The sequence below is a fragment of the Sinohyriopsis cumingii genome, chromosome 5 (assembly GCF_028554795.1).
Source record: "Sinohyriopsis cumingii isolate HCF-2022 chromosome 5, ASM2855479v2, whole genome shotgun sequence".
Lineage (NCBI taxonomy): Eukaryota > Metazoa > Mollusca > Bivalvia > Unionida > Unionidae > Sinohyriopsis > Sinohyriopsis cumingii.
In genome coordinates this window covers 13,547,683-13,619,771 of record NC_142965.1, presented here as the reverse complement: position 1 = coordinate 13,619,771, position 72,089 = coordinate 13,547,683, and the positions used below count along the sequence as shown (strand labels likewise).

General features: G+C 36.9%; 2 protein-coding genes across 2 annotated transcripts; both read right to left on the bottom strand.

Annotated features, from left to right (window-relative positions):
• Window positions 1–4,373: 4,373 nt before the first annotated feature.
• Window positions 4,374–11,939, bottom strand: LOC149798656 (uncharacterized). The gene is made up of 3 exons (XM_089957499.1): window positions 11,513–11,939; window positions 5,263–5,375; window positions 4,374–4,642 (listed from the first exon to the last, which is right to left on the bottom strand). The coding sequence occupies exons 1-3, from the start codon at window positions 11,878–11,880 to the stop codon at window positions 4,605–4,607; spliced, it is 519 nt and encodes a 172-aa protein (XP_089813625.1). The 5' UTR covers window positions 11,881–11,939; the 3' UTR covers window positions 4,374–4,604.
• A 30,595-nt stretch (window positions 11,940–42,534) lies between these two features.
• LOC149798655 (uncharacterized) lies at window positions 42,535–71,715 on the bottom strand. The gene is made up of 8 exons (XM_089957500.1): window positions 71,566–71,715; window positions 68,377–68,470; window positions 61,714–62,049; window positions 60,226–60,368; window positions 59,342–59,483; window positions 55,124–55,273; window positions 47,495–47,524; window positions 42,535–44,454 (listed from the first exon to the last, which is right to left on the bottom strand). Exons 2-8 carry the CDS (start codon window positions 68,447–68,449, stop codon window positions 43,163–43,165), a joined length of 2,166 nt encoding a protein of 721 aa, XP_089813626.1. The 5' UTR covers window positions 68,450–68,470; window positions 71,566–71,715; the 3' UTR covers window positions 42,535–43,162.
• Window positions 71,716–72,089: the final 374 nt, after the last annotated feature.

Here is a 72,089-nt window from a genome sequence, read left to right as displayed (position 1 = left end):
TAGAAAATCCTGAGTGGATTGCTGTTTGGTTTTAATAAACCAAAGTAATCCAATGAAAGGCATTTTACAGACACAAGTGTCTGTTTCCTGTATGCAGTGATTAAATGATAGTATTATGTCTTTATTTTTTTAAAACTGATGATACATATGATCACCTTCAATGTGCAATATTAGTTATGTTAATTAACGAGTGGGCAATATTTGAATTTCAAAGATAAAAGTGTATGCCATGATCACTTTAGTAGGATGATTTGTCAAGTGAGGTTATCTTTTCTGTTTGAATAAATATTGTTAACTAAACTATTTTCGCAAGTTATGACATAAGAATGATTCAAAGAAAGAAAATTCATTAAATTGAACATATAAAATGTAATACTGCAACAGAGTCTAGATGAACTATTTCTTCAGAGACACAATCCAGACTCTGTGGCAGCAAAATTATCAAATAGGACACAACTAAGAGACAATCACATTTTCAGTCACAATGGTTTGACAATTATCAATGGCTTGAATTCATTGACTGTGAAGGCAAAGTGATTTGCAGTTACTCCAAAAAAAGTTCCCAAACTGTCACAGATTTTAAATTCTACCAGTGGACTTGTAAGTGTAACTGACAAATTCAGGATTTAATCAAGCAAGTCTCATGATAGTATTATACCTAATAAAGCAAAATGTGGCACAGTATATTCATGACACTTAGGCCAGCATGTACAAAATATTCCTCAAGTTACAGTTGCTAGCACTCCACTAAGAAATGTCATTTTATAATAAATAAAAATGTAATGGAAAAAAAAATCGATAAAGTGATTGCACTCTTTAACATAGCCTACTACCTAACTCAATAATGAAAATGATTTGGTTCATTATATCTTTGTGTTTTATGGAATAAATGCATACATCTGATTGAATTTTAGGCAAGAGACTGAACTTTTGGGTTAAGTTAAAATGTATGTGGAACAAATGCATTTTCTAAAACTACTTGTATCAGTGTGCATTGTGACTTTTCTTTAAGATAACTCTAAATGGTACTGGGTATATATCATTTTCTTCAACTGCACACTGTTGTCTTCCATTTGATTTGATGACTTACAGCTATACTGTCTACACAGTAGGCCTCAATGTCAGGAAAAATTCTGTATACTTCAGTTACAGCTGAAATAAGTTTTGCATTAGTACCTGAATCAGACAAAAAAGGTTGTGTTCTGGTGTGTGAATAGAAATGGCTAAAAGTAATATAGACAAAAGCCATAAGAGTACACAAGTTACATATGAAAACCACCAACTCACTTGCATGTGTGGCATACAAGTTCAAAGATTTGCTTCATGTTTATTTGTGTACACACATTGTTCAACTCATAAGATATTTTAAGAGCTATTTCTCTATTGTATGCATAATTCATTTACAAATGTGATTAGTGGGCCACACCGAAGGCCATACTATTAGTTCACTTGGCAATATGGTAACGTCAGCTGAAAAGCATAATCATCCATTAAAAGAGCATTATGATATGAACATTAGGTATTTAGGACATATAGATTTTTCTTTTCCAAATGGAGTCCAAGTAATTATTGCCCAATCCAGGTATAATTTTGTACACAAGTAAAGAACAAAATAAGATAAATCTTCATTTATTTGCAATTGACAATACACTTCTTAATGAATATACACTTTTGCATTTATTTTGTATCACTTGAATAAACAATATTTCTTTCAGTTCATTTTAAACTTTTATTTTATATCACTTGAGTAAACAATATCTCTTTCGTTTCATTTAACACTTAGAAACAGGTTCTTCCAGTTACAATAATCAACTCTGGAAACAATAAACAAACTGGAACTTTTGACCTAATTATATTACATTTACTAGGGTTAAAACAATAAATTCCTTAACATAATAAATTAACAGTTCCAGTTAATCAAACACAAAATCACCTTTTATACAGGGTGTGAACTGTTAATATTTACAGGATAAAGCTTATAGTTTCCAAATTGATTGAAGCTTACATGTTGCAGTTGCTGGCACATATCTATTTCCAGCATGGTTTGCATACATTCCACCTTTAATAATTTTGTTACTTCCCTACCCCACCCCATTCAGTAACAAGTATCAAAAATCAGGCTCATTCTAAGGCAAAGTCTGTAACTTGTGTACCACAGTCATCAGAGAGACAAAGATGCAAAACTTTATGATGCCTGTCAAAGGAAGAAAACAGTTTGTTGTTTACCCAAGTTTTGAACCAGTTAACTTGAATTCTCAGACCATCAATTGCTACAGCCCCACTAATTACAATTGTTAGGGAATAATGAGAACTCACCTTCAGTTATCTGTGTATATATATAATTTTAATAACCAAGAATACCGGATGTCTGGGAACATTATAGCATTCAATGGTAACGTCAGAACTGAGATGAGAGAATTAAACAAGCATAGTACATGACATAATATATCCATAAACTATTGACTGGGAAAAATACTACAGAACACCATTTCTGCTGGCAGTAAGATGTTGAACCTATATGTCATAAATATCAGGTTGGACATCTAGGACCAGTAATATTCATAATGGGCAGTACCCACCCCCCACCCCCCCAAGTGAGAAGGGCCTGATTTGTAATCTAAGCCACCCAACCTATCACAGCCTTTATAGTACTTGAAACAAATATTGAGTAATAGTAAAACAAACTCTGAAAGTTATTAAAACCAATTTGTTATATTTCCATAACTCTGCATAGTTAACTGTGCAAGCAGACTTAAACATATCAGTGTATGACAGTTAAATTGAGCTATAGCATCGATTAACGGAAGCTACGAATTCATCAACAAGCAGTGAACAATCATCTTCACAATAAATGTCAAACATTAGCATCCATAAGCTGTCAATGCAAGTTGTTACACTGGATATATAATCATCCATTTATTTCAAACAAGCTGTGAAAAACGAACCTCACGTCCGCTATATGTACGCTGGCCATTGCAAAGGATGCTTTAATAGATTAATGTTTATCGTCGTGTCTTGACAACCATTTTGCGCGCGCACACCGGAAAGTCATGCTATATATTTGTTACTTGTGAACGTATTCGTGGGCAGTACGCTATATATTGTTCCCGTGGCCGTATTCACGGGCAGAATGCTATATGTTTGTTCTTCGTGAACGTATTTTTGGGCAGTTACTTTGTCATCTTCAACCTAAAGGTCAAAACTGCCCATGAAATATATATATCTGCCCACGAACCGAAAACATGAATAGGACTATAACATAAGTGTATATACTTATTTTCAACATATACATAATTACTATGTAAGAAATACAACCTATGTATATGTATTTTGATTTGAAATGTAAACTATATCATGTCCTTCCCGTAAACCCACTTTCGGGATGACTGCCCACAACGCACCTAAAACGTGTATATATATATATATATATATATATATATATAAGAGAGGCAGAGCACCAGATATATATATGTACACAAATATATAGACTGGTTGACTGGCAGTGAACTATTCAGTAACAGTACACTACCTAACATGAACTCTGGTAACTGCCATTCATTTTGTATAACGCGTATCACACTGCATATAGTATACACTACTATTCAGTTATCGTGAATCGGATCGTCTCCCACACATTCCCGTAAACTAAAAACTGGTCGGCGCAGTTATTACGTATAAAGGGCGAAATTATTTGACCCGAAGTAAGGTGCTTTGCATTAAAAGGAGTGGCTATATTTGCTTACTATAGGATCGTATAGGACAGCGTGGTAGCTCCTACATGTAGTTCTGGATATGAGCTAGTAGTGCGTGATTCTAATTGCAGGTCCGACTGTAACGGCTTAGCGGTATTTCGAAAGCTTGGCTCGGATATGGCGCCTATTAATTAGGGTCTACGCTCTTCGGTGGAAATTATTAGTGGAATGAACAGTGTACATCTGGATCGAACAATGATGACGATCTTGACGGGAAAGCACGAACACTTGAAATCAAGTTTGAGCTTGTCAATGAATTACAACAAACTTCATGCATGACTTAGTATTTGATGCTGAAAATGAAAACTTAATCCCTGACACCGGTTGTATGGTCTCTAGACCAGATTCCTTGCTGTCCACAGCTGCTTTGGTGCACATTGTTAACGCCCAATGCCAGTAATTTCTTTATCACATAGATAGAAACAGACAGACAAGCCCACTAATTGGGACTGATAGAAACAGACAGACAAGCCCAATAACAGGGAAGTGTTTTTGTATTATTCATGGTCAAATTTTATCTTGTTGGGATGATGTCTCCAGGCCTGGACATAATATGAATGATAAAAAGTTAAAGATCCACACCCATTGCAAAAAGGAGAAAGAAAGAAAGAACACGATTCCCTTGGTGCATAAGGTGTTAGAATACTCGATAATTTGAAACTTCCGTGATGTACATAAATGTCAGGTAAAACGACCAAAACTTCAAAACGATATTGCGGTTTATTGTCCATCCATGTCAATGGTGAGATCTGACAGTTGTTTGGACGACGTCTATGCATTATCACTGAGTGGTATGAGTAAATTTTTCCTGTTAATTTTTTATGTTTCTGCTGGCTTCGATTCACCCAAACTTTACAAAAGTATGCACCATTCGTTGTTTTGTCCGTATGCTGAAATATAATCGATAGATTTAAAAAACCTACAGGTTCATTCAACTTATAGATCGTGTTTTTGAATGCTCCGATGGTTTGTCTAGTGACAAGGAGATACTCTATTTTTGTATATAATATACATACGATAATTACAGTGCGAAAAGTGGCCGTTAGTATTTCTTGCATATACATAAAAAATATGATTGGTTTACTATGGTAAAAATATCTCAGACGAAGATTCAGCTTTGTTCACCAACTTCCTACATTTTTTGCTGACTACGTTTTTTTTCTCCATCGAAAGTCTTTAAAATATATTGATTCTTGGTCAACCCATATTGATTCTTTTTTAAAAAGGTTAACTTAGCTTCATACTACAGAAAAACTAATTTAGACTTATATGATTTCAGATTACTGAGTTTGGGGGTTTAAAACGGTTCAGTGTATATCAGAGTGTGAAAAGGCCACAACTGAAATATCAAATGCACTTAATATCAAACCTATGTATGTATGTATGTATGTATGTATGTATGTATGTATGTAAATAAACAAGTTCACCTCAATGACTATTCGTATCACTAGGCACATTAAATTAAAAATTTGATGATGAAAAATGAAATCATAGCAAACGTTATACGAACCTCTGCCGCCATGTCTAGATCTCCAACTGGCAGCTATTTGGTTCAACTTCTGCTCAATAGCTGGATCACCTCTGACTCTGATGCTACGTCCCATGTTTCTTGTAGTAAATTGCCTAAAATAGAAAGGTATATATATATATATATATATATATATATATATATATATATATATATATATATATATATCCTTGAATATGCAATGGTTTATAATCATTATGATTGATCTATACAACCCAGGAAATAAACGTTTACTGAGTAGTGACGGGACATATGCATGTGTTTGTGTGCGTTTGTCTCAAAATACACGGTACACACACACACACACACACACACGAGCGCGCGCGCACCGTTTCTCATTTTAAAGTCATATTAACTAGTTACCTGGCCAAAGTTAATTATACTTGAGAAGTTGAGATGCACTCATTATTTTGACTTGTTCAATAAGCAGTCGGGTGACATAGATCTGGGAGTTTAGCCCATGTTAAAGATTACCCGAAATATCGACAAGTTATTTTGTCAAATGAGATAATAATGTATCATCACTCTGTCTTTAGGATAAGTAAGAAAAAAGAAGTTCCGTATGTTAGTTACTGATCTAAGTCAAAGCCTTCTATCGGCCAGGAAATTTTACTCATATCATAAGCGCGCACTTTCGATCCCGACCGAGATTCGTTTAATCAAAGTAACCACGAAGCCCCCATGCCAGAGGTATGTTATGTGGGGTAGAACAATTTAGCAAAGGTTAGTAACGGCACAAAGCCCATATTATCATACTTTCTGAGTATGGTTCCAAATCCTGAAGCCCCACAAGTGATGTTCTCATGGTGCGGCCCTGTATAACTGTTTCTAGGAACCATCAAACGTGCTTGAAAATTTGCAAACATTTATTCGAATTTCACTGCCTGCATATCAGCTTTTTGTTTTTGGTCGTTGATGCCTAGGTTCCTTAAGTGTGCTCTGAGATGTAAGTGGCTTCCGCCAATACGGTGTCGCACTCAGCCATGCTAATCGTTTCATCCTTAACAGTTATCGAGTACAGCTTGATACTTGTATTGAGATTGCTTTGTACCGCCACGAAAGTTCCAAGTAGACACGTATTCGCGAATGTTAACGTCATTAAGTTATTTTACCAGCACGGCATTCGTCACCGGTTACTTTTACGTTTTGGGTCTTAACGTCATATTAATAACGAATCGCGTCGATTAAGCATTGAACTATGTCTAAAACAATAGGTATCATCTTAGCCCAATCACTGTTACATCTTGACCGAATAACATCTTGACCGATTTTCCTCTGCTTGGTTGAGTCAGTGTCGGTGCAGCATAATCAACGGGGAATGTAACCGGGGTGGATTTGTCGGTGAACACCACTTCATCGTTATATAAACAATCCCTGAGCGATTTCATTCCTAGCTGTGCATTCTGTTACTCGTGCTTATGTGCTAATGCAATTATTCTAAGCTGGCTGCAAGTTGGAATTTGAAAATCAGGGTTGTCACAACTGTCGATTTTTATTGGCCCTTAACTAGATTATCTGTTGAATATTCGATGGTTTGTTGACACGATTTTCACGCAGATATGCATTAACAACTGGAATAAAATCACTGTCTATATTGCGATTCCTGGTCATCATGTAAACATCCGTCGGTGGCTTCCGAAACCTCATGACCGTAGTCAGAATCTGATGATAAATCTAATCTGAAACACAGGCGCAAAAGACAGTCACGTGCCATCCGGATCGTCGAGCTGAATTTCATCACCGGCTAATGGTTGTACTTATATTTGATCTGTAAAATATCTTTTAATCTTATCATCACTTCCTATGCTGCGCATTGCAGATGATATAAAAAGCTGGATATCATTTGTCAATGTGTGTATCACAATCACAATAGCGATGAAATACTCCTACAATGAATACATATGATATATACTGTGTACCGCTAAGATGCGACAGTTATGTCTTTGTCTGCTCCCTCGGAGTGTGATATTCACACAGTAACTAATATTTCGTTGGTCAGCCCCCATGCTGCAGCTTGCGTGGTAGTGAGGAGGACCCAGTGTCTTTGCACCTCCATTATTGTTTATTCTCAGCCTTGCTCCATCAGTGTACTTATTGATACATTCCACCGACACTTCAACTTCTTGATTTAGTCAGTTTCATTGGTTTCGGCCAGGTTCTTTGCCACGGCGCCTCGCAACTTTAAAACAACAATCTGAATGAACACGTTACATGTTTGAAGTTTTCTAATTTGATCTTCAAGAATTACAGGGTAGTCCGAGTCTACGTCAAAAACGACCCGGCTGGTAAACGCAGCGAAATCGTCTTGGGTAGAAAATCTGGTCAGATCCACATCGCAGATTGCACGTTCGTAAATGTCAATAGGAATTTCGTATAATATTAAACGTACTTTCTAAGCATTAATGTAAAGTCAACATGCACGCGGAAAAACGCTGAGATGTATGCAGATGTGGCCATCCAGTCGCGTTTGCAAGGTCAGTAATGAATAAGACAGTTGTCGTCGTCGAGTTTCAAAGCTATCACACAACTGTTCAAAAATGTTTACTGGAGGTGCAATCCGTCACGATCAAAATATAAAAATATGATTGAGTGTCATCGTGTATGTTACCCAATGACTCCTTGGACATGCTGTCAAATCCAAGTAAACAAGCCCGCTTTCCTACTTTTCTTTGGTTAAACTGCTTAAGTTGTGTTTGGGTCAAGCACACGAAGACGTGTTCTGAGAAAGCTTAAATGAGATCATGAAATCGTTTCGCATTTTGCTCTTATTTTCACAAGCTGCATTTGGATAGGGCAAACTTCGCGAATAGACATTATTACTTAAAAAACTAACATGTTCCATTACTATGTCCTGAGTTTTCTATAGACGCATCAAGGACCCTCATTCAGCCTCCAGTGCGCTCCAGTAATTGAACTCATCGAAGACGATCACAACAAAGCATCTGTAACAGCTGGCGGGCTCCGCAAGCATGCGTTCATCAAGGTAGATACTGACAAAGGACTACTGAAACAATTATAGGCGTAACAATGAAAAGTAATATAATGGGAACATCCTTCCAAATTCGTGCTAGGAAATATGTAGACTTGTGTTACTATTTTGATGCTGGTACATGTAAGACCACATATTGTGATGTGCACGTGCGACGTGATTGTCTATGAAGTTAAGCAAAATTTCTGCAGAGGGCTTATGATGGCCGTTTCTGAAGTGCTGAATTTTGAATTTCAGTGAACTTTAAACTTGACTGCATTGAGCATTAAAATTTTATCGCATTTAAGCTAGAAAAGTCATTGTGAAGGCTCACTTCGACCTTTCTTTGTCATCTCCCCCCATGTTAGTGTAAACATCAAAGGGGCAGTATTCCAACGTCATGTTGTATGCTCCCGCGGAAAAATCAACTAACATTTCAGATACCTTCTCAACCCTTCTCTGTCGATAAGCAAACGAGATTTTCAGAGGAAAAGTCTCTAAAGGTTCGCTATTGAATGCTATGCGAACTCTGATAATAAACACGCAGCAACGCTAATGCAATTGCGAATATGCAACTTTCCCCGTGGAAATTGGTGTAGACGAAATGACATAAAATTCGGGTTCTGTTGATGAGATTGTAAATATTGCAGTATTGCTCAGAGCCGTGTTTGCAGCATTGATTTAACGTAAAACATCAATGTCTTCAGCGCGCAAAACCTTTCCGGGTACATGAGATCGTTGGCGAAGAACATGTGACAAATCGATGCGGTCTTATCAATGACTTCTGATGCGTAATTGTTCGGGGTAAAACACGGCTTTGTTGTTTTTGGATTTGGGGTGTTACAGAAAGTCTTTGTTTTTGTTGCTCATATGCATGTTAAATGTCCGATAATTTCTTCTTCTCTTATCATGAAACAAATGTTTTGCGTCTGGATGCAGGTTTTACTACTTTCTTGGGAAGTGCATTTATAGGTGATTCTTTCAGCATACCAGTGGCGGAATAGGTAAATCTTCGTATATGGGCACAAATTTCCTTCTCAACAGGTATAACTGCATGTTTCTGTCTTTGATCTTGAGCTCGTGAATGTTTTACAGTGGAAACATTCTTCCAACAGTGTTTTGGTTCTATTAATTCCTTAATCTTTCGCAGATTCAAGTACTCTCTTCTTAAGCAAATTAAACAGCGTACAAGGGTTTGTTTAAACCCAGCAATCTCCATGTATAACAACTTGGTCCGTATATCATTCAAGGTTTGTTGACCACGTAGATTTTCCATTCAGCTATTGTTTCAGAAGCAGTCTTTCATGATTTTCAACGATCCATTGAAGACCTCATTAAAGTTGAACGGATATGTTATCAGCATTACTTGGTACACTAGTGGTGGTGGTCGTGAACCATACACAGACGCCTCTCTGACGTCTATATAGAGATCATGGGTTTCTATGTGAAATCTCTCCATCCGCGATGGTAACTGCTCAACGGCTCGGGCCATCCCGAGAACAGGCCAAGTTCTTCTTACGTTCATATCATCATCTCGATGGTTTTCTTAACTTGCTTCACCTCTTCCACAGTTTCACGTAGGGGCTTGATCAGTTGTGCATACGCTTGTTCGAAACGTATTGCGAGGTCTTCCCGTGCAGTATATAGTAACTACAACATATCATTGACACGTTTGCGGCCTGCCATAATATTGGGTTTCAGTTTCTGATGTTCGGGGTAACTTTCGTTGTCGGTTCTCATAATCTGCACTGAAAACACTGGCAGATTTTCACATTATATTTAGCATAGTCATTTAAACCGTCGCATGTGTCACGTTGGTGTTCAGACCAGCGAGATACGTTTGCCCGGAGGCTCTAGTCAAGTCGTACGCGATGAAATTTTACCTATCCAGATTGAACTCCGCAGGCTTATTCCAAAACTCATCCCACGAGAGGTTCACGGTTTACCAGGTCCAATGAACGTTTGCGATACCATGCGCTTTAATGCCACGAAATACCATCAACATTTTACCTAGTCTCTGAACATACTTTAGGTGCGTATATGCATTGTTGTGTTACATAGATCACAAAGATGATTTTGTATCGACTTCGGGAAATTACTTTCGCATGCTCAAGCATTGTCCACACTTGGATCAAGGTTGGCATTAGTGGAAGGTTCATAAATTCTGGACTGAAATAATTGGAGGACGATGACGGGCTCTTTGATGAACTGCGTTATTAAATATATAAGGGACACCTTGAAGTATATACCCTGGTGAAAAACATATCTAGCTCTCTCGGGGACCAATATACAATCACTGCCGGCCTAGAGCATGACTGGATATGCGATTCCATTTTAACCTACCAAAACCGGGAAAAATCACCCATAAATCGTGTCAATGTTGTGTGTTACCCACATGATCTTGCGTTCCATACATCATTTGATATACATGCACGTCAACGTGCTGATATAGATCTCATCCATGATTTGAAAGCAACCAATCTAACACTCCCGAAAGAATTGCCTCATGGGTCATCACAGGCGGCGTACAGTCTAATATTGCATCATGTTCCACCTCTAGTGGACAAGGTCCACTAACTGGAAGTAAATCACACTGATATAATGAAAACAGTCCACGCGGGTATTGGAAAAGCGACACAGACGTTGAAAAAACAGAGTACACTTGAGGAACGATATGATATCAGTAGGCTCAAGAATTATTGATAAATTAGGAAGATTCATGCATAGAGTGGATGACACGAATATTATCAATTATAAAAGTACTAACAAAATCACACGCACGACTGGGAGAGAGAAAGATGAAAAGTGTCTTCCCTTGAATTATTATCTAGTACACGTATGACTGGCAGTTAAATCTAAAGCAATGATACGTTCTCCTGTGGAAAAGTTGAGATGCTTGTATTAATGCATATATCGATGACATTATCATCGGCTTTACAAAGCTGATGCATGTATATGTGCTGCCCAATACATAACGATCGAGAACTTAATTTTATCTTGTACAACTACTGAGGAATCAAATTTTAACCCCCATAATTATCAGTTAAATGTCTTCCTGAACTACGTCAACATCACAGTGTTCAGTTCTTAAAACTGTTTCATTCATGCACGTATGACGATAATATTATTATTATTATTATTATTATTATTATTATTATTATTTCTAATAGCTGTATTGAGCATCGTATCATCACCATACCAGCAACACTATTATATTGGATTTTATCAATAATTAACTTCGATCTGAAATACGCTTGTACTTACCTGTTAAATACCTCTTGATCGAAATTTTTCATTAACACCTTTACAGTGGATATTGCTCCTATTTCCTCAAGTTTCTTCATTAGGTAGAGCCTGCGGTTACCCCTAACGACAAACCAGCTCCCTTGATATTGCATTGCCACTAAATTAGGGACCTGTTCATATCGTCCCATTTTAATTTCCCCATTCAGAAATTGTCTGAATGTCTCTTCCAAGGTGTGACTGTCCTGAAATCGGTTGGATATGCTGTCCTGTGTAAATCGCAGTTGAGATGGTTGCATTTCTGTCTCACCGATTATTCCCCTACCACCCCTTCCACCTTGATATATTTGGTTGTTGGTGCCGTGATCTGTTGATTCTGCGTTGCCCATCTTTAGAAATAACAGAGTCAAGACTTGGTGTTTTCCGCTGAAACATTACATTTCACTTTCAGTATCTCGTCTTCCACGAATTGGGGCATAACATTTACAGAAAAACGTCTGTCTTAATGTTTCACAGTATGCATGGTATTTTCCTGCAAACCTCATGACTTAAATTATTTTTATTTAAATGTGCATTTGATTATAAGACAGATGACCAAATCGTCCTGATATCGTTCACACGTCTTACATAACTGGACGATTTCGTTAAGAGTGCTTAAATAGTATTCAACGCTAGCCGTATCACAATATTAATACCACTTAAATTGTATATATTTAATATAGCCGGATAAAAAATATTTCCGAACATAATTGCATAAACAATATGCTGTTGTTGTTGTTGTTGTTGTAGGGTTTAACGCCATTTTTCAGCACACGATAGGCTATACATTTCGGCCAGTATTAATGGTGGAGGAAGAACACGGGAAAAACCCCGGAAAGAACCACCAACCCACCATAAACAATATGCATAAATCTCATTCATTTTTAAATTTCTATGACACGCTGAAGAGATACAGTTTATAATCGAAGCCTGATCAAAGTTGCACCATAATATAAGAATATAACTCAGGACTGAACAAACTCAGATAATCGGATGTAAGATAACCTCCTTAATATATCGCTTTTTATCCCGATGATATACACCCATACTATTTATCCCGATGATATACACCCATAGCAGTTATGGTATCATGTTATACACCCTACGGGGCCGATTGGTCTAAAGCGTACGCCTTTATCGAACAATCTCATCTCATTTCTGTCCGCGTGTGTTGAGTCTCGGGCTGGGTTTGTGAAGAAAGCTACCATTAGTTTAATTTAATGTTAAAAACGTCCTTATGGTAAAGGGGGGGGGGGGTAGCCGGTCTGGTACAAAGGGAATTTAACATTTTGTGTAACTCAAAGTACGATCAACAACAGTATTTATGACCAATCTTACTTGTGGGGGGGAGGGGGCACCAGACAGATGCACCCCCCCACCACCACCTAGCCAAAGAAGTGGAAATTATTTATGTGATGTTGTTTCCCCCAAAGGTGTGTTGTATGAGTTATTTTTATAAAAATAATTTTGAAATGAAATATTTTTAAATTTAGAAATTTGTTGGGGTATTTCTAAAAAGTCCCTAGTGTATCTATAGGGAAGTTCATCCGAGAATGGTTTCTATCACCTCCTCGGAGTTCCTTCCCTTCTTCGTACAAGTTGACCTTTGCTAGGGGTCGCCCTATGTCCCATGTGTGATATATATGCATGCTATATGGTATGATTGCTATATATGTGTTTATGTTGGGACAACAAATTATTGATCAAATTCCAGTACCCAGTTGTCCTATCTTTCCCATGAGAAATGATCTCAATAGGAGATTTGTGGCAATTTTGAATTTTGGCGAGTCAGCGATGTACTGTTATATAAATTAAAACCCTAGTGATTTATATGTGTGCTATTTTGTGTTCGCTCTCGCTTTTTTATCGTGAGATTAACTGTGCTCGAAGTGGGGTCCATACTATTTTTATTAATTGTACTTCTCCCATCTCGAGCAGGTTATCTTTAATTTATTTAGTTGCCAAAGAACAAAAAAAAACATTTTTTTATATACATGTATATATAGAAAGAAAAGTGACATTTGTGAGGAAGATAATAGAATCCTATAGAAGGGGTTAAAGGCCTGGGGGTATGTAGTATATAGTACGGGAGCTATACTGGTGTTAGTATTTCTAGAGGGATATAAACTTTGCTTCTTTGGTTTGTACGTATTGATGTCACCTATAGGGGTTCTTTTTCCGGACTCTTCGGTGTGCCTGTTCACTTCGCGTAGTGCCATGTGATATAGCCCCACGGCGTCATTATCTCGTACTTCCCCATAGGTGGTCCCTGTCCCCCTTGTTTAAAATCTAGTAATTTTCACAGAAATTTTATATAAAATAATAATGAATTTTGATATGCTACTATTAAATGTCCCAAAAGTTTAAACATTAGCGGGGGGGGGGGGGGGCTATGTCCTTTTTGGGTAACTATCCACTGGGGATAGTATCATTGCCCCTCCCCCACCCCGTTTAAACCCTATCTTCCTATTTCTATTATTTGACCGCATGTCCTCATTGTTATGACAATATAGTCTGTTATCGCGTATAGTGTTCTTTTATTAAAGTTGTCATCTCAGTATAGAATGTTTTGTTTTCTGTAATTATCGTTTTTATTATTTTCTGCTATGACTTTTATTATATTATCCTTGGATTTTTCACATTGTGTCATAGTGTGTATTTTGGTGAAGGGCCTTTTTTTGCACAGTGGACATTTTGGCGGTACTTTGACCATGTGCCGTCGCACTGCAACCTCTCCCGTCAATCATGCATCGTGCATGTATTTGAAGGAGAGGCTTTGAACTTTTAGGGAGCCTAATTTGGTCCAGTGCCCCCATGCTCTGTTCCAGTTTATGTGTAAGTTTTCTTTCTCTACTTTTCTTTTTAGATTCTTTGTAATGTCTTTCTCTTACCCAATTGTACGTTAATTTCTCCTTTATTTCCCAAAGATCTTTTTTGTCCCTATATTTAAGTAATAGCTCTTTGATATTTCTAAATTTTCTGGGTATTTCTAGTTTCTTGGTAAGTTTATTATTTTTATATATATCCATTCTGTTTCTTAATGTAAATCAATACCAGTATATGTAAATTCCTTCCCATGGCGACTCGGGGTTCTACTTGTATCCTTTTAAATCTGTTTAAAATAGTAGTAACTTTCAGTAGTATGGGGCTAGGCAGTGCTAGCCCCCCCCCCCCTTCTCTGGCCCTATATAATGTTTCTTTATTTATATAATGCATTTTAAAATCCCAAATAAAGTCGATTATTATATTATCGATTGTATTTAGTGTCGGGTTGCGTATATCTGTAGATTTTAAGATAAAGTTAGTATTAGCGTACATATATATTTTTGCCACTTGGGCTCGTTCCATAAGGCATAATGGCGTTAGTGCCCAGATTTTCATATTTTTTTTCAATTGCTTCTTTCATTTTATTTTACAGTTTGCCTTCTCATCGCCTGTTCCAAAATATATTCCTAATGCTTTGACCTTTTCTCTGATTAGATGTGAGGTAATACTGAGTGATTTCCCCTCCAGTTTCCTATTTTTAGGATTTCAGTTTTGTCATGATTGATTTAGGATCCTGGTGCTTTTCCAAATTTTTAAAATCCTAGATTAGGTGTTTAAAGGAATTTTGATCCCTTATAAAGTTAGTGCAATCATCAGCATGTTGCAGCATTTTTACATCTTCTTTTACATTGGGAACTGTTATACCTTCAATGTCTTTGTTTAGTTGAATTTTTATACTTAGAATTTCAATTGCTATTATGTATAATATCATAGATAGTAGACAGCCTTGCCTCACTGATCTTTTAATATCAAATTTACATGTCTTTGCTCCATTTACCTGCACTCTTGAGGTTATTTTATTGTACAGGATTTTAGTCCATTTCCGGAAATTGTTTCCAAAACCAAATTTTTCTAGCACTTTCTGTATATAGTTGTGTTCCAATCTATCAAAAGCTTTTTCCTGATCAAAAAGTACCATAGCAGCTTTTTGTCCGCTTTCATTTATATATTTTATAATTGTTTTAATGCTCAAAATATTGTTTGGATGTCTCTGCCCTTCGGTCCACATGTCTGGTTTTTGTTTATAATTTTCCCATTCCGTTCTTTATTCTCTCCGCTAGTACTTTACTTAATATTTTATAATCCGTATTTAGGAGGGAGATGGGCCTCCAATTTTTAAGATCTTCCCTATCTCCCTTCCCTTTATATATTAAAGTTATAACCCCTTCCCTCATACTTTCTGTCGTGGTATCATCTCTAAGTAGTATATTGTTGTACAACCATTATAATATGGGCGACAACTCACCACAGAATTTCATATAGAAATCCGTGGTGAGTCCATCTCCACCTGGGGATTTTCCTTTAGTGAGATTTTGGATACTTCTCACAATTTCTTCTTGCGAGATGAAATCATCACATAAGTCTTTATGTTCTGTTTATATCATCTCGCACTGAATTTATTGTAGATATTCCTCTATTTCCGTATCTACAATTTCCTGTGATGTATATAAGTAGCTGTAAAATTCCTTAATGTACTGTACAATTTCCTGTTTGTCTGTTGTACGCTTATTTCCATTTATTTTTAAACTATCCATGATTTCACTCACGCCTCCTAAACTTTTCACGTTTGTATAACCCCTCTGCATTTTTATATAAATGGGTATATTTTCCTGCTCTTATTTCCCTACCCCTTCTCTTTTCTTCTATAATTTTATTAAGTCTATCTTTTAAATGTTTGTCTAGTTCTGTTGTGTTGTTTTTCTTTAGCTGTAGTCCGATTCCTTCTAGTTCCATTTCCAGTTTTTTATTTCTTATTTGTGATATTTTAATTGCAATTTTTTTAAATTTATTTTTTAAAAGGTCCATTCACTAATTATATCCTCATTTCCTTTTTCCACGAAAATTTTTATTTCCTTTTTCATTTCTTTTACGAAATCAGGGTTTTCTAATATTCTGTTGTTTAGCTTCCAACTTCCTTTGCCCCAGTTGCTTTTATTTTTAAATTTCAATCTTATATATATTAGTTTATGGTTGGAAACTTTGAAATCTGTTATCCCTGCTTCTCTATGTGTTTTTTCATCATAGTTAGTACATAAAAACTTGTCTAGTCTACTGCCTTTATTAAATTTATATTCAGATGTGTATTCCTTCCGAGGTATATTTAATCGTCTATAAACGTCAGTAAATTTATGTTTTTCTATAAAATCCTCCATTTCTGGTTTGAACCTCATATCGTTGGTTGTTAAATCCCCTTCCCTATCTATATTGTCCCATACTCATTTCAAGTCCCCTCCTAGTATAACATTTTCCATAGTATATTTTTCTAAGTATTTTGATAGTTTCCTCAGGAATTCGTGCTTGTGGTACTTATTTGCAGGCATATACATATTTATAAAATGTATTTTTTCAATTACAATATGAATTAGTCTACCTTTAAAATCTTTTCCCTCTTCTATCCTTTCCCAGTTAATCCCCCGTTTATTTTGTATAAGGGTGCCACTCCCCATCTTGTATATTCTCCTTCATAATCGTTTGTTATTAGTATCCCATTTAGGTGGTTCTCAAAATAAGCTTTTAAATCATTTGTAAACCCATTATGTGTTTCCTGCATAAATAATATGTCGTAATTTAAGTCTTTTCTGAATTTTGAGAGTTTCTCCTTGTTTACTTCGTTTACATTTAGTGACAAAACCTGGAATTTTTCTCCTTCCATTTTTGTCTCCACCACGTTGCCGCATTAATGGTTGTCAATAAGCTCTTTTAGATACTAGTTTCCCTTAAGTGGGTTTGGGATTTATTTAGAATTTATTTTTCTTCAATGGGGGCACTGGTCTCAATCCCCCCCCCCACCCCAGTGGTGTTGTTGGGAGAGGTCTCTTCCCCTGTGGTAGTGCTTTCTGTCTTATTTGTTTGGTCAATTGTGATTTCCGTTGTGTCGTTATTTGTTTTCATGTTTTGTGTGTCTTGTGTGTCGCTTTCATATTCGTTTCCGGTCTCAAAATTTTCATCATCTTCTTCGCCATTTTCATCATCATTTTCCTGTTCACTTCCTGTTTCGTTTTCTATCTCTCCTTCCTCATTTCCTTCCACTCTTTTCTTTTTGAGTTTGGTGTTTATCTTCATGGTCACGTTTTTCTCTTGATCCGCATTTGGTGTATTATTTCTGGCCCCGTCCTCCTCTTTGTCTTGAGGAGATTCAAGGCCTGAGTCCGCTTTCCTCTTACTCCTAATCCTTTTGGGTATTGGAGTAGACGCTAATGGTTTAATCCCTATCAGGGCATTTTCTGTTGTTTTTTTTTCTGTTGGGTTCTACAGCAGCAGGGAAGTTCTACAGACCAGACCCCCAGACCAAATAAAGCCTCCTACGCAAACTTTCTCCGTAGAAGCCTCAGATTTCAAAAATAAAGCTTCCTACGAAAATTAATTTGCGTAAATTCACTCCCGACTGCAATTTTTGTGTGCAAAAATCATTGATTTTGGACAGCAATTTTAGGGGGGGGGGGGTAGGAGAAATTTATTCCATCGATGAAGTTTGCGAAGATTTGGCTGCCAATCCTAATTTTACCTCGCATTAAAACAATATAGTTGAAAATAATATGAGTCCGAAAGCTAGTACAGTTGGAGAGCCTCATTCTGCCAGATTAGCGCGAGAGCAATTAGCGGCATTAAAGAAGCTTATCCCGACAAAACAATTATTCAAGAGAAATGTTCGTGGTTACGAAGATGTACAACATGGAATTGCCGAGGTATCATCGAAATGGTTGAAGCCAGTTACCGGAACAATCGAGCAAGTTGTATTTGGCGACGAAAAAGATCCAGATACTAAGAAAAAGGGAATTTTTCCCATGTTGAAAGGTATTGAGGAACAATCACGAACATTACCCGAGCGATTAGCAATAGCAGCAGCAGCACAAGGGCGACAACCTGCAATTGCTTATAAAACAGGTAGTAAGGGAAAAACCGTAGTAGGAAAACCGGGAGTAAAAAAGGGGAAGTTTAATATCGAGAATTTAAGAGAAAATTTCACCGATGAGGGATGGGAAATAATATCACGACCGCTCTCGACACTGTATTCCATAGATCGAATTGGTCAATTTGCGGAAGATATGTTTAGTACTCGAAATGAATATTTGACTGAAATAGGAAAGGGAAAATATAAGACCCGTAATAGTTGGTATGGTATGTTATATAAAGTTTATGCGGAAAAAACACAGGCGAGCGAAAGGGATCCATTTTTTAGAAGATTTTTAGAAGCAGCAGACGATAGATATAATTATAATAAGCAATTAGCGGAAGATATAAAACAGCAAGCGAAGGAAAGAAAACAACAGGAGAAGGAAGAAAAAGCTAAAACACGAAGGAGAAAAGTAATACCACAGGAACCAATAATTCAACTACAGGAAGAAGATATTCAACCACAGGAATTAGGAGCTAGACCAAAAGAAAGAACTCCACCTCAGAAAAAGGAGAGAAAATCAAAAAAGAAAAAAGATCAGAGTGATCAGGAATCAGTAACTCAACCAAGCGAATATAAACCATCTGCGGACAATGGTTCGTTTGTAATTGATCCTAAAATATCCGCTGATAATTATTTGAACAAGAATTTGTTGTATTTACTCAATAACGATGGTTCAAGAATTCAGATGGCTGCGGATAATTCTCCGGAAAATAAAAGATTTTTATTGAAAAAAGATATTGCCGATAAAGTCAAAGAAATTGATTGGCTGGCGATAATTTATTTTGGTAGTTTAGGAAAACCAATAAAATATTCTGATGAAAATTTTACAAAATTTTTATCGGATGTTAATAAATATAAAATAATGAAGATAAGTACAATTTTGTCACCTACATTGGCGAGTGACACGTTAATCTCTCAGTTATCCCCCCTTTCCTTTCACCTCCCTTCAGAACAATTACCTAAGAGTGATAGTCCTTCTTCCCCCTCTTTTGATCTTCACCATCCCTCCCTTTCTCCTACAATATATCCAAGGGGGAGTCCTGCAGAACGCCCCTTCTGGCGCTCCCCACCTCCAGAACCAACATCGACAAACTGGAAACCACAGGAACTTTCACCCCCAGGAAAACGGAGTATTCCGAAAGATGAGGCTTGGCCACTTGGTAGACGCGATACTCCACCAGAAATATATTCACCAAGGTCGTCTGATTCGCCAGTTCTATCGTCAGATGAATCAGAACCAAAAACAGGAAGCGGATATACCGTTTACCCTGACAGCGTTGTCAACGATGTATCTCGCCTCGAGGTATTAATCGGAGGAAAACGAGCCGGAAATAACTCTCGCGAAGTAATCAACGAAGCCTCAGATATTTGTCAGCGATTATTCCGCGGTGGCATCATTAATTCTCACATTTACAAGGAACTTGTCGATGAGCTCATCGATTAAAACAACACAATTGAAATAACATGATTGTTCATAAACATCAGCGCAGACCCAAACAGGTCCGCATAGTAAACTCTAGATTGCCCGTGTACAAATATATCCACGGCAATGGATTCGGTGATATCATTGGAAGTCTCGTTACGCGAATAATACCTAAAATCGGACCCGTGGTCAAACAGTTCGGGTTAAAAGCAATAGGAAAGATCGGCGAGACTGCTCTCTCTGGTATCGGTAATTTGGCCAGCAAGGGCTTCAATGTTGTCAAAAGTAAAATATTAAATTTAATGCGCAAAAAACAACCCGTCAAATTACCTAGCACCAGAGAAATGCCACCCGAAGTCAGTAAAGCCATAAACGACGCAGCAAATAAAAAAATAAATGATCTCGCAAAGGAAGTTGCTAAGACAAATCTAGCGCAGGAAGTTGCTAAGACAAATCTCGCAAATGAAGTTGCTAATACAAGCTTCATTTCAGGCAGTGGTCTTCGTTTTAGATGATATTCTTAATAATAAATGTTCGCACAAGTGTCAAATGAAGTGTTCGACATGGACGAGCCTGTAGGCAGAGACACATCCGTGCGAGATTTCCAGTATTTCTCGTATGACGCAGTTGAACCAAATACACCTAATCGCTTGGAAATTCAAGTTCACGATACAACAAGATATTTTCTTCCATCTGAGGCATATATCGAAGTTACCGGGGAAGTTGTTAAAGCGGATAATACCGCCTATGCAGCAGATTTTAGAGTCGGATTTGTTAACAACGGTATTATGGCGTTATTCAAGAGCGCAACTTACATGATTGATGGAAGAGAGATTGAGTCAATTACCAATGATGTTGACTTAGCAACGACGATAATAGGCCTAGCTAGATACTCGGATGATTTTACTAGATCAGCTGGTCCTAGTATGATGTTTGCCAAAGATAATTCTGACCGTCCCGAAAGTAGGCCGTTCCTTATCAGACAACCCAACGATCGCGCCAATCCTGCTGCTCCCGCTGGTATCGAAGATATGATCATTAAACCTTATCCTGATTATAATCTCGGATTTACCACGCGAAAGTCCATGCTATCACCAGGTAACAGAAGATTCGCTTGTGCTATCCCGTTATCCCATATATTCGGATTTTGCAGACATTTCAGGAAAATTATCTACGGAGCAAAACACACCGTAACATTTGTCAGAAAGGAAAATAACAACGATGCTATCTGGCGAGAAGGTGCCGTCGATTACGCTACTGGCGTGATAGGTCCCAATGATGCCGCGAATAATAACGGCATAGTAAGATTACTAAAATTTACCTTGTGGATGCCAGCGATAACCCCGTCAATAATCGAAGAAGAAAAATTATTGTCATTTATGAACCAAGGCGGTAAATCTGTCATGTCATGGCTGACAACAACAACAGATTCCACAACTACCAATATTAATGGTGATTTTACCTGGCGTATTGCATCGCAGCAAGGTACCTCCGCACCTAGGCATATCTTTATCGCGTTTTTGCGTGCCAATAGGTATCATCAATTATACAGTCATATGATATTTGATCACATTGGAGCAACAAATGTATCACTGAGAATAAACGGCCAACAAGAACCATCCGAGGAAATATCAATTGATTTTGAAAATCATTCGACGGCTCGTGCGTATCATCGCTTGTTAAGTTTCATGGGTCGCGATCAAAATATCGATACGGGATTGCAAATATCGCAGCTAGATTTTAATACTCATTATCCTATCTATTACTTTTCCCTGGAGCATCTCGACCTGGTAAAACAATCCGTCGTTGATATCCATTTCAAAGCCAGAATTAACACAGCTGGACTTAATCACAAAGTGATCGCGGTAATTCTCAGCGATAGAACAATGATCTTGGAAGGCATCAGTGGCAGAATGAGAATCATCGACGCTCCTGTCGAGAACATGTAACCTTAAAATCAAAGATTTCTAAATTTAGATTAAGCGATTATTAATATGCCATACGAACACGTCAGTGTAACTCTGACCCCGGGTCAGATAAAAAAGCTCCAAACAGCGATATCAAAGCGATGCGGTATGAAATTAACACTGAAAAACGATCAGATTCACGGTGGGCCTAACAAACTATCGCTAACTAGAGGTCAACGTGAACGATTTACCAAGGCCAAATCAGCAAATTCCGGTGTTCATGTGAGCCTTTCTATAGGCGCCATCAGAGACATGGTCAAAACAGGCGGATTTCTTCCTCTATTGGGGTTAGTGAAAATGGCTCTTCCGATGATTGGAAAGACACTAGGATTAGGCGCGCTCACAGGTATAGGTTCTGAATTAGGCTCCACAGTAATGCGAAAAGTTACCGGAGGGAGATACAGTAAAAAAAAGGGGAACGGCCTTTATCTAAGACGCCCCCCATACGGATCCGGCCTAAGATTAGCACGGCCTATTCAAATTTAGATCTACTTAGCGAAGCAAAGAAAAAAAAAAAAAAATTTTTCAGAGGCGTATTTATGCGAGATCAACTACCAGAAAAACCAAACCCTACCGAGACAGGAATAATAAATCTCGATAAAAATACCGGCCCTGGCACGCACTGGGTTGCCTACGCGGTTAATCCTCGCGAAGTCGTTTACTTTGACTCATATGGATTAGCACCGCCAAATGAATTTATCAGCTATGTGTCAAAACTAAATCTTCCGGTTTGGTATTCGACACTTCCAACGCAGACATTAGCGGATCCACCAATATGCGGCCCTGAATCAATTAACGTCCTCGATGCAATTTCAAAATCATCCGGCCCTTATAACAAAATTGTATTTGAATACGCCGTAGATAAATATCATGGTTGATATTTACGGTAGATTTATCTACAGGAAGGAAAAGGCAGAAGTGACTGACGTCGATCTATCAAAGTTCGCAACCAAGAGCGATATTAACAATCTTCTATCGCTGTCAGAAGTAGATCCTGGCGAAGTTGCTGTTTTTCAAAATACCGAAGGGCGATTACAAACCAGCAATGTCAAAATAACTGATATAATCAAGCGAGAAGAATATAATGATCATATCAGTCAGTTTACTCGCCAATCGGAGATGGTATTAAAATCTATTGCTGATATTACCGATATTATCGCGGTATTACCACTAAAGGCCAATATCGCGGATGTGGAAAAATCCGACAAAGAGCTATCAGCGGCGATGCTTCTAAAGGCCAATATCGCGGATGTGGAAAAATCCGACAAAGAGCTATCAGCGGCGATGCTTCTAAAGTCCGATAAGGTACCAACTGACGATTTCCAGGATAAAATAACAAAAAGATTTAACAAACTAACTAACGATCTTAAAAAATTCGACGAGGTATCAAAAAATCTCAATAAAAAACTCGACGATGATATAAAAAAATTCATCGAAACCTCCTCAACTACACACGACAATCTCAACGAGGAAATTACCAAAATAAATACCGCGATGGGTCAAAAAGCCGATAGAACATCACACAGCGATCTCAGCGAGAAAACAAGAAAAATCAATGAGGATATCGCCCAAATAAACAAAGATATTGAAGCGTCACGTGCACTAATATTTCAAAAAGCCGATAGAACATCACACAGCGATCTCAGCGAGAAAACAAGAAAAATCAATGAGGATATCGCCCAAATAAACAAAGATATTGAAGCGTCACGTGCACTAATATTTCAAAAAGCCGATAGAACATCACACAGCGATCTCAGCGAGAAAACAAGAAAAATCGACGAGGATATTACTAAAATTAACGATGATATTAACGCGGTACGCCAAATCGTAAACGAAAAAGTCGATAAAACATCACACGACGAGAAAACAAAATCCATCAACGATGATATTAACGCGGTACGCCAAATCGTAAACGAAAAAGTCGATAAAACATCACACGATGATCTCCACGAGAAAACAAAAAAAAATCAGCGAAGATGTTACTAAAATATCCGAGGAAATTAACGTGGTACGAGAATTAGCGAATAAAAAAGTCGATACATCAGTGTACGACGGAGAAATTCAAAATATCAACGCGAAACTTCTCGACGCAACTACAAAAATTGACGAAATCAACTTAGAAATATCATCGTTGGATATTCCTGCGTTGATGCGTATTTCGATACCAGATCAGGTAGAATCAAAAGATCTTTCCTGCAATGTATCATTTGTGCTGAGGACACAAAATATTACCTGGACACCTGATAATGATTCTTTTAACTTTACCGCGCCAATTCAGGGTGTATATCGAGTATATATTATTTCGAAGTCAATAAAATTTAACGTGACGGCCGATAATCATGAAATTTATGAATACTATCCTGGATTTTTCGTTATTTCCATAGATGAAAATAACATCGTAAATTTCACACTAGAACCACAAGACAGAACCACCATGGGACCAGTGTATTATTTTGTAATTTTCGAATATTTATCGGGTTGGGCCGTAATTGGTCAACCCAAGCAGGTTATAGTTGTCGAGATAGGGAAAACCCCAACCATTTGAAAACGGAAAACTGACTTACCAAGAATTAGTCAGGTAAATAATTTAATAAATGACCGCATCGAATTACCGTTATAATCAAGCGCGATCATGGCAGGATTCACTAAAAAAACTACTAGACGAGTATCAAACAAAAATAAAAAAATACCAGCGTAGATTAGTTATCATTGATGTCGCTGTGTATACGGTATCCGCGATAGTCGCTGGTGCTGGAATAATTTTATCCGCGGTAACAACAATCGCGCCGATCGTAGCAACAATAATAATCTCGTCAACAACGACAATCGCTGGTGTTCTCAATATCGTAGCGAAAAAAATCTCATCATGCGCGAATGAAAAATTATCATTGTACAAAAACAAACTATCCAAGGTCAATGACGCGTATTCGAAATTATCATCGCTGCTTTCGGAGAGTCTCAATGATGGCGTTATCTCCGATCCAGAATTTTCGGTAATGATCGGTATTTACTCGGAGATTGAACAAATGAATATTAATAATGTCCGAGCTAGCCCAGATAGTGACAAACACGACACCGCTGACAACGACGCTAATATCGTTAAGCTCAACCAAACCTGAATTTAGTATTAATTTTCCAACACCAATCAGCGTCAAAGAAATTGCGTTAACACAATTGCGTGTCTACAATAGTTGGCCTAATGTTAGATCGAAATCATTTGGCAGATTATTATCAAATAATTCGCTTGTTTTTGCCAACAAAAACAAACCCGATGGAACGCCAGATTGGATCGTCGTTGGCATACCAACAGGCAGTTACGAAATTGATAAGCTGGATAAGGAATTTACCACCAGAATATCAAATATAACCGGCGATGCTACTCCGGGAATAAAGATATCTGCGCATGAACCAACACTGTCATCGATGATAGAGGTGAAATCGCCGTACATGGTAGATATTTACCAATCATCGATTAGGACCATATTAGGTTGGCCTGAAATCGCACCTCTAGCAAAACCAAAAAAATCAGATTTTATTATTCCAGGTTGGTACGAGGAAGCTCCTCCAGAACTACCGGAACCAAAAAAAGAAGATTTTACCACCGACGAAGGATGGTACGGAGATATCAAACACAAGCCTCGGATCGATAGCGCCATCAACCTCATGAATAACCACAAATTTAACCTGGTAATATTCGCTTTTACTTTTATTAACGAAAGAATTCTCTCGTGGTTGCCTCTTCCTAAAATTCCCCCCGGTGTGAAAATCTTCGACGCTACCCACATTAACAGGATAATAGCCCCCATAGACGGTATCTTGGTAAGAAAAACCCTCGACGAATTTATTCAAGAACATAAATTACAATTAAATTTATTGCGGGAATCCTTTCATGAATGCATCTTAAATAAATCAGGCTCATGTAGCGAAATTATCAAACGCGTGAAGATTTTAAATCAACTCGCGAATGATGTTGAATATTATCATGGAATGTTTATTCAGGCGATAGTCGACGATATATCAATTGCCGATTATGTTCTTCCTATTAGCAAATTCGAGTTGATCAAAAATTCAGGAGAAAAACAAAAATTCATGAGAGTATTTAGTTTAACCGAGGAAACGCTACCAAATTTCAAATTTCCCGATTATGATGTTGATAAACTGAGAAAATCCGTCACTGATACCATCGATGATTTATTTCCGAAATTACATGCCGCGTGGACTAAAAAAATACAATCGGAATTGATTCTCAAACACAATAACGATCCCGCCGGGCAAGGGCGGCATATCTCGCCAGGTATCGTTAATATAACGGAAGTTATCGCGATTTATCTTCACGCGGATGTTGTCGAGGGCAGCTACAATGTTGATTCGTCAGAGTCAAATCAGGCGCAGCAGGGATTTATATTGTATTCGTTTTCACCTAGCGCCTCTCCGGGTTATTTGATAATAAAGGAGCCGGTGAATCCGTTTTATCTGCGATGTCATAATCGATTATTGTCGAAGATAAATTTCAAACTAACGGATCAGAAAGGAAATTTGATTGATATACGCGGGGAAACGATAAGTATCAATCTGCTGGTAAGATCGTAAATCCATCTGCCAGGGAAAAACGGGCCAAAAAAATAAATAAAATCCAGGGAAATTTTCAAAATTAATATATTTTTTTAATTTTTGTTTTTTTTTGTTGTTTGCGGAAAATATTCAGGAAAATTCAAGAGTCTGCGATTTCCTTGGCCTTGCTCTCATCGACAAGTTTTTTCAGTTGTCTGATGCGTGAACTTGTAATTTTTTTTGACTCGTATGCTTCTGATAAAATCAACCTAGCTTTTTCTACCAGCGTCGATAATTTAACGAAATCCTCGACGCGATCATCGCTGACTGTCGCAAGTGATTGATACATCGCAATCTGGATTTTCTTTATTAATTTGTACTCTGACGGCAGCGTGTATTTGTATTCAAGTTTCCCCTGAACAATCGTCTCGAATTCGGATCGGATTTTATTCGCGTCCAACTCCGAGGGAAGATTTATTTTTTTCTTTCTCAGATCATCGATGGCTTCGATAATATTGCTTATGGTTTGTTCATCCATGTATATTAATTTTGTAATATTTAATTAATTTTCTTCGGATATTATCGGAATATAGTAAAATTTGATCCACTCGCCAAATTTGTAGGAAAATGCTGCGCTAGTTATTTTTTCTGCCGCACATTGCACGGAATTCGAATGAATACCGAAGTATCTTGCAGCGGCGTTTATCGATGTGAATACGATTTCCTCATTTGTTTCTTGATTTACTGATTTTACTGCTTTAGCTGATCGATATCCGCAGCCGTTACCTTTAGAGTTTTCACTCTGAGTTACCGCTCGAAGATTAAATAATTTATTATTAGCTTTATTTCCATCGATATGGTCGATAACAAGTCCAATTTCTATCGGTCCGTGATAACACTCGTATACGAATCTGTGACAGAAATAATTTGTTCCTCTTCTTTTATTATTTTTGTTGACAGAAAATCTAAGATATCCAAATTTATTAAAATTACCAACACGTTTCTTCGTTTTAGCATTTCTGACAATACCATCTGATGACGCCTCGTATCCCTCGATCGTAGGATGAGATTTAAACTCGCATGTGATTGTTGCTGGAGGAATCGTCGATTTCATTTCCATATACAATATTCCATTTGTCTAAATCGTAATTTGCCTTGAATCGATTAATATAATCCTCTTCGCAAGTTATTATCGAGGAAGATTTCTTTTTGTAATATCTGAGCAATTCCCGATAATTTTTCCCTCCACAGGACAAACACAATCGAGTCTTCCCTCGAGTGCCAACTTGGCAAACTAAGCACCGTTGTGGTCCTTTACTGCCTCGTCGAATCGCATATATGTGAGCGCCACAATAATCTCCTCTGCAGGATTTGTCGCATGATTTTGTTGATCCGATTGGTATCCATTTGCACTGCATATTATAATTTAAATATTTGTCTAAAATATAATAATGGATACATTTGATCTTGATGAGGCAGAATATATCATTCCTGAGGTAGATCGCGCGAAGAGAGAATTCCTCGATGATGGAGCGATTCACACTTGGTCGACATGGAAAACTAACTCTGTTGATGCTACGATGAATCTGGAACGGGCCAAGAAGATAATCGAGCATATAAAATCCGAACACAAGGAAGAACGATTTATCTTTGGGATAAAATTTATTGCACAAATGCCTGACGACACTTGGATTATTCGCGATAAACGAGATCCCGTGCGTGGCGGTAAGAAAAATGTTGTTTTTGATAAAAATTCGAAGCCAGGATTATTATTGGGAATTGACGGTCCTTATTATGCTAGGGCGTATCCATCTAGCGCTGTTGTTTATGGAATTTATCGGTTGAATAATAATCCTGACATGAAAAATCTACCTGCGATGAAAGAATCGCCGATGATAAATTGCGTTGCCGAGCGCGTTATCGAGCATATGAAAAACGCTCGTCGTGGATCTGGATTGACTCAGTTGAGGTTGAATAAAATTAACGCGTGGGCGAAGACAGTTGTTGATGGCGCATCGATTGACGATGTTGCTGTGTTGAGCAAGAAACTTAAATTTCCTATTACGGTGAAAACGCTATCAGGAGAAATATTATATTCGTCGCCGTATAGATCTCGAGGAGTTCCAATCGAGATTGTTGATCATAATTCACATGCGTGGTCGCAGTCGGTAATGATATTCCCGCGAGATCGCGCTGTTAAATTTTATCCCGTGGAAGGCGCTGATGCCATGTTCCGATATATCAAAATATTAGCCGCATCTGATCCAATATCGGTTTGGTTATTCTCGAGCGAAGAAAAATATGATCAGTTTATCTTGCCGCGAGGAGATATTTACCGTGATGAAAAATTACATGAATCTATGAAAAATATCGCGGTGAAATATTCGTCAAATCCTGATCAGTTACTGACAAATTGTTTTACTGTTCCGTCTGTTGCTGCTCACGCTGCCAGAGAAAGAAACTCGTGGAAACCCACAAGGAATGAATATCTCACTGATATTCAACTTAGCTGTATCGAGTACGGCCATGGCGGATTGTGGAATACCAAATATTATTTCGAAGATATGATCTCCGTTGATATGAGCGCGTGCTATCCTGGAAGTTTCCTCGGATACGGCGATTGTGCGGATTATTTTGCTAAATTCGGCCATCCCACCAGCGAGATGACGAGAGTGGCAATTAACGGACCGTTACCTGATTTTGTCATGACAGGATTCGCTTGTGTCACTTCATTCGAGTTTGCTGAAAATTTACATAAAATTTGTTATATTTGGTTTGGTCGGCATTTATCGCAGCGTCGTTGGGTCCCTACAGTGTTGTTGAGATATATGCTGGATTCGTCGATGTTGGTATCGTTGACGGTTAGTGAGGCAATTATATCATACAGGAAACAAACTAAAGTGTGGTTGCCGACGGATTGTGAAAACGCGAAAGATATCGGAAGAAAAATAATTGGCAAATTTACTCAAGGAGGATCCGTTGATCATAAACACCGACACGCTAGGTTGTTTATCAACGATGCCGAGATGGACTTTATTATTGCCGATACGGTATCGCGAGGAATATTCTGCAACAGAGAGAATATTATCATTGACGGAGAAAAATTAGGTACCGTAATTAGCTATCTCGACGGAGAATCAGCGCAGTATACGCATTTGAGATCATCGATGCTCGCTTATGTGAGCATAAATTTACTGTCGATGATAAATAAATTTTCTGATATCGCGGTAAGGGTAGCAACGGATTCGTTTTATATCGATAAGAAATATCAGTATAGGCTAGAAAATTTAATCTCCGATGGCTCCTGGGGAACTTGGAGGATAAAAAACGAGGATATTCTAGATTATTGCGAAGACGCCGATGTCGAAGATTGCGATAAATTTCATCAAGATAAATGCGAGGAAATATCGATGGCTGCAACTGCTTTTGACCCGATTTCACGTAACAAATTCGTTTACCTAAATGGTCCTGGTGGTAGCGGGAAAACAACGCGAGCGATAAATTTATTTGCGAAATCTGATATGATAGTATTGACTCCAACTCACAGATTAGCGCGAGAAATAAGGCAACGCGACGTTGATTCTTGTACGTATCATAGTTATTTCAAATACAGCGGTGGATTATGGGATTCGGCTCGTATGGGAAATAAATATATCAACAAAATTATAATATTTGATGAAATTTGCACAGTAAATTTAGTTGTATTAAAATCGTTCCTGATTTGGCTGGAGGAAAAAAATACCGCCGTGGTAATGTGCGGAGATCATGGCCAGCCTGATCCGATTGATGGTGAATCTCCTCATGAATGGCTCAGAAATTTCGTTGACTATTATGAGGAAATCGACGCCGATTACAGATCCGATGATATTTTACTGACTGAATTTAAGAAAATAATTCGATTACAACCGAATAAAATTCAATGCGATGTGATGAGAAGAATAATCGACGAGACTCCGATGGATATTTTTCTTAATTTGTGGCGTCCCGATCATCTGATTGTTGCTAGTAGGAAAATTGTTCGTGATGTTATTCAGGAAATGTTATTCAAGCTTCATTGCGAGAAATTTCCAACATTACAGGTGCCGTTATGTTACAGGCCCGCTGATACCAGGAAACAAAATATCAGTGTTACTCTACCCTGCGGAGAGGAAAAGATCTTGGTACTTAACGATATTATTCTTGTTGATATTAATCTTGTTAATGACGCGATAAACGCAGAAAGATCGCCATGGAAACTTGGATACGCAACAACGATACACTCATCGCAGGGATTAACCGTGCATGGTCAGGTTTGGATCGTCGATGATAGAATTTCCTGGTCAAATTTAGTGTATTTAGCCGTGTCAAGAGTAAGAAAATTATCTCAGTTAGGTAGAATTCGGTTTCACATTAATGACGCTGGCGGTAGTTGAGTATCTTTCGGTATTATTTGTAATTCCTCCTTGGTAAATCCGCGTTGTGGCGCTAGTGAATCTAGAAAATAAATTGCTGGTCTTCCTGACGATCTTGTTACGGCCGATATTTTATGTGTCGTAACGCTCCAATTTGGATCGGTTGCTCTTTTTCTTCCTCCTTCAGCCTCACCTTCTTTATATAAATACCGGACCGTGACGTTACCTAGCACAGGCGGAATTGTGGAATCTCGCTTTAGGGGTATTTTCAATTTTGTAATCGCAATTGCGGGTTTCATTGCTATTATTCGAGTTACTTCGTTATTTAGCGCGTTAATCACATGAGGCAACCTCGATACCCAATCATGAGATCGATTATCTTGGATGAATTCACGCGCGTACTGATATCCGAATAATCGTTCTGCAAGAGTTTTATTGAATCTTTCGACGATAGCCTGATTGTGATGAACACCTACAATACCGCGACGGATTTTAACATTATTCTTTTTCATCAGTGAAGTAACCGCGCCAAGAAATTCTCGACCTGGATCAACCTGGAGAAGCTTCGGCCATGTTAATGGAGATCGTGAATAAATTTCGCTAAACGCCTTAGCGATCTCCGTTGCTGTTTTATTCGATAACGGCTCGGCTTCCTTGTATCTGCTTGCGATATCAACAACCGTTAACACGTATTTATATGTGACTCCGTCGACGGTATCGTAAGGAAGAAACATAAGATCAGCCTGATGAACTTCATTAGGGACGCTGACAGAGAAACTCGCATATGATATTTTCTTAGGCGGAGGAAGATAAATTTGCCAGACTGCCTGTTTCGATAACCACGATTCAGCGGTGGATTGTTTTACTTTTGCGGCCTTGGCAAGTTTGGCAATTGCTGATTTTCCTCGCCAAAATCCTCGCGGAGAATAATATATCTGCTCCATTATTATTTACCAGCACCGAGTACTAATTTACCTTTCATTGCGCCTTTTATCAACCAAGTTGCCAATTTTTCTTTGAAACTTTTGTCAGGAATCGCGTCTATTGCGTGAATTAGCCTGATATCAGCGAGATGTCTTTGTTGTAAATCCCCGCTACGATACGCAAGATCGTGATAATAACACGCGTTATCGATGGCGTTTACTGGATCTTCGCCAGAATTTGGTTGATTATTATCGTTGAGTCTTATATCGAGCCTTGTGCCGGGTCCGCAGTAATTGTATCCTGGCAGATGCTTTTCTCCGGGATATTTCGCCCAGGGCAACCCAGGTAGATTTTTCATGGAGGTGGCAATGTCTCCTCCGGTTCTTCTATTTTTTTTTTTACAAATTTAAACTTGCGTGTCTTACAAACTTCGCATTCTCCTGCAATTGCGTTCCTGTTATTGCGTGTGACGATTTCGGTTGGATTTATCGTAGCTGTGTGAGTGCGACACTTAACACAATATAGATCCATAATATTCTAGTAACATGGATGTAATTGATTTTTCAGCCACGAAGCGACGCGAGCAGGTGAAACACAACGCGGTGTTACCGAATTCGATTAGGATGATAATTATTGGTCCGTCTGGTTCTGGAAAGACGCAGTTGTTGCTAAATTTGATAATGCGATGGTTAAAATGGGATAAGTTGTATTTGGTTGCACCGTCCGTTGATGATCAGCGTTGTTATCAAGTGCTAAAGGAATTTAGCGACAATACCGACGAAGGCACAATCGAATTCATCACAGACATCAATGAAGCTCCATCCGTGGAAAATTTAGATGGCGATGTTAATAATCTTGTCGTATTCGATGATGTAATGCTGGATAAGCAAACTAATCCGGCTAGGATATTCTCGCGTGGCCGACACAAGAACACCGATGTGATTTACGTGACGCAGCGATATACGCAAATTCCAAAGGTAATTAGGGACAATTGTAATATCTTATCGGTGTTCAATGGCGTCGATACTCACACGTTGAGAAATATTCATCAGACTTGGTGTAACGGCGATATGAACATAAACAAATTCAAAAATTTCTTCAGCCGCGCCCAGGCAACACCGCATGGTTTTATTACGATTAATCTTCATGATCCGCGTAGTAGATATCGAATCGGTCTTGATCAAATTTATTCATAAATTAGCAGCCAAACTTCGCAAACTTCATCGATGGAATAAATTTCTCCTACCCCCCCCCCTAAAATTGCTGTTCAAAATCAATGATTTTTGCACACAAAAATTGCAGTCGGGAGTGAATTTACGCAAATTAATTTTCGTAGGAAGCTTTATTTTTGAAATCTGAGGCTTCTACGGAGAAAGTTTGCGTAGAAAGCTTTATTTTGGTCTGGGGGTCTGGTCTGTAGAACTTCCCTGCTGCTGGTTCTACTCTTGTATTTCTTCCTCTCTTAAACCTTCGAATCTATTTCGTAGTGTCACAGTCTCTTCCTCGCCTGGAGTCTTTAACTTTCCCGTTTTATTTGGGGTCAGACAGTTTCCCCATTCTGGTGTTTTTTGCTCATCTTCTTGTATCTCCGTCAAGTCAATGCTTGGTAAGGAGTTAACTGTGTCAGTTTCCTCATCATTGTTGATTTTTCCATTATTTCCTTCTTTTTCTTTCTCTGCTTCGATTTTTTGTATCAAGGTTAGTATCTGGTCTTGTGCGTCTATCATTTGCGAATTTGCCGATACAGCAGCTTTACTCACATACGTGGCTGTATTGGATGTTACAGGCTGTGCTGCTGGGCCGGGGCAGGGACACTCTCTAGGTCCATGCCCTGTTTGGAAACATCGTGGGTATTTCCGGTCGTGCTCTGACCTCTTATACCAACTCCTAAGTCTAAATCCAAGTACATGGAAGAACATGGGAATTTTCTTTGCATCTTCTCTATCTACATAGATCACCCTGATTCCAGACTTTATTGGTGCGAAACCACATATGGTAGCCATTTTATGGGTGATAACCTTGTCGTGGAATGTTTCCTCTATTTTCCTCACTACTTCTTCAGTTGTGACTTCGAGAGGTAGGCCTATGATGTGGACTTCTGTAGCCCTGTGTTCAATTTCACGCATGAAAGGTTCTGTCTTCCGTACTGTCGCTGTCAGTCCCTTTATTTCAATAGATGCCATTTCTAGTAAAGGGGTTGGGTGTTTAGGGTAAATAACATATTTGTTTAACCCCCCGTTTTGTAACCCATCTATTTTGTCAATATCAATGCCCATTGTATGTAAAGCCATAAGGATTTCTCCTTGTTTTGGTACTGATGCAGCGTTACCAAAAGTCAAGTGTCTGACACCCTTCTGGGTGGCACACTATCACCTTCCTATCCTCTACTCTTGTGTGAAAATACTGATTTAATTTTTACCTTCTCGGTACCGCTCTAGCGGGCATTGTTTCAGTTTCAACTGAACCCATCATAATAACTTGAGCAGTAATCACACAATGCAGGTCGCACACCACTAATGTTGATTTCCTATCTAACAAAACTATACTGATTAAAAAAACAAGGCGGTCACGCCCTATCGAATTTGCTTGCAAGGTATTCGCTAATCCCTTACTACAAATATTATCTACAATCCTTATCAGGAGTGAAGGTCATTAACACAACAAATTAAAATATCAATAAAAAATGCAATTTGTGCACCGTTTCCCAGCCGGAATACGAACACAACAAACAAATCATGCAATGAAAATAAAAAATAAAGCAAGAAATAGCAAATAGTCTACAAAATTCTCACCATTTGCCCTTCTTGAGAGCGCACAAAAAGCACGCCCGCTCTCCTCGACGACCTATCGTACGAACCATCACTTACAACTACTGATCAAAATGCAGTCTTGTGACTGTTACTTGCACCTAATGACCAATGCTATATCTGTTGAGTAAGAGTCATTACTGATCATTACCAGATGATAATGACGAACAGTCACACCTATTGATACCTCCCAATTAACTTTTAAACTATTTATTGAACATTTAGAAACAACTGCCTTTACTATGATCACCCTAAACTATCAGAAAAGGAATATTACTCAAGCGACATTGTCAAATTGAAATACGCAGCCCTCATTATTTTTTTATGGTACGTATCACAAAACATTTTTAATTGTACCGGTGTTTCGGTAGTTTCCGTTTATAGATTGTACGGAAATTACCGACTAATCTTGTTATGAATTTAATGATATTAACAACATGTTTTCATTTATCATGGCAACAACTGAAACAAATATCATTTAATTTTTAATAAGGAGTATTGTTTGACAGAAGTTAATTCTGAATATAACAAATATAATCATAATTATGATCTTTTAATCTCATGTTTGATACGTAACTTGTTTGCTGAGTAAGTGTATATTAATTCTAGTGGTCCTCTCTGATAAATACTTTGCCAGTGTGTTGAAATCCCGCTGAGAGCTTCCTGTACGTATCTCTCTCTCTCTCTCTCTCTCTCTCTCTCTCTCTATATATATATATATATATATATATATAGAGAGAGAGAGAGAGAGAGAGAGAGAAAGAGAGAGAGAGAGTGTGTAACTAGTGGATTGTATGCTTCAGTGTCAACAGTCATACTATTTTCATCAACAAGCTGTATAATGTCAGCGTGTCAAATACAGTGTCAAATTTATCATCCCATTGTTACAGTTTTGGATAAGAAAATAATAAAATCATCTACTACAAAGGGTACTGGCCATATAAATGTCTGGTGGAGGCTGTTATTTTATTTTGAGATGAGATATTTCATTTGCATTTCTCTGACGATAATTTTTAAAAAGAAAAAAATATAATGGACAAATTATGGTGGTGTTTTCCTGTAAATTAAAGCAAACTATTTTCCAGCTATTGACAGACAGAAATGAAGAAAAAAACACGGTTCAGGCCCCTGCTCCAAGAATTAGATTATTGGTCCCTAATATAATTGCGGTGTAACGTGGTATATATATATATATATATATATATATATATATATATATATATATATATATAGTAATTGTAACGCCGACCTATAGTAAGAGGGGTAGTTAATTGAATTTGACTGGCGTTATCTAGGGTGATGACCTCCCTCGATTTTATAGACCAGTGGGAGTGGATCTACTGTATAGAATATCAAAAGAGAATGGAGCAAGACTATTGGGAATAAATAATGGAATACGAGCCTCCTTATACGAGGAAAATAACTAAATGTAATCAATAACAAATAATAGCGGCAACTCCACTTCAATGTAAGTTATGTCAACAGAATTTAATAGCAGTGTCTAATTTGGATTTATTTCATCATAATAACAAGTGGTGAAAAGAGACCAATGTCCACGACTGACTGCATCACCTTCCTTTCGTGACCTGTATATCACGTCTTACTATTTTCTAGTCTTCTTATTCTGAACGCTTCATCTGATCCTGGACCTCCTAGTATTTTATTCTGAACACGTCATCTTTGTCCGGACGTTCGACTTCCGTCTTCGGACTGTCCTGTCTCTCCCAGAAATCTGTGTCCTTCAAAGACAAAATTACCCCTAAATCTCCCTACTTATCACTTTCTATACGTACATAATATTTCTAAACTTACTTTACTCAGAAACATAACTAACTAGCAATCCAAAGACTGTATAAACTCTGACCTAATTCGATAGATCATCACTCTTGTTTCACAGCGACCGACCAGAAATTAACACGCGAGCGGAGTATCTAACATTACCATATCTCTTTACCTATGCTACCACATGCTCGATTATTATTGCATAAAATTCAAAACAATTCTAGCTCACAGCATTCCGTAACTTACAAGATTATTTAAGCATCACAAAATCAGGTATAAATATGAGATTATCGTTAACTCACGATAATCGTTATCATCCTAACAGACAAAGGAAATTATTTCATATAACCCTATGAAATCCTACACATATGAAAACTTGGATAGCGTGCAATCCGTCAAGTCTATCAATGACCTAGTAACTGTAACATTAAAGAGATCAATTGCATAACAACTAAACATCAACATATTTCCATGAAATTGAATAAACGATACATAATATGGATCCTAGTCATATCAAACACATTTGCGCAAAACAAACAATCAAAAATAGAAAATTACCTGAAAATTAAATATCATACCTTAATGTTGTTCTCTTTCAGAAATTGTGCGTCCTAGCACTAAACACTGTCTTCTCTTACAAGACAGCCACCTGGTTCCCTTTTCTTGTTTAACGAAGAAAGCACTATTCTTTTTAGGCTTCCTCGTAACAAAACCTTTTCCTCTCTCAGGATTTCGGATTAAAGAATTTCGACCAAGTCCGTCACTTTAAATTCACATTACTTCCAAAGTGTACACCTTAATTTACTCTGACCAATCGTACACAGCGGTTCTTAACGTTTCCCGAGATACTCATTTCTTTCGTCAGAGTTTGGATAGCCTAGAATCTCTGAACTACGTTGCATATCAAATTCCCTTTGAAAATGATAATTTGACATCGGTTCCTAGTAAGCGGTTATGGCTGGTAGCTCTAATGTTTGCTTTCTCGGGACAGCGTTGCAATGCCCTGTTCAAATCTCAATGAGTCATAGATGTTAGCCTTTCAAGATTAACACGGACATGGGGCAGGGGGTAGAAAAGAAGAAAGGTCGAAGTAACCCTTCACAAAGACTTTTCTGGCTTAAATGTGATAAATTGTTAACGCTCAATGCATTCAACTTTAAGGTTCAGTACAATTCAGAATTCGACACTTTACAACACTGTTAGTTATGAATCTACTTTGTTACAAATTAAACATTCCTTCATTATTCTTTATATGTTTATAATTTCCTTCACTTGAAAGCCATATCCTGAACAAAAACTAATGGCAGTAGAGATGACATGAATGAGGTGTATATAATATATCTCACAAGTTGATCAGAATATGTACTGTTTATAAATTTAATATTTAAAGTCAAAACAAGACCACTATATGTATTAGCAGAAGTATATGACTGATAATATTCACACACCATGAATAAATATTTTAAGAACATTGAAACTACAAATGCCCGACACGCTTATGCCAATAATTTGTACATTATTTTGCTCACTTTACCTTTTCGACGAATGATAGGAGTGCTAGTAAATAACTCTTTACATTAATAATGACATTTTAAATATTGCGTCATAGTAAAAGCATGCACGTATTACGTCATGTGCGAACATAACTACTTACATTCCTATTACTTTCTTTTCAGCTGGAAGACGGGGATAGGTCAAGATAGAGAGAATTCTCAAATTCGCAATAAGGGCTTCCGGAGAGCCACTTCTTGGATTCAGCATGAACCCGACCATCGAATTTACGGAAGTGATGTTTCCATCCGCACATGTATTAATCAGCTAATAGTGCCTGTTGAAATTGTTGATTACGAATCATTTGATACGGCATTTCTGAATGACTTCTTTTGGCTTGAGTAGAAGAGTAGGAGAGTAGGAGAATATAGATATATAATCCATATATTGTTATACATCACTCACCATATTATATCAATCGGAAAGTCTTCCTAAATAAAACAGTGGTCAAAATGGAACTTGAGGCATACATTCAAAGTATGATCCGTAGGATTGGCCTCAAAGATGTGAATGTGTATCCTATCTGTCACAGCTCAGAATCTTTGTCATCGCTTCTGGTTCTGTGCAATAAGGGGAGACTGTGGGGGTGGGAGTAATTCATACAATATATTTGGCGACATTTTAACGTACTCTGTGCACAGTTGGCAATTGCACAATAATATCAAAGGCTGAACATTTTTATGTAACATAACACGCAATAAAAAATCCATCTTTTTCAGAGAAATGCATACAGAATTTTGGTATTCTATCTTACATGTATTTTTTCATGGCATTTATTGCGACTAATTTTCTGTTTCTTTCCTTTGTAAATACCCGATTCGAGATGTAGGTGTACGGTTTGGTTAGCTCAGAGTTGTTGTTTGTGTCCGGTTTGTCCCATTTCTTAGTCCGGTTTGGTATACAACAATTTTATGATACAACATAATTCTAAGCAAGATAAACAGTGCTAGCTAGCAAGTTCACGAGTTTCGGCCAGGGAAGACAGGTATACATTGGATCAAAGTAATTGCATAATTTGTATATTTGTATTTATTTATTCAATCGCTGAAACTGTTTTGATAATACAAACTATTTCACATATTCCCAACTCATTGATCTATCATCTTCAAGTGCATTCAATATCATACATTAAATGCTACCCCAAACAGATGATACTCTACAATGACTAATTTCTTATTTGGTCAGATCGAGATAAATGAACCGTACATTAATTTATCTTTTTTAAACGGACAAAGTGTGTTTTTTTGTTTTTTGTTTTTTTTTGCTTTTTTTTTGTTTTTTTTAAGAAATACTTCAAGGAAGTCGCACTGAATGTCATGAAGTTAACGTGATATGGAATGGGATTGATTATATTTTACATAAATAATTACAAGATTGAATATAACACAATTTGTCGATCAAAACCTAACACGTTATAACCGCAAAATCAATACATTTTTATCAGAAAAAAGATGCTTTTTTTTACGATATCTTGTGTTACATGAAACTGTTCAGCCATACAAAATTCTGTGCAATTGTCATAATAAGTTTAAAACATCGCAAACTATATATTGCACCAGCTAATTTTTCTGTTTTCATGTTCCTGAAAACTCGGAAAGTGCATGGGTCCATGTGCCGGTACCTAATTAGCAAAATGCGTTAATTAAACAGGAAGTCAGAAATATGCTCATGAGATACACTATAATTTTCAATCCTGAAGTTGACCAGTGAGTTATTGCAAGGTTGCATTTACCGGAACAAAATTAGAGTGTCAATGTTCCTGTTTTGCACATTGATGCTCCGTAAGCCGAGTCGCTGCCTGACGTGGGTCACAAGGTCAATACACTAATCTGATTAGTCATGGCGCCGTTTTCGAATTTGATAATGACGGTTTCTTACAACTAAAGACATGTAGACATTGTTCGACTTAGGAACTTGTTGGATCCTTTGTCCGTCTAACTCCCTTGGCACAAACTTTCCTATAATTAGCAAATCTAAATACCAGAACTCAGAAATTTTCACAGCTGCTATTGTCTGTGTTAAAAAGCAAAGTGTATCTGCAAGGATACTAAATATTTCATAGGTGTTGATTGACATATATGTTGACGATAGTGGTCCGCACGTGCAAATAATCCAATAATCCGAATCCTTATTTTACTATCTCCGACTTTATTTCTTCTGGCGTTTTCTATCCTTGATAAAGATGCTCTTCACGTAGGTACATTATTATTTTGTAACGTAAATAAAAAAGTCAAATTTACCTTCGTGAAGAGAAAACATAAAGTGAAAGTGAGGAGTAAAACATGGATATATTCATTACATCTTGTAAAATGGAGAGAGAGAGAGAGATTCACTGATTCTAGATTTCAAACGTTTGAATCTAAAAATAGATCTCATTACTAGCTAATGTACAATTTCATAAATCTCCAACCTGCATTTGGTATTCAGATGCACACATTTGCATAGCTCGTTATAGTTGTTGTTTGCAGCTGATAGACTTTGAACGGTCATTGAAAAAGCTATACAATTTATTGGCGTTATTAATGTGTCAAAAGTTGCTTTTTTTTACCTTGCTCTACCTGCGTCTTTCTAGTCAAGAATAAGAATCAGTATGTGATTGAAAGGAGTCTAGTGCATGTAAATATTGTTCAAGTACACATTTGTACCGGTCTACAACACAAAGTAACCAGAACTAGTTGGTTGCACACTTTTCTAAAATATGTCCATAGAAGAATTTGTACTACCTTGAGTTATAATTAATCAACTGCTAAATAAATAACATGAGAGGTTAAATAATTATCGCAAAGCGATATTTTTTCTTGTAATTTATTATCACAAAAGAAATGCTGTTAATTGGTTTCAATTGCAAGTAAACCAAATTGTACATTTACACATTTAGCAAAATGTTCGAACACTTGACTAATTCAAGATATATTCATGCAAAAGTTTCCACATTCTATTAAAATGTGTTTTTATAATGTGTGTGTATTGGTGGGTGGGTGTGATTTGGATTTTTAACGTAACGTTAACGATTTTTCAGTCATATCGCTACGATATCTGCAATGTAGCAGTTTATAGTGATGTCTAGCAATGGGGCATCATGCCGCAGACATGTAGCATGATGTCCCACCCATACACATTCTTGTGACACCACGCCGACCAATCCTAACACTAACATCTTAATGCTGAGCGCCAAGCGAGGCAGCTGTTAGTACCAATTTTGTAAGTCTTTTGGGATGACTCGGCCGGGGATCGAACCCACGACCTCCCGCATCCTAGGCGGACGCTCAAGCCACTAGCCCACCGATCACGAACACATTTTATTTACTTTAACGTATAGACCCGTTGTGTACGCATTTTTGCAAAATGTGTGCGTACCTTTTTCCAACTTTGAGATGTACATTTGCATTAATACGGGTTAGCAAAATTTGAAAATGTACCTATTTGTTACTTTGTTGTAATCTGTCGGCCGGTATCACCCATAATAATAATTCATACTTGCAAGACCGGAATATAGCCATAAATGTCAACTTTTATTGTCCGTTGCTGTTGAAATACCCTTTTTTTTCATTGAGCTTACAGCCTGAACATGCAGTCGTTTACTAAAATCATTAAAATAAAAGTATTGTGTCATTGTTATTTTCATTAAGTACACGTGTGATGCAAATGATTATATACTTCATGATTTTAATTTTATACGGATCGTTAATAGTCAACGATATGTGCAAACGCATTCGACTGTACTATGATAACGTTACCTGGCGATTAGCTCTTTGTTTGGTAAAATCTTGCCTGCATGAGATCTCAGCAGAACCGGATTTGATTCATATTTAGTTTTTGACTTGGTTATTGACAAAATTTTGCTTGCCACCCTAGCTAGAGAGTCGACTCCATAGAAGCATTAGAAGCATAGAAGTGGCAAAACCTTATGGTGCGGGATCTCAGTTAAACTTTTCCTACTTCAACGTGTGTGTCCACACACACACACACACACACACACACGCATATATTTTTTTTTCTTTCTTTCTGGCGCTGATATAAATTTAATGGTCATCCGAGCAACCATTTGACTTCTTGTTATTATTGTAATATTAGGCTATTAAATGAAGCAATACTTTAACTTTTTTGATTTCTTTGGCATCCGTAACAACACCTCCGTTTCTTCAATTTGTGCGTGTAATGTGACCGGTTTTTAGGATTAGATCTATATTAGTTTAAATATTTGACTTTTGCATGAAGCTATCTTCAACCAGCAATGTGGTCTGACATCCTTAAGAACTGTGTGGCCAGGAGAGACCTGTAGAACCTTGTGCTCTTTCTAGATACACTTTACCATATAAACTCCAGAACAAACCACGTACAAGGTGACAACTGAGATAGCTTGGACACATTTCACTAACAACGGTTAGCCAACACCTATAATCAATAGCCAAAAAAGAAAAAAACGTGATGCAGTAGTTAACTCCCAACTTACGCGTATTTGATTTAACCATGTTTCGCGTTGAATCAAATTAATATGAAAAGCCAAAGCTGAAAATACACATCGAAACGACCGTCATTCGGGTATATACGGGAATGCCTTACAGGACGAGCAGACTGAGACAAATAGAGGTACACTCCGCCTGGGTTCCCAAACGGGATTCTAAAGTTTTTACCATATCTATTTGTAACATTATAAAAAAGGTATTGGTTGAAAAGGTTTTATTTTGGTACATTTGTGTCATATATGTAAGTCTAAAAACCGCACGTTTCTATTATTTCCTATGGAAATATTCACATCGAGTTGTGTGAATTCGATATACACGAGTTTCACATAAAGCTTGTTCTCCTAAAATAAAATCAGCAGTATCATTTTCTAAGCTATGATTAAGATTACCCATTCTACAGTTGAAGAGAAAAGCATCGTAATAGGAAGTTACTACTTTTGACAGAACTCTTTCTTCAAATAAATCGACCCAATTCTCTTGCGTATCAACCGAATCCGATATCGGAGACCGATGTGGTTATAAATATGCAAAACAAAGTATCAAATCTTTATCAAAATGACTTGACGGTAAGAATATTTTTGGTTCTAATTACATATCATGGGCGATTTATATGCATAGTGTGAATTGTATGGACATAGGTCATCCTCATGACCATTAACAATGTATGAAATGTTGGTTATTTATTTTACAGTATACGAAATATAGTTATGATTAGATTCTGGCAGCATTTGTTCTGAAAACAAAATTGTCCAAATTTTTTTCCTGTGGTATATGAATTAACAAAAAATCACCTACGTACGCATGTGGAAGGTTTGGGACACAGTTCACTATTTAGAATCAATAAATTTTAAAAACTCAGAAAAATTGCATAGGGATTTCAGTTTTTCTGTGGCAACATATTTGTGTTCTTTCCCGAGAGTACTGACGTACAAAGCAGCTAGAAACGTCTGCAGCATTATGTGTCGAAAAGAAAAAATCTGATTATCTCCATCCTCTTCCTTTGATACAAGGCCTATGCATACACAAAAGTCTTTCATGAATTTAAGGCTCTCTTCATCATCACAGCCTTGGCGCTTGAATACAGTGTCGAAATACGTCTCATCAAACGTACAACTATCACTGTTGATACTCAGTATGTTGAAGGCTATCTCACCAATTCCTTGCATAATCTTTCCATAGTGAAGTGTAAATTCTTTGTTTATAAAGACGAGACTGTTGCCAAGATCAGACCTATATTTTGTTGTGTTCGGTGTAAGAGAACGACTTCTTTTTTTAATTCTATTTTCTACCATATTCAACAGAAAGTCGGCAGAGTTACGTGGTAATGAACAGTTTGTTTGCCACATGGTTACAAGAGAAGGAAAGAAGATTGGTTCGATTGACAATTCTTCTAGTCCTCTCTCTTTAAGTAATAAGAAAAAATTCTCGATTGCTTTGTGAGGGAATCCATGACCATGCAGTATCCTTTGTGCACGTTTTTTCATTTCATCCTGATCAAGTCCCTGCACAGATATGATGCGGTCAAATGAAAGAATGTTTTTATATTTGTTTTCCCATGCCGTTGGTCTTGATGTAACAATAATCAACGATTCCTGTAAGTGTTCATCAGACAAAATCTGCTTTATGTCTTTTGGACTTCCGGGATATTCCTCAAGACCCTGAATGACAAAGATCGCTTTATGTTCCCGTAGGTGTTTGCAGATATCCATAGTCAACGTTTCAAATACTGGAATTCGTAAATGAGTAAGTAGCTGATTTATGTCTGAGAACTTTTCAACATTTTTAAGAGATACATTGAAGAGAAGTTTAAAATCCCTCAGGAACTTAATATTTTCAGGATCTGTATCAGAAACATTCTCGGACTGAGCAATACACCAATCTTGTGTTAGGTTACTACACCACGTTTTCTTTCCCCATCCCACTTCACCCGTAATTAAGATTCTTTTCAAAGGCACTCCATGCTTACAGAGGACGTTTGTATATGAATTGATGTCAATATCTGGTTCATGGGAACTTCCCGAATTCAGCTGGATTTTTAACTTTAGGTCATTGTCTGCTTTCTGAAACTGTGACCTTTCTTTGTAAATATCTATCAAACTGAAGGTCAATGATTTCACACCTGCAAGAATTCAAAACATCATATCACATAACTATGCTGATAACTTTATCTTTAAAATAATATCATGTAGTTTATATAAAGACTGCACGATAACTATTCTGCATCTATGTGAATCACTTGCTTGTCACAAAACAGAGGAGTTTCTGCGTCTAAAAGATTTTTACAGATTATTATTTGGATGCATGTGTTCCTTCTACCGTCTACTTCCTGCTTTATTATTTTCGTTGAGCAAGTGGCAAAAAGAGACTGCTTCCCTAAAAAAATTATACACATTTCTCCCAAGCAATTATTCAGTTTCGATCTTTTAATTACAATTAGCATAGCATGTTGTAGAGATAGTTAACTTGAACATCAAATAGTTGGCGAGTACAATGACGCTCACTTTGTTCTTGATATCCGTATTACATCAATTAGACACGACGGGCCTTACAACCGATTGCTCATAGAAACTGGCCACTTACTCGGTTAATGAAATATCTTCCAATTACCATCTCTCCTCAATGAAACAAATAATCAATAAAATGTAGCAAAGCTATAAATTGAGGCGTAAATACTAATAGCACCTACACTTTGCTTAATACACTACTAAAGCTAACAATTCAAAGAACACTGAAACCACGAGTCAGACGGTACTAATTCATTTGTTCGTGTGTGAACTGTTAAATACATTCACGTCCTCGTGGTTATAAAGTTTTCAGTGAAATTTTACAATGATTTATATATCACTAAATTTAGTAAGAATTTCAAAAAGTGGGGAATTTTAACCACCCAATCTCTTACGCTGAGTGTCATTTTCGTTGAAATCTCGTATGTAGGCATTTCTCCTTTAGGATATAAGTCCAAAAATCTTAAACGTCCGGTGCCACTCTTGTAACGAAAAGACGAAATGCGTAGCATCCAAACAAACATCTATAACAAGGCAAGGTTTATGTGTATTTTCTTATAACGATGATGCAAAGAAAAATTAAAACATTTCCATTTCACAAGAAGACAATAACGGCTGTAATGCACACAGTTGTGCAACGAGAGCGCTTTGTTTTGTTACTCTCAGCATAGCATTTTTCCTGAAAGCAGCAAAATGTATGTTGTCCAACTAACACATAAAAAATCGGGGTGAATATGCAATAATATCGCAATGAGACGCTACTGGTAACATTATACAAATGAAAGAATGTAATGTTTCATTATTAAATAAAGCTTGTTTTCATATTCCGCCGACGACATAGACCAGGATCTTAAGTTTGTCATTTTATATATACATATTTGGTTGTGTATATATATATATATATATATATATATATATATATATATATATATATATATATATCCTTTACATGGATGATATGACCATCCAAGTCAGTACCAGAAGGTAGAAGAATGTTAGAAGCTCTTTGAAGCCTGATTACCTGGGCCAGGTTTAAATTCAAGTCATCCAAGTCAAGTCTGGTCCTGAAGAAATGTAACGTGCAAGATATATACAGTATCAGAATGGGAGCGTAAGTAATACCAACACTGAGTTAGCAACCAATTAAGAGTCTAAGCAAGTGGTTTAAGGACTCCGTGAATGACAGTGAAAGTGTAGCAGACATGAAGCGACAAGACCAAAACTAGATGGAAGCCACATGAAAGAGCGGGCTTTCTGGGAAGTACTACGCCTTGTGTTACCAACATGGCATTCTACCAAGAAAACTTTGGCCATTTTCAGTATGCCATGTCGCAGTATTGGCTTGTACAGTACTCACAGCAAGCGTCATTTACCATTATTATCAGTGACAGAGGAGTTCAAGTTGACTAAGGCGATGCAGGTGAAGACAGTGAGCGCTAATGAGAAATGAGAGACGCAGCAGTGGAGGTACGGACAGGAAGGAAGTGGGTGACAATAAAGGCAGTTGAAGAGAAAGAATTCAGACTAAGACACAGCGATATGGTAGGTACAATAGCAACTGGATGGCTGGGCTGGAAAGTCTTAAAATCATACGGGACAAGCAGCAAACATTCGGGAGAAGCGTGTCATCGTCCAGAAAAATGTACGTCTTGCAGAGGTAGAAGACAGGAAAGTCAAAGCGTCAGCATGAGGAAGCCGGGGGATTGGCTACACTAAAGTGCGAGGTCCAGGCAACGTTCTTGGAACGACGTCTGGAGAATTGATGCCCCCAAAAATCAGATTTCTCTTACGCAATGCATGATGTGCTCCCTACACAAAAAAAACCATAAAGAATAAATGATGACTGATGAACTTTGTGGGAGGATCGTACATTAAGAGCATGTGCTGTCATTCTGTAATGTAACTCTAATAGAGGTGCGTTATCGATGGTGCCATGACCAAGTGCTTGCTGAGATTGCTCTCAGTATGGTTATAGGCAGTTTAAGGAAACAACAGGTGAAAAGAACTGATATTTTACTATGCTCATGAGATACCAAACAAGTGATTTTGTTACACCTGACAACGCCACGGGAATCTAGAATGGAGGAGGCCCATCAGAGGAAACTGGACAAGTATTGGCCACTTATTCATGAGTGTCAGCAGAATGGATGGATGGCCTGAAGTCTACTGGTGGACATAGCCATGACTCTGCATCACTGACCTTCTGACGTGCCATAGGAGTCATCGTGATTACAGGAGATAGCCGCAGGAAGTTAGTCGTAAAGGCCGGCAAACAGGCCGAAGTGGCCTCAAATTGGAATTGGCGGAAGAGAGAGGAGCTATGGGAAACCTAATCAGTTCTGGACTGAGTGTGATCAACTCATTGGGCGCATAAAACGTATATTGAACTGTGTGATATAAAGAAAGCATGAATATAATAGATCACACAACGCTCAAAATATTCTTTTTTTTCGAAGCATGTTATTTGTGGACAAAATGATGCATAGTTGGTCGTATTTACACAAAAAGTTTAATGGGCAATCTCAAAAAGGTAAGAATATAATTTATTAACACTGTATAAATTAAGCAAACCTATTACAGTCTAAACTGGCGCTATTCATTGTCAATATACTAGAAAAGTGATTTTTTCATAGTATGAAAATAAACATTACTCACTGCGAACATTTTCTCCCAGGCGAATGAGTGCTGTATAAAATATAAAAACAAAATGTATGAGACAATATCTGCTGAATATCAGTTATGAAAACCATGAAGTTTATTATAATTCAGTATAAAGTGTCTTTATTTAATGGTCTTAGAAAGAATATATATATATATATATATATATAAACCTGTTACATAGAATAAATGCAGAGAACACGTGTATTTAAAAAAATTATCAAAATAACCATTAAAACAGCTGCACAGCAAAAGAGAACGAATCACACACACACCAAACACAAATAGCTTCCTCGTCTTTCACTTTGCTAGTCCATTACCTAAGACCAAGTCAAGCAACCAATACTTGTTCACCATAACGTGTACGCTCACAAGATTTTCAGGTTCAATTCCTTTGAAGAATATTACGATTAAAACCCTAGTAAAAGTTTTGATAAAGATTTACACGTCATCATTTACAATAATACCATGAAAGATCTAGGAAACCATTCGGAAATTCTTTAAACCGATTCGACGATGCAAATTGAACAACTAATGCATATAGAAGGAAGTTTACCCGTACTTGTGTCACACTCTTTAGGACATATTGGAAAGCACGGTTATGTTAAACGTGTGGCAGTTACTGTCATTGCTATCTCTAAATTTCGTGTGACCATCAGTAGAAAGCAATTGATCCGATGTTTGGGTATAACTTGATATTATCAGTAATTTTGCTCCAATTTTTCCATATTTGTTGTAAATCTGAACAATCTGTTGAGTAACAAAAACAAGTTTCATTGGTTTAATATATGTCAGTAGTATCTTGATCAATTCAAAGGCCATACGTAAGAGTGCACCCGCTCTTTCAGTATACCATTATTCTGCTAAATGGTTAGTCAAACGTAGGAATAGGTTACAGATGAACATTAGATTGGGTTTTCTTACCATCTGACAAGTGTGACGAGATAACATCATTTTTAATTTTGGGCTAATATAAATGATTCAAGATCTTATGATACGTCGTATGGACTACTAAATGACCAGTCAAGAGAGCTTCATGGGCAAGACTTAGAATTTCCTGTCGATATAACTTCAGAACAATTCTTTGATAGCTCACTGTCCAATGTTCACCAGCGGTTACCTCAGGTGGTCTCCACTTCTTCATAAAGACCCAATTTTTCACAACGTACAAAATGTGTACTTATATAGCTTGTATTTCGCTAATAGCCCACTGAATCAAATAGGAGATCCCAGAATCTTGTTGCGGCTCGACGAACCATTTGTTACCCTAATTAGAATAAAGAGAACGAGTAGTAAAATGAGGATAAGGTGACCAATAACTCTTGAGTAATCAATACCAGAAGCAAAAGAGACCTTATCAAAAGGCTGGCCAAGAATTGTGTCAGCTGAAGGAATAATTTTTCTCATTGTCGAGAGATCTATTCACCAGAGCTCTAGTAACTGCACAAGCAGAATATAGCTCAGTGAAATCAATCTCAACATGATCAAAGTTTGGTCTAAACAAGGCTTGTCAGGTACAGGTGGATTAACCACATAATTATCATCAACTGGTTCATTGCCTAGCAATATAGGAAAACCCTCAACGGCTAAAGAAATCACTGTTGTGACACGGGTCCTCAGACTAAGTATGATGAAATAATTGAACAATGGAGAGGAACATTAACAAATCGGCATTGTAGTCCCTGAATAAGAAACTTTCACTAGAAAAGGTCTTCTCAGATGAAGGCAAAATACCTGACAATAAAAGACTCCGAGAAGCTCCTTCGTCTCTTAATGTTTTAATAGGGATAGGTGTGGCAGAATATCCCATAAGTGATACAGAACCTTTCTACATGAATGGTGTATAATTATACTTAATAAAACGAGACTTGGTTTTATTTCACCCAACCAATGTATTGCTTTCAATACATGACCGTGACTTTGAACTCTCAGACAAAAGAGGATTTGGAATATCACTGTCTTAATTCTGTTGGTTAATTTTCAATTTGTCACAATCAGAAATGACGGGCCTTTGTCTTTGCAATAGGTGCACGTAGGAAAAGATAAGGAGTTATGATTAGGTTTATCAGAAGTTTGATTCCTATAAGCTGTCGAAGATTAAACTTTGGAAATGCTCGTATGAGGATGAAATACGTTTCCTTTTACCAATAATCTGCCGAGACGTAGAGAGCTGTGAGCTGTACAAGCAGTATTTTGTAAACGTTTTACTCTTGTGCTCAGTGTTGACTTCACTATTGGCGCGACTCTTGAACTCTTCCACTGATATGAGCTGGCTGAGTTTGTCGTAATCTTGATCTGCTTTCTTGCCTGAGCACTACCCATCAAGCAGCTGTCCTGTTTCCCTTGCAAATTCGACATAGGTCTGTCGAGTGTCCCTTTTAGAGTTCCTAAATCTTTGTCGATATGCCTCAGGTACCAACTCATAAATCTTCAAGATAAATGCTATAACCACCTCATAATTAATCTCTGTCTGCGTGGGTTCGAGTCTCGGATTCGGCCAATGTGGGTATGTGAGAAAGTTTGCCAGTAGCTTCTCGAGGGTGGGTGGTTCTTTCCGGGGATTTCCAGGGTTCTTCCTCCACCATTACTACTGCCCGCCTCGTGTGTTGAAAAATGGCGTTAAACCCACCAACAACATCAACATCATAATTAGGACTTGTTGCATAGACAGTGAAGTGTAGGCTGCCCGAGCTTTGCCAAAAAGCACACTATTGGACTAAAGTCCAATGCTCTCTTGGTCATTTTAATTCACCAGCAACTGCCTCCAAATGAAGAAATTATTAGTCTATTTTTCTCGATAAGGGTGTACTAACCTAATACTGCTAGTAACTTCCAAACCTGAACCCGTGTATAAATAGTGGTTTGGGTGATTTCCGCTTGTCAGTTTTAATACCTTAAAATTTCATTTGTATTTCCCTTTCTTCTTGTCCCCTTTCCTACTGCATCTGTATTTCCCTCTGTTCATTTTCTGTTTGTTTTTGTATTTGTCTATCTTCTCTCTCCTCTTCTGCAACTACAGTTATCTCACCGACTTTCCTCTTTCTGAATTTGCATATGTATTTGTATCTGCATGTTTCTCTCTTCTGTCCCTCTACTTTTCTTCTTTCTGCAATTCGTGTTTCTCTTTCCTCTTTCTGATTTTGGATTGTCATCACCACTTAGTGAAGCTGACGCTTTCTAAACTCAATTTCCATCTGATTTTTTAAACTATCATGTTTAGAGTCAGATAGAGGCTTACTGATCAGACCAAAAACACATTTATCCAAAAATGTTTTTCGACTAAATATTGGACCAAATTATTTTTCTTGCTTCGTTACAGAAGCATTCGCTTCAGAAGGTCATATATACAGGTAAACTGAAGCAAGTAGCCCTTTATCAAGGACTCTAACTCTGCCTGACTAGACATTAAAATGTTTCAGTGTCACTTTGGATGTCATTGTGAATGCTACATGGTTTCAGTAAAGAGTTATTAAAATGTGAAATTATTGTATCAAACTAAGTAAGAAAACAAAAAAAAAGAAAAAACAAAAAAAAAAAAAACAAAGACCAAAACATTTTGTAAAATTCAACAAATAACTTACTTCACTAGAACACAAAGTGGGTATTAACAAAGAACTTACGGTATTGTGAATTTTTATAATGCATTTAAAATATTAGGATAAATTTGATTTCAGTCCTTGGCTGCTAAAAGAGCTTTTCTCGAAATATGTCGGCGAATTATAGTGGTCTTGAAGAGTAAACGCACACCAGCCACAAAAAGTAACTAAAATATTTTTGAAAAAAAACTTTAAACAAGTTCCTTTATATTAATCCGTTATAATTAGTCTCATAAATCTCTCTCTCTCTCTCTCTCTCTCTCTCTCTCTCTCTCTCTCTCTCTCTCTCTCTTGTAAACACCGATATTCTTTTCATATTATGAACGTGAAAATAAACCGCTCCGGTGGCCAAGTGGATAGAGCGTCCGCCTCGGATGCGGGAGGTCGTGGGTTCGATCCCCGGCCAAGTCATACCAAAGACTTACAAAAATGGTACTAACAGCTGCCTCGCTTGGCGTTCAGCATTAAGAGATTAGTTTTAGGTCTGGTCGGCCTTGTGTCAGGATAATGTGACTGGGTGGGACATCATGCAACGTGTCTGATGCATGATGCCCCAGTGCTAGACATAACTATAAACTGCCACATTTCAGACATCGTAGCGATATGGCTTAAAACTTGTTAAAGCTACGTTAAAAATCCAAATCACATCACATCACGTGAAAATAATGATAAGTAAAGCTATCATGATGGTTTTACTCTTAAAGATTAGTCAGGTGACCAGAATACATTAGAACCAAGTGTAATTATGCCCACTTAATTAATATATTTAGGGTTTATTCTAATTATATTTTAATTGAAATAATAGTATTTGTGGGATATGGCTTGATAACAGATGGCTGAATTGTTGTTACTATATTAGTATTAATAGTAGTCGTAGTAGTAGTTCTTCTCGTTAATGTTTTGTCTAACCGAAATGTGCTTCTTAGTTGGCAGCAACATAAATTTCAGCCCCACTGAGTGAAAAATATAGTATTGGGACTGGGAAAAATGAATTTTTCTATCTCTCTATGTTGCCATTTTTTTGGGTGACATTCTAGATGAAGGTTTCAACGGGAAACAACCTCAAAAATTAACAAAGGATCTATATAGTTTTAGTTTTAGAGAGAAAAATTAACCCAATAGCATTATTTTTTAAAGTTATTTTTGATGCTCTAATTACCTTGATTGTCTAAATTATATTGCATAACGTCCGTTTTCTGAGCTATATACAATTTTATTTGTATGATGCATACATTCAAGCAGGAAGCGGGTTGGCTTAATTTCTGGCACAAGTTTTGAGCTCAGGTGTTGGTTGCCATGGAAACGGAGTTTTGAGAACATATTAAAGAAAATATTTGACATTTTTATCTTTCCCATATATTTCTCTTTCATAAATCATTCATTCATTTTAAAAAACGCATGTATTCATTATTAGTCTTGCATTATGAAGCGGCTTCTGAGTGATTGTAAGCATTGATGCTCATCCCCTCGGTCTTGAAAGATGTTAAGCAGTTTTCCTTAATTTTGTGGCACCAGAAAAGCACCAACATAACACCCTAATATAAGACCTAAGTCTTTGAAAAATTGAACACTGGGTTAAACCGTGTGGATTTTTTTCACCTTCGTTACCCAATGCAATTCTGCGTTTACTGATTTCAGAAGTCGCGTTTTTTCATTCACAAAGCAATGACACCTAGTACTGGAGATCCATGTGCACCGGATATCGTTTCTGCCCTTATAAAGGTTCCAAACAAGAAATTAACAAACAGCTTGTTTTACCTTATGTGATCCTTGTATATTTAAATCTGAATGAACGGGGTGTTATTTATATTTAGTTTGCATCTTTTGTTTGTTTGTTGTTTTTAGTTTTTATTTCATTCATTGTTGCTGGTACCAAAAATTGTATCTAATTACTGACGATGTCCAATATCAGTGACAATTTTGTAAACAACTTTTTCTGTGAGTGAAAATCATTATATTTAGCTAACTAAGCGACAATGAATTTTTATATATAATTATACTTGACTACGTGATCTCCGTCATGTGCCTTACGGTAACAAACTTTATTTTCCTTCTAGAACAATGAACTTTTGATCCTCATCCGGAAGTTGGTTTGTGACTTAGGTTGTCATATAACTGATGTTTCTTTCTTTAAGTCTGTTATTAGAGCTTTAAGATTGAGCAGAATAAATTGTATTATTCTGTGTCCATGGTTCTTCTGGGCTGGAATTTATGTCTTCAAATTATTCAATTATGTGATTTTTCTCTCGAAATACATAGTGTTCATAAAATAAGATTCTTGGACAGAGAAATTCACTGGGATTTTTTGTAAATTAATCCTGAAGTTATATTACTCTGATTCAACAAGAATGCTGGTACAACACTACGATATAGGCGACCAGGGACACATCAAGACTTTCAAAGCTTGACTTAATTTTGATTTCTACTAAAGTTTGTTCAGAACTTTTATTATTAGGATTTGTGTTTGTAATTCTAGAATTAATTTGGGATTTAAATCGCAATAGTGTAAGTGGTTTTTTTTTTTCAAACTGCTTTCTAGGGAAATAAATTATTTGTTGAATTTTACAAAGCTTGATGCTTTTCACTCTGTTCTGTTAATAATTTTAAGAGCATAGACTGGTAACAAGGGTCACAATAATTTTTTTACAATCTCATAAATTATATCACCAGAAACTTTATTTTGTGAAACAGTTGAATACGTGTCACATATAAGTTTTTTCCCGAATCCTCTCTGGCGTCTCTCCGAAAACCAATGACCAAAGGCAAGGTACAATTTTGAAAGGAGAAAGAAAGAAAGAAAGAAAGAAAGAAAGAAAGAAAGAAAGAAATAACTAAAAGTATTTAAAATCTCATATTTATTTTTTCTTCTGAATATTTGAGATACAGTTAGGAATATAAAAAAAATGACGTAGAGACTGCAGTTCAATTTATACATGCGTAGTGGAGGCTGACGTACGAATTCGACAGCAAGAGAATACTAACACTACGTTGACCTTACGATGATATTTTAAGACAAATTTGCTCACAAGAAATACTCATTCTGCTGAAATTTCTTCATGTAGCAAGACTGCACTCACATCTAAGCTGGATTATGAAGTTGCTATTCTGCAATTTCCAACACCAGTCCATGTTATAAAGTCTTTTCTTGGTATAAAATAGAAATCCGTAAAACGCAAGGAATGTAGAATAGTGTCGTTTGTATCTTAAATAAGACATGTAAGCATAAAGTCATAAAATTTACTAATATTAACTTTTTTTTTTATAAAACATGGGTCAATAAACAGCCTTCATTATAGGATTAAATGATCATGGTTGGGTATTTATCGATGTGTAAATTTTACCTAATCACTCACAAAGTAAATAATCAATATTATCATAAGTCTCAATACATGATCACACATTCAGTTCAATACAATTAGCGCCGATGTAAATTTTAAGTCACATTAAACAGACTCATAACTCATCTATTTTAATATAGATCACCACAAAACAAAATGCGCAGAATTCTGAATGTAAATTAGTCCATCAAGATTCTAACTGTGGCGTTACCCAAATTGTATATCTCGTTTTAAGTGTTTATCTTCACTTTTAAACCTATTGACTACCATTTTGTAAAAAGACTGATTGTGTATGCGAAAACAAATACCCGTTCAATAAAAATATCTCTAATTGATTGCTATTTCAGTTCCTTCAACGCAAAATGGCTGTCGCGATTAATGTTCGGTCATACGTTCCAAGTTTATGATCTCTATTTTAACTGCATCAAGCCCCAATATGTAGACTTGTTTCAGTCATTAGTTCCTAATAATAACAACACTAATAATAATAATAATAATAATAATAATACAAACCTTAGGATTTTTTATGATTCGATGCCATGAATTGTACCGATTAATAGGCATGTTCAGATTTCACTTAAGAAACTCAGGCATAGACATAAATACTTTGCACGTGTGTGTACCTGTGTGTGCGTATGCCTGTGTGTGCGTATGTGTGTGTGCATGCGAGGATAGGTCAGTTGTATTCTTACGTTCTGCCTCTTTGAGCCTAGCGGTTCCTCTCTGTGCCCGTCTATGGACAAGGATTAACTTGACAACAACTAACACCAGCACTATTATTCCGACTGATATACAGACCCATGCTTCTGCTGGAAGTGAAATTACTTGAAGTCTTTCAGGCGCTGAAAGAAGTATTTGCAACCATTACCAATGTAGAAAGCTGTTCGTGAGAGTCACCGTCTTTTCGTTATAAACCTGGACAACCAATGCATATCAATCCAAGTAAACATGTAATTTCGTGAAAACACTAATTAAAATCCTCCTCGTGTGAATTAGCTATTAATCGTAATTTGTCTTACATGTGTAAGCTATTTAAATCTGTGATTTGTAATCACCATAGGTGAAATGTACGAAGGAGAAGATTTTGTTACTGCAATTATAGTAAATCATGAATGTAAATTAAATACGTGTATTTATACAACATTCATCTCTTGGATACTCTACTCAATCGTCAGCATAGTAAGGGGGAAAAAAAGATCTCACGAAAATAGGCTGAAATGTACGCTGTTATAGACGTTTGAATTTGTAAATGTTGGATCAAAATCTGTCACGGTCACCCACTCAGTTGGATCAACTTTTGTCCCACGACCATGCATATACATGTACATTTTACACGTGGGTATGCACTTGCACCTATTTGAGTGGCTGGATGGAACAGCGGTTCCTTTGTGTGTCTGTTATGGGATAGTTTGTTTGTATATGCAGCTCAGACGATAAATCTATTGTATGCTGGAAAAGAAGCATGAATAATATATGTGGTCCTAGGGGTGGGGGCGTTTTGTGGGTAAATATCAGTATGAATGGTATGGGAATTTAACGTTACGGAAATATAACTGAGGGAAATTTTTATTACGAATGGCACTTTACGGGTATATAAATTTAACACGGGGGCGAGGGGTGAAGACGAATTTAACATTAGGGTCACAAATTGGAATAAAGAAAAATGGAATGTGACAGATTCGTGTGGAGAACGGGTATTACACTTGAAGGAGGACACAAAGGCGGAAAAACGTATTCAAGCAAACAATGTTCTTCAATAGGAAACCACATGCATTTTAACAATCCAACATTGTGATAGACCAACATTTGCTTGGACCGATACACACATTACTGACAATCATCTAGGGGCACATATAGGTGTGGAAAGGCTAGTTCGTATATTTAATATACATTACATGATGTCACATGCAACAGGTGTGTGTGTGTGTGTGTGTGTGTGTGATTTTCATTTTCTGTTCTGACACAAATCCATACAATTACAAAGACAAAGGCAGTGGAAGTGGGTATTATTTTTTCTTATACACACAATCACAGGAATAAACGGAGGATGTAGAGTCTATTTATATTCATACATTCATGTATTATCACATATACAAATTACGTTTAGTATTTGATGTTTCTGTTTACATGCATGCATATAAAATCGCACATACTCACGAGACAAATACCAACATTACGAAGTTGCCAATACATCATCTATATTACCTTTCTTCCCGAATACTGGACTGGCCCTAAAATTGACGTTATAGTGAGTAGTGTGTTCACCAGAGATTGTTTATAAGGATAACATCTCTTTACCCAATCCGTACACTTCTTCACTGTTTAAATGATTTATCCTATCATATTTTTTTTCTCCAAATAGGTTTGTCTCTCCAAATAGAGTAAACTCAAAACTACATCTGAACCTGCTCCTTATGTCATCGTCTACGTCATCTCTGCCTAGTTTAAGTAGTACGGATTAAAAAGAATGATGAAAATGCTATTTGAGCTTCTAAACAACATACGTCTTCGCTTCTTAAAAATAGATGACAAGACCGGTGAAAGAAAATATTTATATAGCCAATATAAGACGTTATTAAGAAGTCAAAAACAAAGCGACGAAGCTAACATTATGTGTCTTGTAACAGATGGAGAGCCGTGTTTGAACAAGTAAACATGGCTGATCAATATGCATCATCACAATCATCATGAACGAGAGAGACAATACCGTGGCAATGTAAGCCCCGAGCTGACTTCCAGAAAATCCCAAACCACAACACACACTCACACAGCCAGCTTGAAAGATTGTACGTAAGAAATCTCCGTAGAGAGCGTGGTTATTTGATTGGTTCTACGTTTTTTGAGCTGGATAGAATTTAGCAGAATTATCAACTTCTAATAACAGTTACGAATTAAGACAGGCAAAGAAATCAAACACCGAATTCGATATCACATATGGAAAAAGAAATATGTGTGCGGGTCACATTTTACCTCCTTCAGGCGGCAGAATATGAATCTGATAAGTGTTATCCGTGGATCAACTCTCCACTCTCAAAACAAAATATAGCAAAAATCGACAACGACCATGACAATGTGTGTTTTGCGCTTGCCATCGTGGTAGCTGAGATAGCAGGCAAACCATCATTGCGTGTAATAGTAATGGATACAAAAAGATCGGTAAAGAACAAACAGAAAAGTGATGCAGAGGGGCTTTTGGAGCAAGCTGGGATTTCTAGAGGGATTGCTGTGCCCCCATGAGATACGGAACATTCAGAAGTGTCAGTCTCACACTATACCCTCAAAGTTTACCAACAATTATCTGATTCAAGATAATATATTCCAATACCAAATACCATTCGCTTGTCATCACAAAGTCAATTTGATTACATATTTAACGTGATGTCCTTGTATTCCTGATGGAAGAAAAATGATAAATTGTTGCAAGCATTGACAACAACGTGCTACTCGGCTCATTTCTATCAATATAGAACGAGACAATTCAAACAAGATAGACACTTTCAAATTACCGGAAGTGTGTCATACAATGTTGGCAGACTAATCTAGACGAGGGATGAATATACGCAAAAGTATCTTCGTGACTTTGAATGTTCTGTAAACCCGGGCATTAACATCCCAAAGTTGCAAGTGTCCTTTCGAGCATGCAGCGATTATATGTAAGAATCTTTCTTACGGCAATGTGGGAACTGTAACGTGCTTTTATATTGCTTATGAGTAGGCGAGAAAGATATTTCGGAGATTCAGCTCTTTCTGATTTTTGGCATTGTGTTTTGAACTCCACTGTTGACTGGGATGAAGAAGATTTAGATCGTTACAGCAAATGTCACAGATACGCTACTTATAATATATGCATCCTTTGTGGTCTGATTGGGGCGTCTTTTATGCGTATATGTAACTTTTTTAATAGTTTAGGACGAACACACAGGTACAAATAGGAGTATACAGCGAAACATTGACCTTTTATGCCTTCAAGGCGACTTGAACTTCATGATAAGAAATCCTTACTGTTGTAGACCGTTCCGGTGGCCTATTGGTTAGAGCGTCCGCCAGGGATGCGGGAGATTGTGGGTTCTATCCCCGGCCGAGTCATACCAAAGACTTACAACAATGGAACTAACAGCTGCCTCGCTTGTCGCTCAGCATTAGGAGGTTAGTGTTAGCACTGGTCGGCCTCGTATCAGGATAATGTGACTGGGTGGGACATCATGCTGCATGTCCGCTGCATGATGCCCCAGTGCTAGGCATCACTATAAACTGCCACACTGCATACATCGTAGCGATATGACTGAAAATTTGTTAGGGCTACGTTACAAATCCAAATCACACACACACACACACACACACACACACACACACACACCTTACTGCTATAGCTATATTTCCTTTACTCTGTAAGTGCACACACACACACACACACACACACACACACACCTTACTGTTATAGCTATATTTCCTTTACTCTGTAAGTATGCATTATGATAGCTGCCATGACGCTTCAACTAGATTCAGCTGACAGAAAATTAAATATGTCACACAATTTTCCATAATTCCATGTAGAAAGGTCATACAGATCTTGTACACAGTCTCAAAATTTAACAATCGTTCATATCATTTTCATGCCATGGTTCACTTAGATGGAGCGCATGTTGTCTTTCAAAATCCTTCCGCAAGTGCCTGATTCTTATCATCAGCATAGATAACACGCTTTTGTGATTTCTGGATATATGTATGCTTGTGATTTAAAGAAATAAAGAGCATGGTTGTAATCTTTTGTCAAGTCCATAGACAATTATTGAATTAATGCAATCAAAAAAATATTCAGCATTTAAATGACAAATAACATAAACTGCTACAATATAGCATGAAACCTTTGCAGGCACAAGCACTTGAGAAAATACTAGTATTATTCTTACATCTTTCTATTGCAACTGTATAGGGTTTACAGAGAACGTCCTTGTCGCCAGTAAAACATCTTTCAACAGCTGGACCGCTCACGCAAACTTTATACGTTCCATCTTTGTCATGTTGTCCAAGAATTAATCTGTCATTTATAATCTAATTATAAGAAGAAAAATAAACTGTAGTCAAAAGGAATAAAGAGCTTGCATATAGCGAAAAGCAATACAATTGATCCTTTTATGTAGATGGAATCAGTAATGTCAGACATTTAAGTGGGATAAAACAGTTGTATTCTCTAATTATTAGAACACTGTTTGATACTAAATACAGAAAGTAATATGGACACAATGTTACGGAATTCCAAGATTTTAAGACCGTAGAAGTATTATCTTGTTTAATGAAAAATAAGCACTGTGTTTAAAAATTGCAACTGAGGCCTTCAATAAATATGTACGTTAATTACCTCCATGCAATCACTTTAAAAGCAAACTGTGATATTTTCCATATTTCTGGTAATTTGAAAAGAAACTTTGAGAGAGACAGTTACACCATTATTTTTACATGTGCTTCAGGTAGACAGGGTCTATCCGGCTGTTGAATATGCAGTTTGAAAAGGTGTATTACGTTGACGTAGTTCAAACAAAAGTTTTAAATGTTTTAGCAAAATAACTGAATATTGATTTAACAATATCGATATAACGAAATAAAACAAAGTTTTATTTCATTCAAATTTAGTAATCTAACCAAGTAAGTTAAAAACCCTTCCGTACGTGAAGAAACAACATTTACATATGAATTACTAACTACTGTTCAGTCCAGTGATTTTACTATATTTATATACAGACGAAAATGAGTCCTAAATTGAGTAACCGGCAACACTTTTTGCAAGACAAATTACCTTTTTATTTCTTGTTACTGTCCAGGCCAGTATCGGTAATGGTTTTCCACATCCCTGGTCAGAGTGTTGTAAGAAAGCGTGAAGTTCGAAATTGCTAGCATTGATATCAGGTCTACAGCAGCCTGGTTCTTTTAAGGGAGGAACTGCAAATATAATATTATCCCTTATTACTTCTTTGCAAAGCACTGGAAACTTTCAAAAATAAAAGTACAACGAAAAAGGACATGGCCATCGAGGAAAAACAAACCCGATATAAAAGTGAGTAAATTAAGCAGTTGAAAAGTAAATTGTCATTCATGCCTTTCGTTTCTGCTCCTATGTCTTTCCTATCCACTTGTTTCCTCCACTGAGCTAAAGACAAGGAATACAGCAGACCTAACTATATATAAATGATAACTGTATATATACTAATAAGAGTGGTAAATCTACTCTCTTAAGGTGTTATTATTATCGTTATTATCGGAAACCTCGTTCGTAATTGCTGGAAATACAGCATAATTAAATATTGGATAAGGTGAACACTCGATATTCGGTAGGCCACAGCTGCAAAGTGCCATGTAACTAGTTCAATAATGAAAAAGATAATCTATCTATCTAATATATATATATATATATATATATATATATATATATATATATATATATATATATCAGACGATTTAGAGTCGAATTGTAGGGGGGGGGGAGATAAGTGTACAGGAAACAAAGTGCAATACAAACACCAAAGGGATAGCCTTTACGACAAACAAAAATCGATAAGTACAGTTGTTTACTTTCACATTTTGTTCTTATCGAATATTATTAATTAGTCAGGAAAATAGGGAATATATTCCAATACTGTCATTTTTATTACAAACATCAAGTTTATTGATGTCATTTCACTAATTCCCAGATTTCAAATTGTATCGTACCTAATTGCTGTTGTGTAACGCAGATTTTACAAGTCTTGAAAAAGTTACCATTTCAGTCCAACTGCAATGTTTATTTACTTCAGCGTTTTGGGGAAATAAATCGTGCTTTCGTTTTCAAATATTCGATCATCTGATGGAAGATTTGCTAAAGCTCACTGAAAAATGAATTCAACAATGAATCGCTTTTCAAAAAAATATTATGGGGGGGGTGTTTCTGAATGAACTTTATTTTAATTATGTGTGTGTGCGATCAGGTGTAACTGAAATTTGGGATACTAGATACCTAGCTCATATGAAAATTCAATCACAATGGTTGTTTTATGGTACAGTCTTCTATAACCACGACTGAAACCATTCCACCTTTATATTATCAAATGATGTTGTAGTGAAATGACACAAAATGTTTCCATAATGAAGTGTCGGTATTTTCAGGTGTTCACTCAACGAGCAACGATGATAAACATGTTGATGCTTTGTACTAAAGAAGTAATTATGTACGTATAATTCATTTAATTGTCAGCTTTGATTAGAGTGTATCATGTGCGGGATAATATACATACAATCATCATTCACTTACTGTAAATAGTGAGGTTCAGGGTTAACTTGGGGTCTGCCACTGAGCTGAGTGGAAAGCTGAGAATCAAAGTGTACAGTCCTTCATCACTGGTTGTTACATCTCTCAGAAGGAGGCTGTCATTCCCAATCATTGTAACTCGGCCTGTGTATTCCGATTCTATTGTTAGACTATCTTTATCGTTCCAGTAGGCAATTCTTCGTTCCTCCCCGTTCCCACCAGTGTACCAGGTCTTGGCCTTGACATACTCCCCATCTTGGAGTTCGTATTCCCAAATTAGACGGGCATCATTATGTTCGCATTCGATGACATTAGTGGAGACGCTTTTGTAAGACAAAGCTGAAAATACATAGAAGTAAATATATGACACAATTTACAATATGCCTTTTTTACTGTCATAACATATGCCTAGTTTGTATACGATACAGACTTACGTCCACTTTGGCTATAAATAAAACAAAGTGTACGATAATCAGTCATGTTACTGTACTGAATATAAACTTGTCGGGTAAATGTAATTTGTTTAAGAAATTATAAACAATAATGTGATTTAAAATTGATCTGCTAGTATAAATTATATATTTCTTAATCAATGCCGCGTGTTTGAAACGAAAGATACGTTCCTTAATCAATGCCGCGTGTTTGAAACGAAAGATACGTTCCTTAATTAAAGCTGCGTGTTTGAAACGAAAGATACATTCCTTAATCAATGTTGCGTGTTTGAAACGAAAGATACGTTCCTTAATCAATGCTGCGTGTTTGAAACGAAATATACTTTCCTTAACCAATACCGCGTATTTAAAACCAAAGATACGTTTATTATTCAACACCACGTATTTAAAGCACAGCCAATCGAAATTCAGTTTTGCAAACAGACTTTAATTTGTTTTGAAAGACATACAGTTCAAAGTCCGACCATAATGAAAGAGATTGCGATTAAAGGACATTGTTGAATACCTAAGGCAACAAACTGTTTCATTAGTCAATACCAAATCAGTGTTATATAGGTTATCTTGCAAATCACGTTCCGATCAATATGGTGCCTAGTCGCCACTGTAAGCATCCGTCTAGATCAACAAGTTCATTTACAATGGTTTAATTCATAACTAAAGCATTTTGTGCCAGAAGCAATGAAAGAACAGTGCTCTTAAATTTAGCCAGAAAAGTTTCTAACTTTTTTATGGATTATGTATCAAAATGCAAACACCCAACGACTGGGTTTTAATGGAACAGGGTATTAAGAATAGAGATTATATTATTACATTAACATGAGTGTTATATTGATTAATACACACAGACGTCATTCCTGAACAGAACTTCAAAGTAATATTTAAACAGTAGACTGATTTGTTGATGTAACTGAGAACTTCAAAGTAATATTTAAACAGTAGACTGATTTGTTGATGTAACTGAGAACTTCAAAGTAATATTTAAACAGTAGACTGGTTTGTTGACGTAACTGTCTGGAAAGTGCCATATAAAGCGCAGTAAGAAAACAGTATCCCTACATTTGAAAGTACGCATGTTTTTTTGTCAAGGGAATATACATCTTACGGCAAAAACAGAAAAAGTTAAGAAAAGAGCCTGAGAGATAACTTGAACTGTCACATGTTTGAATGGAACGGATACTCTAAAACTAACGAGTTCAATAATGAAAAAATAAATAAAAATAAAACAAAACAACAACAACAGGTGAAATAGGTCTTAAACTGGGCTAGATCACGTGTTTAGTGTGTGTTGTCCTCGTGCTATCGAAATTGTATTGAAATAATCATAGATTAGTGGATCTCTGAAAGGAAAACGGAGAAAACGTCACACTTTTACAAATTAAAATAGGTCAGGAAAAAAAGTGACAAAAATGAAACAGGAAAAAGATCATAATCAATTACTTTTGGATAAGGTAAAACCGTAGGAAAAGCTTAAGGGAAGAGAAATATATTACTTCATTTCGAGGCACGTCAAAACATACCCCCAATACAAAATATATACAATTCTCTCTCTCTCTCTCTCTCTCTCTCTCTCTCTCTCTATATATATATATATATATATATATATATATATATATGAAGCTTGTTAAAACAGTTAACTTTATTTTAACGCAAACAAATAACGGCTATTATACTTCCTTTTGTACTACTCAAAACATTAATTGCAATACAGACACATTATTGATTACTATTTAATCTTAAGTTACGATATCAACACAAAATCCTATCAATAAATGACTACCATTTAAATTTTCTTTACGATATCAACACAAATACTATCAATAAATGACTACCATTTAAATTTGCTTTACGATATCAACACAAATCCTATCAATAAATGACTACCATTTAAATTTTCTTTACGATATCAACACAAATACTATCAATACATGATGGGTTATGCCTGGTCAAGTAACTGTCAGCACTAATACTATCAATACATGATGGGTTATGCCTGGTCAAGTAACTGTCAACACAAATACTATCAATACATCATGGGTTATGCCTGGTCAAGTAACTGTCAACACTAATACTATCAATACATGATGGGTTATGCCTGGTCAAGTAACTGTCAACACAAATACTATCAATACATCATGGGTTATGCCTGGTCAAGTAACTGTCAACACAAATACTATCAATACATGATGGGTTATGCCTGGTCAAGTAACTGTCAGCACTAATACTATCAATACATCATGGGTTATGCCTGGTCAAGTAACTGTCAACACTAATACTATCAATACATCATGGGTTATGCCTGGTCAAGTAACTGTCAACACAAATACTATCAATACATCATGGGTTATGCCTGGTCAAGTAACTGTCAGCACAAGTACTATCAATACATCATGGGTTATGCCTGGTCAAGTAACTGTCAACACAAATACTATCAATACATGATGGGTTATGCCTGGTCAAGTAACTGTCAACACAAATACTATCAATACATCATGGGTTATGCCTGGTCAAGTAACTGTCAACACTAATACTATCAATACATCATGGGTTATGCCTGGTCAAGTAACTGTCAACACAAATACTATCAATACATCATGGGTTATGCCTGGTCAAGTAACTGTCAGCACAAGTACTATCAATACATCATGGGTTATGCCTGGTCAAGTAACTGTCAACACAAATACTATCAATACATCATGGGTTATGCCTGGTCAAGTAACTGTCAGCACAAGTACTATCAATACATCATGGGTTATGCCTGGTCAAGTAACTGTCAACACAAATACTATCAATACATCATGGGTTATGCCTGGTCAAGTAACTGTCAGCACAAGTACTATCAATACATCATGGGTTATGCCTGGTCAAGTAACTGTCAACACAAATACTATCAATACATCATGGGTTATGCCTGGTCAAGTAACTGTCAACACAAATACTATCAATACATGATGGGTTATGCCTGGTCAAGTAACTGTCAGCACAAGTACTATCAATACACCATGGGTTATGCCTGGTCAAGTAACTGTCAACACTAATACTATCAATACATGATGGGTTATGCCTGGTCAAGTAACTGTTAACACAAATACTTTCAATACATCATGGGTTATGCCTAGTCAAGTAACTGTCAACACAAATACTATCAATACATCATGGGTTATGCCTGGTCAAGTAACTGTCAACACTAATACTATCAATACATGATGGGTTATGCCTGGTCAAGTAACTGTTAACACAAATACTTTCAATACATCATGGGTTATGCCTAGTCAAGTAACTGTCAACACAAATACTATCAATACATCATGGGTTATGCCTGGTCAAGTAACTGTCAGCACAAGTACTATCAATACATCATGGGTTATGCCTGGTCAAGTAACTGTCAACACAAATACTATCAATACATCATGGGTTATGCCTGGTCAAGTAACTGTCAACACAAATACTATCAATACATGATGGGTTATGCCTGGTCAAGTAACTGTCAGCACAAGTACTATCAATACACCATGGGTTATGCCTGGTCAAGTAACTGTCAACACTAATACTATCAATACATGATGGGTTATGCCTGGTCAAGTAACTGTTAACACAAATACTTTCAATACATCATGGGTTATGCCTAGTCAAGTAACTGTCAACACAAATACTATCAATACATCATGGGTTATGCCTGGTCAAGTAACTGTCAACACTAATACTATCAATACATGATGGGTTATGCCTGGTCAAGTAACTGTTAACACAAATACTTTCAATACATCATGGGTTATGCCTAGTCAAGTAACTGTCAACACAAATACTATCAATACATCATGGGTTATGCCTGGTCAAGTAACTGTCAACACAAATACTATCAATACATCATGGGTTATGCCTGGTCAAGTAACTGTCAGCACAAGTACTATCAATACATCATGGGTTATGCCTGGTCAAGTAACTGTCAGCACTAATACTATCAATACATCATGGGTTATGCCTGGTCAAGTAACTGTCAACACTAATACTATCAATACATGATGGGTTATGCCTGGTCAAGTAACTGTCAGCACTAATACTATCAATACATCATGGGTTATGCCTGGTCAAGTAACTGTCAACACTAATACTATCAATACATGATGGATTATGCCTGGTCAAGTAACTGTCAACACTAATACTATCAATACATGATGGGTTATGCCTGGTCAAGTAACTGTCAACACAAATACTATCAATACATGATGGGTTATGCCTGGTCAAGTAACTGCTCTATGGTTACTGAATAAACAACTTCTGTTTATTTGCTTTTATTATAACCTATCACATAAATAAATTCACAGTTTGTAATTATGAAGTTGTTCAAATTGGTTTTATACTTTGTGGACCAACGTTTTACATAATAATGCTACTTTATTAAAACAAATTTATTTTCAATAAACATTTAAGATAAATTAGCATTATTGTTACATTTAATGAATTTTTTGTAACTTTGCATTTATTTTTTATATAATTTTTGACCACTCTAGTGGCCGAAGTGGTTAGAGCGTTCGCCTCGGAAGCGGGAGGTCGTGGTTTCGAACCCCGGCCAAGTCATACCAAAGACTTATTTTAAAAAATTAAGATAAATTAGCGTTATTGTTACATTTAATGAATTTTGTGTAACTTTCCCTTTATTTTTCATATATTTTTTGACCACTCTAGTGGCCGAAGTGGTTAGAGTGTCCGCCTCGGATGCGGGAAGTCGCGGGGTCGAACCCCGGCCGAGTAATGCCAAAGACTTATAAACATTGGTACTCGCAGCTGCCTCGCTTGGCGTTCAGCATTAAGAGGTTAGTGTTAGGACTGGTCGGCCTGGTGTCAGGATAATGTGACTGGGTGGAACGTGAGGCAACCTGTCTCAGTGCTAGACATCACTATAAACTGCCACACTGCAGACATCGTAGCGATATGACTGAAAAATTGTTAAAGCTACGTTAAAAATCCAAATCACACACACACACACACACACACACACACACACACACACACACATGTAGACATATTTTTGTGACTTTGCTTACTATGACTTGTTGGGGCCCCGAGTGGCCGAGTGGTCTAAAGCGCTGTCCGTCACGGATCACTGCCATCTCACCTCTGTCTGCGTGGGTTCGAGTCCAAGGCTCGGCAAATGTGGATATGTGAGAAAGCTTGCCGGTAGCTTCTCGTGGGTCGGTGGTTCTTTCCGGGGTTTTCCCGGTTCTTCCTCCACCATTAATACTGGCCGCCATGTATAGCCTATCTTGTGCTGAAAAATGGCGTTAAACCCTATAACAACAGCAACAACAACTTACTATGACTTCATTCCGTGACTTTACCGTTACTTCATTTGCTGTGATTTTCTTTCCTGGATTCTATGTAAGGGCATGTTTATCGTCCTGAGAACGATAATGGTTTGACTTGATTGCAGTTAAGGGCAAAGGTGAGAAACCATGCGTAGCGAAAATCATTGCATGATAAGATACTAAGTACTAAAGTTTTATATATCCTGGTATATTTTTCCGAGGGGATAGCAGCATTGGAAAAGTTTCACGAGAATGTTGCAGCTGGATGCCAACAAAGAGAAACAATAATAATAATAATAATAATAATAACTCATATTAAAAGTTAACACGTCCTTAATGTGACTTAGTATGCATTTTTTAAAATAAATTTGCCGAATAAAGGTCATAAATTCATATCTGGATTATAAGTATGCCCGACGAAGGTCAGATTTCTATCTTTTGAACCAAACTCTCCGTGAATTTTCAGTTACATTTGCAAGTATTTCAAACATTTAAAATTATTTACAGCTGATCCAAATCATCATTACTATTTACGTACCAATGCTACTCACCATACAAATATTGTTATCCTCCATCTCTCTCTCTCTCTCTCTCTCTCTCTCTCTCTCTCTCTGCTAGTCGGTTTATCTGTCTGTTATACTAACAGTATCGCACATTAAAAAGCAGGATATATATATATATATATATATATATATATATATATATATATATATATATATATATATACATATGCTGAATAGTTTTGACTACTGGTCTGTCTTAATTGGTGAAAAAGACCGTGTAAAATATTGCAATATAGGCGAAACAAGGCATGATCACAAAAATGTTACGAGTCATCTAAACATTTTGAGATAATACGGTCGAGATTGCAGCAAGGGTAGACATTTTAGCACGACATTACTCATACGTACCAATGACATGTTCAATTCGAAGAAAAATAACATCAAAGACGGTGAAACCCAGGACCAGCAGATTAAACATCATTTCTTCCACCAGATGCGTTCACTGGAAAAAAAATGTCTAACGAGGTTAAGCATCTGTACTAAAACAGCTGTGACGTAATGCATAATACAGGTATCAGGGCACTAAATGAGCCAATCAAACTGTATCACACACACTATTAATCATATCTTGTATATAAGTTGGGACCTAACCAGTATAATTTACTGATAGTATATCTAAACTTGGAGCTGAGGCGCAAGAATTTGGTAAAAAATGACACAAATATATTATGAATTTAATAGTGCAGTCCTACCTTGTAACTTTGTATAGTACAGCGTGGAAAATCCATGGCCAAGACATTGTTTTGATAATTAGTATTCTATATGCATCAATAACAAAATAATTAAAGCATGTAAATGAAGTATGTAAATAAATAAAAATTTGTTGGTGCATATGTGAAGATTCCAATGCTGAAAATATAGCGTTTTACTTTTTGAGAAAAAAAAAATGACATGAAACGTGAAATTATGAACGCTCCCCACCCCCCACAACATAAAACCCAGCAAGAAACAAAATACCCAAAATGGCGTTAACCATAAAGCCGAATTATTTACCAGACAAACACGAAGTTAACATAATGATGTTTCCTCACAGTATTGAACTATCTTACATACTTTGACGCAAGACACTATTATCCTAGAAATAGAAGTTTATTGTATCCAAACTTCGTGAAGATAATAATCAATGTACACGACAATAAGTTGTTTTTCTCCCGATATAATATCTCCTTTGCACTTTCTGTGTATGCAAAGTGGGATGACGAGGAGACTGTCAAAAACGTAGAACACAGCAGTTTCAGAGCAAAATGAATTCTCTGAAAATAAATTAACACTAATTTCCTTCAAATAAATTGCTATGATATGCTCCATAGAAATCCTTTGCAGTCAGAAGTGGATTTTATGGTCTATGAGCAAATAAATCAAAACAATGCGAAGTGTGTCTGTTTTCATTATTTAGTTATTTAGAAACATTAACATCTATAAGATTAGAATTACACTTCAAGGAAAACTGTTTCATCAAGTTTCATAACTTCACTTTGAATTGGATTTATTTCGTCTAATTCACAATGTCTCAAAATTATGAAATTAAGACTACGTTTGATGAAAAATGCTGAACATCGCGTTTAACTGGTGATGTCGAGGCTTACATAGGTTATCCTGTCTAAAAATAGGGCATGATTATAAGTCTCTGTTTTGGTGTTGAACATCATTTTCTCAGCGCAACATAGACTATTTATGGCGGACAGCATAACTGGTGGAGGAAGTATCCGTGAATACCTCCGGTAAGAACCACCGACCCACGGGAAGCATCTGGCAGCTTTCTTACATACCCACATGTGCAAGAAGCCTGAGATAAGATGGCAGTTATCTGTAAAGGCGAGCACTCCGTAGCCCCCTCCCCCCGGATCACCCTGACTACAAGTAATATGGTCATGTAATGCCTCACCGTGTAGTCTCGGATGGGTATAGCGCGTAGACTTCGACATGCGTTCACGTTAATCTCTATGTCAATAAAAGACTCTTTGCTGCTGTGTTCGACTGGATGAAATCGATTTAACGCCCAGTAATGTATTCCCCAGCGAGTAAACCAGTTTACCCACCCCACCCCCCTTTTTTTTACAGCAACATATAAAACAAGTCGTCGTATGTGTAATTGGATCGTGGACGTGATTCAGTGTGTTACCGATAGGGTTGCCATACGGGGAGGTCCAAAAGAAGGTACACATATAAATGCGATATATATATATATATATATATATATATATATATATATAGAGAGAGAGAGAGAGAGAGAGAGAGAGAGAGAGAGAGTTGATTAATGTTTCACGCAAAGTTTCGCTCGCGTCCTTTTTGGTATTTTTCTAAAGTGAAACGTTATTTAATTATTGTTATGATAATGTTACATTAATCCACATGGATACAAGCATTGAGCGTAGTTGACAGACTTAGTTTTCTGCAAAAATGTCATAATGTGCAAGCTTTATTTGACTGCATTCGATGAAGTTGGGGACTCTTTTGGGAAGAGACGTTCTGGAGGCGGTGAATTTGATATACAGAATAATTTTTATTGTCATCCCCCTGCATCCCAACACCGTTAAAAACTGACAGCTTCGCTTCGTAGTAGATCTACTTCATAGTCAACAAATTTAAACTGATAATTTTTCGCCACATTTCTCAAAATTATACAATATCTTATAATAAACAATGTTATGAATTTACACTGTAATTTTTTATTTTCTATTATGCCTTTTCATTTCAATTTTTGTTAATTTATGTTCATGTTAGAGTGAAATTCTTTAAGTTTGGTTCTCTGTGCATCATTTAAAGACATTTTCTTTCGTTTTGCCATTTCCTTTCTTTCTCGGTAGTTAATAATGTCGTACTTCAACCATACCCTTGTGGGGCCCCGCTAAGTGACCTATATAGTGCGATAGAAAATCTGAAGTACGTTTAAAGGGCACAAGGCTCTCATTCACGAGGCCAAAATATTCTAAAATAACGTCATTAGTCAGGTAATATTTTGATGTGTCTCAAACAAAATAGAACATTCCGTTCAAACTGCACCACGGTAAAGTAGCTTGCATATCTACGAGGCATATGGCAACGTAGCTACGCGGTATACGTGACGAAACAATAAGAACGGCATGACTATGACCGCACAGCGGGGCCGAATGTCAATCATAAAACAGATAGTTTCAGCATTGAATTTACCCATTTCACTGTATCTTCCAACAATTTCCAGAAATGATACCATATTCAGCCTAGGTCATTAAATAAACAAGGAGGTCGAATAATGTCAGATTGACCTTCAAGTCGTGTCATTGTTTTTCTTGTCTTGTACACTAGTATACAACCCCGCGTGTGCAGTGCCTAAATTAATCTCACTTAAACCACTTTTACTTTCATGCCTTCCATGTAGCAATCCATTATATTTTTCTACTTCATTTCCGGCAAATATCCGTTCAATTTGTACCCATTTACTTTCCTTTTCTGTTATGTACGATGTTATACTTTAGCTTTAACCTTTTGAAATAAAATCCAAAAACACGATTTACATTTTCGGAATATTATACTATGATCTAATTTTGTTCCACTTACCAACATGTATCCGTTATTCCTTTCCATAGGTTTCCTTTTGTAAATGCGGACACACTGAAACACGAAACTGTAATTTGTGAAAATGGTGCAACGCAGCGAGTTGTGAATTATTCATCGTGTTTATTATTGACGCACTGAGTGTACTGGAAAGCTCGTGAGGCTCTTCGGGGTTTGTTTTTTCTCATTACATTCAAGTGTTAAACAGCGTGTACAAAGTCTTCTGAGCGACATTTCTTACAATGAAGGTTTGGAACGTGACCATATTTCTTTGTTTGAGAGAGATTGCTTGACGTGAAATAAAGTAACAACACAAGATATGCTAATGAATGAATAACAAGACATTTACTTTTTTAAAACAGAACCATTTTATCTAGCTCTTGGACTGTATCATCATGTCTTCACCAATAGCTTTCAGAAGATAAACTGAAATCAACAAAAGCATGTTAGGTGGAAATATTTTAAATCTAAGAACGTGAAAGGTGGCTCAGGTATGCATACAGCAATAACATTCATTCACTTCATAA

Excerpts from the sequence above, each read along its gene's own strand:
- LOC149798656 (XM_089957499.1), bottom strand. The coding sequence starts at position 11,880 with ATGGGCAACGCAGAATCAACAGATCACGGCACCAACAACCAAATATAT. Across the intron at positions 5,376-11,512 it reads GATCAAGAGGTATTTAACAG|GCAATTTACTACAAGAAACA; the intron begins GTAAGTACAAGC and ends TTTCTATTTTAG. Across the intron at positions 4,643-5,262 it reads ATCTAGACATGGCGGCAGAG|CATACGGACAAAACAACGAA; the intron begins GTTCGTATAACG and ends ATTATATTTCAG.
- LOC149798655 (XM_089957500.1), bottom strand. The coding sequence starts at position 68,449 with ATGATGTTTAATCTGCTGGTCCTGGGTTTCACCGTCTTTGATGTTATT. Across the intron at positions 62,050-68,376 it reads TCGAATTGAACATGTCATTG|CTTTGTCTTACAAAAGCGTC; the intron begins GTACGTATGAGT and ends ATGTATTTTCAG. Across the intron at positions 47,525-55,123 it reads TAGGCTCAAAGAGGCAGAAC|CACTCATTCGCCTGGGAGAA; the intron begins GTAAGAATACAA and ends TATTTTATACAG.